Here is a 72,089-nt window from a genome sequence, read left to right on the forward strand (position 1 = left end):
GTTAGTCGCCTAGGACCTTGCATTCCAGATGCTTAGATACTTGGTTTGACGTAGCAGTTTCAACTACAATTTTTCCATTACGAAGTCGTTTAACACTTTTTATAGACCAAGCAATACCATCTAACGCATTGTAAATATAGAAATGGGAAACCTTCTTAAATGTTCTCTCTGTTCACTTGATCAGTACGAAAGTGTTATGGCAGACTAGCGCTCTGCTACTATAACTCTAATACTTCTTCTTAGGTAGACTGATCAACCGAACTCTCCTTTGGTGCATCTAGGCACTACCTGATGGAACACCTGTCCCGTCAAGACTCTTCATAGAGCGGTTTTGGTTCTATAGGGACTCCACGAGCCGCTAGGGAAGCAATTACCAACCCTGAGTCCCGCGTGTCTGAGCAAGCATTATACAAGTGGGGTGGCCCGTGGGAAGGGTGGTGGGGGGTGGCAAGTGCCCAGATGCTTCCCGCTAGAGACCGTCTTATACAGCCATTCACCTCATTATCACATAGAATAGCTTGAGGTTGAGGTGGCTCCAGACAGGTGTCTGCTTTCCTTGCAGTCTGGTTGGTGAGGCCAGGGCCCCTGTTCTCTGCAATACACAACGTTACACCACTGGACCTAACGGTGGTCACTGAAGTATGCCCAGAGTTGACGGTAGAAGAGGTCTGAGGGCTGGCAGTGCTGGCTACTCCATACCTCAGGCAATCTGGTGGGGTTTCTGTACCAGTACCTAACAATTGCTGGCAGAGCTCCCTAAGTTGTGGGACACTCTTCGTCAGGCTCCTCAGCTGAGGCCTGTCTGACTTCAGTCATCCTGCCAGTAGCTATACTACCGCCAACTTAGCCCTCAGTATCACTGAGGCATGCAACTCTTCTCGCCCAGCACTTTGGGTGCCTACAGTAAGGCGGTGTGTAATAGAATGGACTGCAGATGCACTCACATTCTGACAGTGCTCCCTTACTTGGCTGGAATGTTCTTTTGCAGGCGGTCAGGCCACAAACCCATCCACATAACGAGGCGTTCACACGAATATTCTGTGTTAAACGTAACTTGTAAGTTCTGCACTCCTTGCCATTTTCAGACCCTTAGTTTTCCTACTACTTCGTTCTCTAAAAGGTGCCGTTAAATTTGTAAATTGATATGCAGGACGTCCCAGAAATGTTGCAACATATTTCGGGGGTTACAGAAAGTGTCTTGAGGAACAAATCGAGTACAGGAATTTTTGTCCAGAAACATTATCGAACGACATTACGGAGCAACGAATTTAAAGGCGCCAGAGCCTGACACTAGACAGCCCTTCCGATGGCAAACGGACTGTAGGTGGAACATCTCGCTATGTTGTTTGATATTCAGTGATCGCGACTCACTGCCACGTTCGCCAGTGGATAAGATGGAGCTAGCTACTACGTAGACAGGCCTCGTCTCCTGTGAATGCGATGCTCTGTTGCCTTTGTGGATGACAGTTTCAGACACGAGTGTCCACCTGAAGTTTACTTTTTCCTGTGTACCAAGACACACTGGAGATTTTGAAAGATTCCAGGAGAAAAGTAAACTGCAAATGGAAACTTGTGTCTGAAACTGTCATCCACAAAGACAACAGAGCATCGCATTCATAGGCGGCAAGGCCTCTCTACGCAGCAGCTAGCTCCATTTTCTCCACTGGGGATCGTAGACGTCAGTCTTGATCACTGAATAACAAACAACATTGTGAGAAGTTCTGGCTACGGTGAGTCAGCGTACACAATGACGTCTGCTGCCGCAGTGGTGGCCAAGTGGCAGACGCTGGTGTCTGTAACGACAACGCTCTGCAGCATTGTTGGATGACGTTTCCACACAAGGTTCCTGTCATAGATTTGTTCCTTAAGGCACTCTAAAGAACCCCTCGAAGTTTGTCGCAACGTATGTGGGACGACCTGATGCAAAAATATAAACGTTTCTTCTAAATATTTTGTTTTGGTGGGGTGGGAGGTTAAATGGCCCTGGTGATCCACTCTTAAATATGTGCCTCCAATTGTGTCATCAAAAACAGTGCAGTCGTTGAAGAGCCCTCCAATGTTTCTCCTTCCCAGAACAGAGAGTACACTACGTGATCAAAAGTATCCGGACACCTGGCTTAAAATGACTTACAAGTTCGTGACACCCTCCATCGGTAATGCTGGAATTCAGTATAGTGTTGGCCCACCCTTAGCCTTGATGAGAACTTCCACTCTCGCAGGCATACGTTCAATCAGGTGCTGGATGGTTTCTTGGGAAATAACAGCCCATTCTTCACGGAGTGCTGCACTGAAGAGAGGAATTGATGTCGGCCGTTGAGGCCTAGCACGAAGTCGGCGTTCCAAAACATCCCAAAGGTGTTCTATAGGATTCAGGTCAGGACTCCGTGCAGGCCACGAATGTTATTGTCATGTAAACACTCCGGCACAGGCCGTGCATTATCAACACGTGCTCGATCGTGTTGAAAGATGCAGTCACAATCCCCGAATTTCTCTTCAACATTGGGAAGCAAGAAGGTGCTTAAAACATCAATGTAGGCCTGTGCTGTGATAGTGCCACGAAAAACAACAAGGGGTTCAAGTCCCCTCCATGAGAAACGCGACCACACCATAACACCACCGCCTCCGAATTTTACTCTTGGCACTACACACGCTGGCAGATGACGTTCACCGGGCATTCGCCATACCCACACTCTGCCATCGGATCGCCACATTGTGTACCTTGATTCGTCACTCAGCACCACATTTTTCCACTGTTCAGTCGTCCAATGTTTACGCTCCTTACACCAAGCGAGACGCCTTACCGGCGTGTTGTGTGGCTTATGAGCAGTCGCACGACTGTGAAATCCAAGTTTTCTCACCTTCCGACTAACTGTCATAGTAGTTGCAGTGGATCCTGATGCAGTCTGGAATTCCTGTGTGTTGGTCTGGATAGATGTCTGCCCATTGCACATTACGACCCTCTTCAACTGTCTCTGTCAGTCGACAAGCGAGGTCGGCCTGTACGTTTTTGTGCTGCAAGTGTCCCTTCACATTCCCACTTCACTATCACATCGGAAACAGTAGACCTAGGGATGTTTAGGAGTGTGGAAATGTCGCGTACAGACGTATGATACAAGTGACACCCAGTCACCTGACCACCTTCGAAGTCCGTGAGTTCCGCAGAGCGCCCCATTCTACTCTCTCACGGTGTCTAATGACTACTGAGGTCGCTTGTATGAAGTACCTGGCAGTAGGCAACAGCACAGTGCATTTACTATGAAAAACGTACGTTTTGGGGCTGTCCGGATACTTTTGATCACATAGTGTTCAGCGTGGTCCATTGATAGTGACCGGGCCAAATATCTCACGAAATAAGCATCAAACGACAAAACTACAAAGAACGAAACTCGTCTAGCTTGAAGGGGGAATCCAGATGGCGCTTGGTTGACCCGCTAAATGGCGCTGCCATAGGTCAAACGGATATCAACTGCGTTTTTTTAAATATGAACCTCCATTTTTATTACATAACCGTGTAGTACGTAAAGAAATATGAATGTTTCAGTTGGACCACTTTTTTCGCTTTGTGATGGATGGCGCTGTAATAGTCACAGACGTATAAGTACGTGGTATCACGTAACATTCTGCCAGTGCGGACGGTATTTGGTTCGTGATACATTACCCGTGTTAAAATAGACCGTTTACCAATTGCGGAAAAGGTCGATATCGTGTTGATCTATGGCTATTGTGATCAAAATGCCCAACGGGCGTGTGCTATGCATGCTGCTCGGTATCCTGGACATCATCCAAGTCTCCGGACCGTTCGGCGGATAGTTACGTTATTTAAGGAAACAGGAAGTGTTCAGCCACACGTGAAACGTCAACGACGACCTGCAACAAATTATGATGCCCAAGTAGGTGTTTTAGCTACTGTCGCGGCTAATCCGCACATCAGTAGCAGACAAATTGCGCGAGAATCGGGAATCTCAAAAACGTCGGTGTTGAGAATGCTACATAAGATCGATTGCACCCGTACCATATTTCTATACACTAGGAACTGCATGGCGACGACTTTGAACGTCGTGTACAGTTCTGCCACTGGGCACTGTGGTGTCACCGCCAGACACCACACTTGCTAGGTGGTAGCCTTTAAATCGGCCGCGGTCCGTTAGTATACGTCAGACCCGCGTGTCGCCACTATCAGTGATTGCAGACTGAGCGCCGCCACACGGAAGGTCTAGAGAGACTTCCTAGCACTCGTCCCAGTTGTACAACCGACTTTGCTAGCGATGGTTCACTGACAAAATACGCTCTCAGTTGCCGAGACGATAGTTAACGTAGCCTTCAGCTACGTCATTTGCTACGACCTAGCAAGGCGCCATTACCAGTTACTATTGATACTGTAAACATGTACCGTCAAGAGCGACGCTCATCATTAATGGATTAAAGTTGAGTATTCCACCAGCTACGTCCGTTTTTCTAAAGTCTGAATTCCTTGTCCTGTTCCAGACCTCACGCCAGCCTGCGTGAGCTAAAACGCGTGCCTTTCGGCTTCCTCTAGTACCCGGTGTTGGCTCTCCTGCCAACCCACAACAGGCACAAAAGAAATTAAGGGAAGATGACAGATTTTTTGCTCGCGTTCTATTTAGCGACGAGGCGTCATTCACCAACAGTAGTAACGTAAACCGGCATAATATGCACTACTGGGCAACGGTAAATCCACGATGGCTGCGACAAGTGGAACATCAGCGACCTTGGCAGTTTAATGTGTGGTGCGGCATTATGGGAGGAAGGATAATTGGCCTCCATTTTATTGATGGCAATCTAAATGGTGCAATGTGTGATTTCCTACGTAATGTTCTACCGATGTTACTACAAGATGTTTCACTGCATGACAGAATGCCAATGTACTTCCAACATGATGGATGTCCTGCACATAGCTCGTGTGCGGTTGAAGCGGTATTGAATAGTATATTTCATGAGAGGTGGATTAGTTGTCGAAGCACCATACCGTTGCCCGCGCGTTCACCGGATCTGACGTCCCCGGATTTCTTTCTGTGGGGAAAGTTGAAGGATATTTGCCATCGTGTTCGACCGACAACGCCTGACAACATGCATCAGCGCATTGTCAATGCGAACATTACGGAAGGCGAACTACTCGCTGTTGAGCGGAATGTCGTTACACGTATTGCCAAATGCATTGAAGTTGACGGACATCATTTTGAGAGTTTTTTTGTCTTTATTGATTTTCAATTCCCCCCCGAAGGGGGCGGGCTGGAAGCAGCTTAGTACGCTGCTCTACAGCCTACAGACTTTTTTTTACAAAAAAGGAAGAAGAAACAAACAAGAAAAACAGGCGATAAAACGGTGACTTAAAGTGTAAAATGGCAGAAAAATGCGGAAAGTTAAAACAGAAAGAAAAAGGGGTTGACAATGTTGATAAAATGCGCAGGAATCAGACAAGTAACATAGTAGACACACAATTAAAAAACATGGCGACAGTCTGGTTTCTGTTCGCAAGAGATAAAAAATCACACCCAGCGACAGTATGATGGCTGTTCGCTACACTTCCCGAAAGACACAACACGGAACACTCACTGTAAAAACACTCACTGTAAAACACTCACTGTAAAACACTACGCGAAAATGGCGGCACAAATATGACACTCCCGAGCCAAAGGCAGATGGGGGGGGGGGAACTGGAGGAGGGGGGAAAACAAGGAGGGAGGAGAGGAAAAAACGAAAAGGGGGGGGGAACCAAGGAGGGATAGGACTCATAAGGGGGGGGGGGGGGACGAGGGGCAGGGCGGACGCGAGAGGGAAAGAGAAGAGGCATAGGAGGGAAATGCAAAAGGACTCGCGGGAGAGAAGGGGGCAGAGAGAGGGAGGTGGGGAAAAAAGAATGGAAGGGGGGGAGCATTTATTGCATTAATGTGGTATTTACAGGTAATCACGGTGTAACAACATGCATTCTCGGAATTGATAAGTTCACAAAGCTACATGTATCAATCACATTGGAACAACCGAAATAAAATGTTCAAACGTCACTGTCACAAAGCGAAAAAAGTGGTCCAACTAAATCATTCATGTTTCTTTACGTACTACACGAATATGTAATAAAAAAATTGGTGTTCCTATGTAAAAAAACGCAGTTGATATCTGTTTGACGTATGGCAGCGCCATCTAGCGGGCCAACCATAGCGCCACCTGGTTTCCCCCTTCAAGTAGACAAGTCTCGTTCTTTGTAGTTTTTTCGTTTGACGCTTATTTCGTGAGATATTTGGCCCAGTCACGATCGATGGACCACCCCGTATAAACTATAAATTGTAAGAGCCGAGACGTACAGCATCCTACGAATGTGTTCCCACAGCGACGTCCACGGCAGCCACCAGCAGCTGGGAGCCGTCTCGTGCCTCCAGCGTTGCGGGCACGAGCGTGGCTGGCGACACGGACACGGCAGCCACTGTCAGTAGCTCTGCGAGCACCGTCCAGGAGGCCAGCCCCAGGCTCTCGAGCAGCGTCCCCGAGACCGGCCCCAGGCCCGCAGGCACCGTCCCCGAGGCCAACCTCAGACGGGTCCCTCCTCAGGAGGTGAGATCCTGTCTACCTGCTCGCTGTCACTATTAGTGTCCTATCAGAAATAAGGGTAGGGAATAGGAGTTCGAGATGGGATCCGCTCAGTTAATTTTGCTGTTCGGCTGTTCATTGGATCCTGTTTATGACAAATCGCTACGACGTGGAATGCATTTGTAGCATACTGTAAGCTCCCACCCCCTCTCCCTACCTTTCCACGGTTATTAGCCGTCGAAAATTTTATTAAAGACAGATTTGTGGCATTCTGCAAATTTTCATCTAATGTAGCTAGAGTCAGAATAAAGTCAGAATGGAGTGCAGGAGAATGAGTCTATACGTTGTGTTGCGAGATTAGGTAGGTTAGGGGAAAGGTGAAATAAGTGTTCACAGGAACGAAGAAGCGGAAAGGCAGTGAATGGAAAAATATTTATTAAATATTTTAGGATGAAAGATAGAGATGAGAAGTCGTTGATAAAATTGTACTCGGATTTAAGTGGCTCAAGTGTGCATGGGAGCAACAGTAAATGTTCTGTACAAGATTTGTTGCCACAACGATCTTTCTTGAATCGCAACCTACTAATTCACTGTCTCACAATCGACTCTCCGCTTTAAACTGACTTGAAAATACATGCGCATTACATGGAAAAAAGTTACCATTATCAACAACGAACGTCCACCTACCGAGTAACTTAACCCACAGTAGACATTATTTTAATAAGTTATTTGTAAATAAAGTATTGTATACCAGAAGTAAATCTAATGATTATGTATAACTAGAAGTCTGTAAATATATGTGTATACGAATTAGCTTATTTTAAATTGGTCTAAATTTGTAAATAGTTTTAAATAGTTTGACATGTCCTATATCCTTGTAAAAAGAGATCTACAGATGAATAAAGCTACTACTACTACTAGATACTGTACCCTATCACTTACAACTATTATACGTTTTCTCGGTGACAATACAGTTTGTAAAAAAAAGATACCCACAGCACATACTACGTTGTGTGGGATGGCTAACTGGCCATTTTAGGTGGGGAGTCTCAGATCGGAAATGCTAAGTTTTGATTCTGTAAGGAGTCGACGTCAGGGGAAAGGTGCCACCGAACCACCGAACCTTCCTCCAATTTTGTTTGGTATCCTAATTACCCCCCCCCCCCCAGAACCATGTACCTTGCCTTTGGTGGGGAGGCTTGTCTGCCTCAGCGATACAGATAACCAACCGTTCCGTAGGTGCAACCACAACGGAGGGGTATCTGTTGAAAGGCCAGACAAATGTGTAGTTCCAGAAGAAGGGCAGCAGCCTTTTCAGTAGTTGCAGGGGCAACAGTCTGGATGATTGACTGATCTGGCCTTGGAACACCAACCAAAACGGTTTTGCTGTGCTGGTACAGCGAACGGCTGAAAGCAAGGGGAAATAACAGCCGTAATTTTTCCAGAGGGCATGCAGCTTTACTGTATGGTTAAATGATGATGACGTCCTCTTGGGCAAAATATTCCGGAGGTAATATAGTACCCCATTCGGATATGCGGGCGGGGACTGCTCAGGAGGACGTCGTTATCAGGAGAAAGAAAACTGGCGTTCTAAGGATCGGAGCGTGGAATGTCAGATCCGTTAATCGGGCAGGTAGGTTAGAAAATTTAAAAAGAGAAATGGATAGGTTAAAGTTAGATATAGTAGGAATTAGTGAAGTTCGGTGGCAGGAGGAATAAGACTTTTGGTGAGGCGAATACAGGGTTATAAATACAAAATCAAATAGGGGTAATGCAGGAATAGGTTTAATAATGAATAAAAAAATAGGAGTGCGGGTAAGCTACTACAAAAAACATAGTGAACGCATTATTGTGGCCAAGATAGACACGAAGCCCACGCCTACTACAGTAGTACTAGTTTATATGCCAACTAGCTCTGCAGATGACGAAGAGATTGAAGAAATTATTCAGATAGTGAAGGGAAACGAAAATTTAATAGTCATGGGTGACTGGAATTCGGTAGTATGAAAAGGGAGAGAAGGAAACATAGTAGGTGAATATGGATTGGGGGAAAGAAATAAAAGAGGAAGCCGTCTGGTAGAATTTTGCACAGAGCATAACTTAATCATAGCTATAACTTGGTTCAAGAATCATAAAAGAAGGTTGTATACATGGAAGAAGCCTGGAGATACTGACAGGTTTCAGATAGATTATATAATGGTAAGACAGAGATTTAGGAACCAGGTTTTAAATTGTAAGACATTTCCAGGGTCAGATGTGGACTCTGACCACAATCTATTGGTTATGAACTGTAGATTAAAACTGAAGAAACGGCAAAAAGGTGGAAATTGAAGGAGATGGGACCTGGATAAACTGAAAGAACCAGAGGTTGTACAGAGTTTCAGGGAGAGCATAAGGGAACAATTGACAGGAATGGGGGAAAGAAATACAGTAGAAGAAGAATGGGTAGCTTTGAGAGATGAAGTAGTGAAAGCAGCAGAGGATCAAGTAGGTAAAAAGACGAGGGCTAGTAGAAATCCTTGGGTAACAGAAGAAATATTGAATTTAAATGGTGAAAGGAGAAAATATAAAAATGCAGTAAATGAAGCAGGCAAAAAGGAATACAAACGTCTCAGAAATGAGATCGACAGTAAGTGCAAAATGGCTAAGCAGGGATGGGTAGAGGGCAAATGTAAGGATGTAGAGGCTTATCTCACTAGGGGTAAGATAGATACTGCCTACAGGAAAATTAAAGAGACTTTTGGAGAAAAGAGAGCCACTTGTATGAATATCAAGAGCTCAGATGGAAACCCAGTTCTAAGCAAAGAAGGGAAAGCAGAAAGATGGAAGGAGTATATAGAGGGTCTATAGAAGGGCGATGTACTTGAGGACAATATTATGGAAAGGGAAGAGAACGTAGATGAAGATGAAATGGGAGGTACGATAATGCGTGAAGAGTTTGACAGAGCACTGAAAGACCTGAGTCGAAACAAGGCCCCGGGTGTAGGCAACATTCCATTACAACTACTGACGGCCTTGGGAGAGCCAGTCCTGACAAAACTCTACCATCTGGTGAGCAAGATGTACGAGACAGGCGAAATACCCTCAGACTTCAAGAAGAATATAATAATTCCAATGCCAAAGAAAGCAGGTGTTGACAGATGTGAAAATTACTGAACTATCAGTTTAATAAGTCACAGCTGCAAAATACTAACGCGAATTATTTACAGACGAATGGAAAAATTGGTAGAAGCCGACCTCGGGGAAGATCAGTTTGGATTCCGTAGAAATGTTGGAACACCTGAGGCAAGACTGACCCTACGACATATCTTAGAAGAAAGATTAAGGAAAGGCAAACCTACGTTTCTAGCATTTGTAGACTTAGAGAAAGCTTTTGACAATGTTGAGTGCAATACTCTCTTTCAAATTCTGAAGGTGGCAGGGGTAAAATACAGGGAGCGAAAGGCTATTTACAATTTTTACAGAAACCAGATGGCAGTTATAAGAGTCTAGGTATATGAAAGGGAAGCAGTGGTTGGGAAGGGAGTGAGACAGGGTTGTAGCCTATCCCCGATGTCATTCTATCTGTATATTGAGCAAGCATTGAAGGAAACAAAAGAAAAATTTGGAGTAGATATTAAAATCCATGGAGAAGAAATAAAAACTTTGAGGTTTGCCGATGACATTGTAATTCTGTGAGAGACAGCAAAGGACTTGGAAGAGCAGTTGAACGGAATGGACAGTGTCTTGAAAGGATGGTATAAGATGAACATCAACAAAAACAAGACGAGGATAATGGAATGTAGTCGAATTAAGTCGGGTGATGCTGAGGGAATTAGATTAGGAAGTGAGACACTTAAAGTAGTAAAGGAGTTTTACTATTTGGGGAGCAAAATAACTGATGATGGTCGATGTAGAGAGGATATCAGATGTAGACTGGCAATGGCAAGGAAAGCGTTTCTGAAGAATAGAAATTTGGTAACATCGGGTATAGATTTAAGTGTTAGGAAGTCGTTTCTGAATGTATTTGTGTGGAGCGTAGCCATGTATGAAAGTGAAACATGGACGATAACTAGTTTGGACAAGAAGAGAATAGAAGCTTCCGAAATGTGGTGCTACAGAAGAATGCTGAAGATTAGATGGGTAGATCATATAACTAATGAGGAGGTACTGAATAGAATTGGGGAGAAGACTGAAGACCAGAACAATAACAACAACATCCTAATTACTTTTGCAAAGCATTAGCCATCAGTGTAAAGTGGAAGGGAACCCACAGACTGTAGCTGTGGAACGCTTAGAATGTTTACCAGGGCAGTAAACTGATAATTTTTCATGATAGAACACATGTCCAGAGTTTCATGACTTGGGCAATGCGTGCTTAAAGAATAATCCGGATGTGGTGATGGGTCATAATTGCACATTTCGCTAAGAAACCCAACAACAAAGTCACACTAGGTCGTACTTTACAAATGTTTCTTAACCTTATACTGAGAGGTAATGAAAGTAGTGAGAAGACATACTGTATGATAGAGAAGTTTTCTTAAGTTTTTCCATATTGATTTTCTTTTCTTAAGTTTTTCCATATTGATTTTCAATCGAGCTGTCTGTAGCTCTGCCTCGGAATAGGTGAAAAGCTGGCGTCCATCAAGATTGGAACTGAAGCTAACGCAGTCTTCTCATTACCTCCAGCTAGGAAACAACTCTGACATTTCTCTCTCCCACATTATCCCAGTGGTGACTAAGACAGATAATTCGCAATGTAAAGGACTTTGGATATTTCGTCTTTGATAATTACTGTTTTTTTCTGCTTACGCCGGAATAATTTGTAGTTTTTGTGAACAGAAAATTTTCGCACCATAATTTGCTAACTGGATTTCTTTATGTTGTGGCGTAACAAGCTAGTTACGCCACATTGCGAAGTGAGCCGAAAGAAAGTCACGCGTACACAGCACGCCGACTGGCGTCAAGTCTGGAACAGGATAACTATTGAATGGTAGCAAGAAAAGTACGTAGCTGCTTTATACTTAACTTTTATTCTTTGATGAATACAGCGTTCTTCTTGAGACATTTATACTATAACTCTCAAAGTAGGTAAGGCTAATGGCGCCTTGCTAGGTCGTAGCCATGGACTTAGCAGAAGGCTATTCTAACTGTCTCTCGGCAAATGAGAGGAAGGCTTCGTCCGTATTGTCGCTAGCAATGTCGTCCGTACAACTGGGGCGAGTGCTCGTCCGTATCTCGAGACCTGCCTTGTGGAGGCGCTCGGTCTGCGATCACACAGTGGCGACACGCGGGTCCGACATGTACTAAATGGACCGCGGCCGATTTAAGCTACCACCTAGCAAGTGTGGTGTCTGGCGGTGACACCACACTTTATATGTGTACTCCAATTGCCACATTTACACACTACTTTAGTATAATACAGGACAGCACATAGACCATTTCAAAAGCTAAAATGCGTAACGTCTTACTACTTTGTGTTACACTTTATTTTATTAAGATAGATTTTCGTCATAAGATTATGCTAAACTGTAATTCATTTGTTCATTTGTATTAGTGCAATGCGTATTTTATAAAGTTTTTCCATCAGTTTATTGATTACAACAAAACAAAATAGAGAAATTACTGATAAAAACAATGTACTTTCTCACGTTATTTAAAACAATCTGACAATGATGAGATTGTTTGCATATTCCATGCTTCTAGAAACCCACTCATTGGAATTTAACGACGTCGTGAAGCCAGATTCGGCGGGTATTTTCGTCCATGATAGCTTCCATTGCGAAATCAGCTAAGTGCAGGAGGATTTTTTTCGTCCACAAGCTACGCTCGATGCAGTTTTCCGGGTGGTTTTTATTTCACTGCAACTGAAAGGCGCCTCAGTTTTGGTAGCAAATGACATCTGCTATGGTCACCCATGGAGAGCAGTTCACAGTACACGACACATATTTTGTCCGGCCAGATATTAACTGTTCACAATACACTTTGATCGAGATGTCTTTTATTGGGGCTCAGCCATTCATTTCTTCTTATGAAGTTAACATAAAGGAATTATAACTCGTCACTACTACAGTACTGAGTAGGAATGCTCGATGAGCGAAACGAGGAGGTTCAAGTGAAAACGCAGATATAGTCGCGACTTCGAGTTCTGTCTCTATTATCAGAGTACTCAGTGCTCCTCCATCCGACTTTTGAATCTTGTCTGCTGAATGAAAATGTCGTAAGAAGGTTAAATAGTAGCAGTTCATCACATTTACCAGTTATTAGGACTTCCTGAATGTGGAAAATCATTCATACCAGCACAATCTTTATTGAACCGCAAAAACAATTTTCTGACGTTATTAACGTATCTTTCTAGCCAATACCAGCGTCTCTTACATTTAACAGCAGTATACTCCATTTATGGAAGTTATTTCGCACCGGAAATAAAACTGCAATAGTAAACAAATATATGTTTGCCACTGTGAAAGCAGAAATGTGCCCAAGGTACGCCACATTGTGATCACCTGAGCCGACGTCGGCTGGCGTTAAGCAGTTGGCCAGTAGCAGAGGAAACTCTCGAGAGTGAATTGTTCTGGTCTTGATGCAGCCACGTGTTCCTTATGTGGAAACGTTTGTAGAAGGTTTTGGTATTATTGATGAGTAAGAAAATGATCTCTCAGTTCAGCAGTGAGCTGACATGACACCCATCTTGTGGACACTAAATTGAATCGCAGCACGTAATGGACGATATCGTTTGTTAAGCCACATCAAAGTAAAAACAGTGGGTATTTTGTTACAATAACATACATGTTTTGCTTCACAAGCACTACACTGAGGCACTATTTGTGTTCATCATTACGCAGTATGTCTGGTCCAGGTGCGAAGCGTCTTCCATAAAAGTCACAACTCTTTTAAACCTTTTGCACCACTGATACATTCACTGCAAGAACACCTACGAATCACTGTGCTGTTATTTCATTCTACGATGCATTTTCGCAAGTTTGACAGCTTCCCTAGTCAAAAAACGTATCGCAGATCGCTGCTCTAATGCGGTCGTCTTTGGGCTAACACAGGCTGCCAACTGTTGGTCATTTTCAGAATCACGAAGATAACTCCTGTCAACTGTGAAATCGATAGAATAACTTTTAGAGATTTTATTGCACTTTTAAGGTTCTCATTTGAACCACACTCGTATGTTCCTGTGAAACATACCGTCCCATTCACACAATTATTCATAGTTTCTAACATTCATTCCAGAACTAGCCACTGTTTGTTAAATGTTCTTTTTTAAAATAATGGCTATTACCGTTTCCTCTAAAGCTGCTTTCACTTTGGAGGTCGCGCATCTGGATGTTCTGAGTCGCATCGTGGAGCTGGTCTTCGATGCTCATAGTCAGAGACTAGCTCATCGTAGTTTAACTGTCGGCTTGCGGTAAACTACTCAGTTACAAAATGTTTCCCAAAGACGAAGCAAAGAAAGAACTCGTGACACCCAATGCCTGGTTTCGATTATGTTAATGGACTTTCCATTACCCTCAGGGGACGCTATCACAAGATCTTGAAAAAGTTTTCAATTACTATCGAGCATCATTGATGTCTTTTTCACGAACTGGCAGCTTGTTGCTGCCATTTAGTGTGTAAAGAACTGCAGCATAATGTATTCGCAATGTAAAAACGCTTTACGGATTAACCAGTTTTTCACAAGTAGTTATCTATCATTTTCTATGCGTGTGGTGATAACGTGTCAAAATCGCTGTTATATATATATATATATATATATATATATATATATATATATATATATATATATATATATATATATATATATATAGATTTAACGGTCCCTGTTCATCAGCACATGACGTCTGTCCATTCTGGTGTTACTACTAATGTACTAACAACACAATACTCTGCAACTCCTTGTATACTGAAGGATACGCATCTCATTCTCACTAGCGGTTCATTCCGCATTACATAGCGATGTTCGGATACTTCTGAACAAAAAGTGTACAAAACCATGCGTCCATAAGCCATCGTCACTCGATTCATACTGCCCTTCCGTACGCCGTAAACACTGTTAAAAATGGTTCAAATGGCTCTGAGCACTATGGGACTTAACATCTGAGGTCATCAGTCCCCTAGAATTAAAACAACTTAAACCTAACTAACCTAAAGAAATCACCTACATCCGTGCCCGAGGCAGGATTCGAAACTGCGACCGTAGCAGCAGCGCGGTTCCGGACTGAAGCACCTAGAACCGCTCGGACACAGCGGCCGGCGTAAACACTGTTAACTCACACATGATACTGTGGACCTTCTCGACGATCCCCTAGTTTTAAAAAATCGAATGTTCAACTATACTACACTCGAAGTCTATGGAAGCTTAGACGATAGGTGATATACATCGGGACGACGTCATTATATTGAAAGCAATATATGGTAGAGTGGAGTGAGGAGGTAATTGGATGGTAGTAGCCGGGATGGAGGCGTGGGCAGAGCAGAGGTGAAGTTACTCTTTCGGGAATGTGTTGCTGTGCTTGTGAAATAAATTCACACGCAACGAGGATGATTATATACACAGAGATGACAAAATTCATGGGATAGCGATATACAGAAGTATAGATGGCCGTACTACCGCTCTCGTAAGGTATAAAAGGTGAGGATTGGCAGAGCTTTCATTTGTACTCAGGTGATTCACGTGAAAGGGTTTCCGACATGATTATGGCCGGACGACCGAAATTAACAGACTTTGAACGCCGAATGGTAGTTGGAGCCAGATGCATGGGACATTTAGATATCGGAAATCGATAGGGAATTTAATATTCCTAGATCCACAGTGTGAACAACGTGCCGAGAATACGAGTTTCAGGCATTGCCTCTCACTGCAGATAACGCAATGGCCGACGGCCTTCACTTAACGATCGAGAGTAGCGGCGTTTGTGTAGAGCTGTCAGTGCTAACAGACAAACAACATTGCGTGAAATAACCACAGAAATCAATGTGGGACGTACGACGTACGTATCCATTATGACAGGGCGGCGAGCTTCGCATTTGCCGTCAGCATGACATCGCCTGCAACACCACTTCTGGGCTCGAGACCACTTCGGTTAGACACTAGGCGACCGGAAAACCGTGGCCTACTCACTGGAGTCCCGGTTTCAGTTGGTAAGAGCTGATGGTAGGGTTCAAGTGTGGCGCAGACGCCACGAAGCCACAGACCCAAGTTGTCAACAAAGCAATTTGCAAGCTAGTGCTGGCTCCATAATGTTCTAGGCAGTTTTTACATGGAATGAACTGGATCCTCTGATCCAATTGAACCGATCATTGACTGTAAATGGTTATGTTCGGCTGCTTGTAGACCATTTGCAGCAATTCGTGGACTTCATGTTCCCAAACAACAATGGAATTCTTATCATTAACAATGTGCCTTCCCACTGGGGCACAATTATTCGCGACTGGTTTCAAGAGCATGCTGGACAATTCCCGCGAATGATTCGGTCATCCAGATTGCCCGACATGAATCCCATCGAACATTTATGGGACATAATCGAGAGGTCAGTTCGCGCACACAATCCTGCACCGGCAATTCTTTCGCAGTTACGGACGGCTATTGATCCAGCACGGCTCAGCATTTTTGCAGGGGACTTGAACGACTTGTTGAGTCCATGCCACTTCGAGTTGTGACACTGTGCCGGAAAAACGAAGGTCCGATACGATATTAGGAGATGTCCCAAGACTTTTTTCACCTGAGTGTAATGTATCCCTTGCACAAGCAATTCGGACTTCTTCACTTACTTGGAAGAGATTTCTTGTAATTTTGCTGATTGTGGATTTCCTATTTCTCAAGTCTTGCAAGAGATAAGGTATCTCTTTCCTGCCGCCGTTAGTCGCACAGTAATAAGTTTATTTATCAGAGAAAACAAGTAAACGAAGTTTAGTTGCGCCTTTAGCAGTCAGGACATAGATAACATTGTCCTACCAGAACCGTGTTTATCATAATAAAGGCAGCATCTAACTGTGTGCAAAAGGGGCAAAAGGTGCAAATAAATTAAATGGAACAATACACTGTAGCACATACATGCACACACACACACACACACACATACGCACACACACACACACACACACACACACACACACACACACACACACACATTTTACGGACACCATATGGAAAATCTGTTTACATGTCCTGGCCGAGTAGACAGAGGAGGGAGAACGACTGCTTAACTGAGAATTTAACAACTAAATGCCGGGATGGTTCCTTTCAAAGGGCACGGCCGACTTCCTTCCCCGTCCTTCCTTAATCCGATGAGACCGATGACCTCGCTGTCTGGTCTCCTTCCCCGAAACAACCAACCAACCAACAACGAGATGTTGGCTTCTTTATAGAATCACCGTTAAAATTTTTCCTTTGAGTTGGTGTTCAGCCACCTGGCTCCAGATACCAACTTAAGCAGGAGTGACCAGAAGGAAACACCCCTGACTCGTACCTTGCCAAAGCCAAGGACGAGCTCCTAGCACAGTTGGCAAGTCGAAGTCACATAGTGCCAAAAGCAGAGGACTTGCATTGTGTGTTGTACCTCGGCGCCCAGCTGTTGGGATCTTGGTATCGCTCTCCTTAATGTCTAAAATTGGGGCCCTTTTTACCACACCGAGGCTTTTGAAGCAGCTTTCCACTCCATGTTTGCAATATTACTGTGAATTTCCATAAATGTTTCATCGATGTCGCACTTATTAATGAGACGAAACTAAATGTGGGGACCAGTGTCAGTGAGGTTACTAGCTGTTCTGTCAATTTACAGGTATTATTTTTAATTGACCAATTATAGATTGGTACTCCAAGTCTAAGCCGTTTTAGTTAATTACTAGCTGGGGTAGTTGGCTTCGCTGATGGAGTTGATGTGAGATTTGTGTGGTAGTTGGAGTAAGCGGATGAAATTTAAAGTATAAGAAATAAAAAGAAATTGAAACTTTCTGGCAGATTAAAACTTTGTGCTGGACCGAGACTCGAACTCGGTCCAGCACACAGTTTTAATCTGCCAGAAAGTTTCATATCAGTGCATGCTCTGCTGCGGAGTGAAACTTTCTTTCTGAAAAAATTTATTGAAAACATATTCTAACTATTTACAATACTGCTAAAATATAAGATGTAAATTTTTTTATTGAAAACATATTCTGGCTATTTACAATATTTGTTAACAAACAACATTTTTATTTTGTTATTCGGGGTATGTATGTACAAATTTTACGAATTTTCTACTGAAGAGTAAGCTACGTATAGTTGACCGTGAGGGAAGCAGGAGTCTTCGAGGTTGATGCCGCAATATATTAATGTTTGTCCTTGTGCTTTGTTAACTGAAAAACTCTAGAATAGTTTGATTGGAAACTGCAGTCTTTTAAATTGGAATGTCAGTTCAGTAGAGATCAGTGGTACTCTGAGGATAAACAGTGTGTGTCCTTTATATTTTCCAGTCGTAAGTTCGGCTTCGAAGATGTTATTCAGTAGCTGTTTGATGATCATCCTTGTTCCATTATGTGCTTTTGCCGACTTGAGATTTCTGAGCAGTATGATCGGAGATCCAGTTTTAAGACGAAGTCAGTGTAACAGCGTTCCTGGTACTTGCAAAGATTAGAACTTCTGTAGGGAAGTTCACACTTTCTTCAACGCGTACCATCATGTCGATCGATTTGTATCTCTCTCTTCACCGGGAATTTGATATCAAATATTGATGTTGATATCGTTGACAATATTATTTTTAGTTGCCAAAATTGCTCTTTCAAACAGCCAGTCCGGATTGGTATAGTTGTGAACAATGTTTAGATAAATGTGGCCGATGAGTTGGTTTTCAGCAGCGGCCATGTTGCAGAAATCGCTGTTGAGTTTAATGAGGCCGGTCGTCCGGTCAGTAGGATGTGTGCCCCCTCCTATATGTAAAAGCTGTTGAGCAAAATGTGCTGTTGTTTTGTCTTTCTATAATTCAACTCTCATATTTTTTGTTTGTCGCAGAATTTGTATATGTGGCCAGAGATGTGATTTTTTTAAGCACGCATTGATCTCATCTGCTGGTGTTGACTTGGGGATAACTGGAAGTGTTTGTCGAAAATCTCATAAGAATATGAGTAGAGCTCCTACCATCACTTCAGAGTTTCCTCTAAAGTCTTGTAATGTTCTGTCCACGGCTTCGATTGATTTTTATGTGCCATTGTGCATTCGTCCCAGAAGATAATTTTAGCTTGCTTTAGAAGTTCGCCTCATCCAGATGCTCTTGAGATTTTACATACCGCGAATTGTTCTTCGGCTATATTAAACGGTATGTAGGGCGAAATGGCCAGTTCGTCCTCCTTTTGTAAGGGTGGGTGCAATGCCGGATGATGTCATTGCAAGTGCGATATGTTATGTACCACGTATTTCCGCCAGTAATAGATTTTATTAGAAACGTTTTCCCGGTGCCGCCTGGTGCTTCGAAGTAAATAATTCCGCCAGTGTTGTTGTCGATCTGGCCCACGATAACTTTGTAAATTTCCTTTTGATTGTCACGTAGGAGTGGTTGCTGTATAAGATGTATTGAAGTAGTTCGTTGTAGCTTTTTTCTTTCGCAATTTTGAAGTTTAGCACACTGATAGCATCTTTTCGTGGTGCTTGCATCCTAAGTTGTACTAAGGTCTGGTTGTTTATGGCTAAACATTTATCTTCTAAGCGAATGAGTGTTTCATTGAAGATGTCGTCTTTGAATTCGATGGTCAGTTCAGGATGAGGTTGTCCGACATGGTACAGTATAGCATCACGCATACACTCTTGGTGAAGTCTCTCATTTGTTCATTTGAGACTGTAAGTGATCCTTGTTGTAGTGTTATTTCCCAGTGGTTGTCGTTTTCCCTAAGGTAGCAATGCTTCTCGGTACGTCTGGCATTGTCAAAAGTCCTGAGATCTGTGAAACTTGATGGTGGTCCCTGAATTTCGTGTTGCCACATCCGGAGATAGAAAAATTCGGCGTTGTTCGTATGTACAGTGTATACTTGGCCTAGTGCGCTAGTTTTCATGCTTCCTGAATGATCTTCTACTGGAAGTCCTTGTTTTCGTCGCTGAAAGATTTTTCTTGTTGTGTTCAACGTATAATACGTAGGGACGTCGACATAGAGTAATGTTTTCGCGAAACGATCCGTTTGGCACAGTCGGTAAAAACCTGTTCATGTCATATTCTGAAGTGGTTCGCTTTCAATTTTTCTGACGGTGTCTTTTACGAAGTAAATTCTCTGTCCACTCTACAAATTTCCTGCTAGATGTTGCAAAGTTGGTTGGCGTTCGTGTATGGGAGAACCGAAAATCCGCCACGCTGCTTCGTTACGGTTGATGTTTCTTCTCATTTGGTACACGAGGATCTCGTCGTTTCTGTTTTGTTGTTCACTGTCTTTGGTTGTTTGAAATACCGCAACGTCACTGCCTTTGTTCACATACTTACAGACATATGTGATGGATTTCACTGAATTGCAATATTCAACGTTTATGTGTGCTGGGAGCATTTTGGAAAGTAGTGTGCTATATGGTTCTACCAACTGATTATCTATTTCCATTTCGTAGCTGCCTCATATTCGTCTATTTGCTGTGAAGCCACCGTTTTTGGGTGATTGTCTTCTGTATTTCGGATAGCCATCAACTCTGGTGTGTATGTCGCCCAAATATGGTTGTGGGTAATTTTTTGTACATTTTCCATCACTCAGACATGGCGAATTGGGGTTAATGTCGCGCACGTTTTTCACTACTGTGTCGTACAATTCCGGATCTTCTTGTGGGTTGGGAAATTCAGCTTGGACGATTTTATCGATATCCGTGGGGTGAATTCTGTCGTGTAGCCTTAGGAGATCGTGTGAGTGGGATAGTCCTCGTTTTCGCCATTCGATTGTATTCATCCAGCATCTAACGGTTCAAAAATGTGGTATTTTGCGATGGTTTCAATAAATTTCATTTGTTTTTGTCGGAAAACTCGGGCTATTACGACGTGTCACTGCACAGGGACTTGTCCGTATCTTAGATGTTCTTTGATTTCTGGCCACGAGTTGCATGTGAATGTTATGAAGAGGTCAGATCTTCCATATTTCTTTATGTAGGTCATGGCATTTTGAGTGTATTCGTGCATGTGTCTCAGACTTTCAGCGTGATGAGGATAAGATTACCATTGTTCCAACGCCGCCAATGTTTCCGTCATTTATGATTGCATATCGAAGGTGGATGTAGTCTTCCGTGCTTCTGATTCAGTCTTATGTAAAACATCCGTTTCGCTGCCATTTTTGCATACATATCAACCAGGAATCGTTGAAATAAACGGTGAATGTAGGGAATGTGATTGTATGTTTGATTGTCTCTGATCATTAAGCGGTAAGCCTATAACTCCTTGGAAGTGATTTATTTGTTTGTTTCTTCGCTGTTTCAGGTTTGATTTATTTCGCGTTAAAATGATATCCGTCCTCTCTATGCAGAAATATTAATGGATGTATGAGGGCATCATATGAACGATGTGTCTCTGCAGTGCGTTGTAGTCTTTGTTGTACAATTATGTCGCGGCTTGTGTTTGCGTTGTCCACAATTACGATGGCGACTTCGTCTATCTGAGGTGCATTAAATCGACGTTTGTGTTCTCCAGGAATCTTTTGTCGGTTCGAGTTATAGCCTTATAGCCATCATAAAACATTCAGTCTAGTGCTGTTTTGAATGTATGAATCAGTTGATTGTATTTATTTATGATCCTCTGTAAATAGTGCACTACTTATTGTATAAATCCACTGATATTTGTGCATCCTGTTCAATTTCTGTTTCTTCATGTCCGATGAAATATACACTCCTGGAAATGGAAAAAAGAACACATTGACACCGGTGTGTCAGACCCACCATACTTGCTCCGGACACTGCGAGAGGGCTGTACAAGCAATGATCACACGCACGGCACAGCGGACACACCAGGAACCGCGGTGTTGGCCGTCGAATGGCGCTAGCTGCGCAGCATTTGTGCACCGCCGCCGTCAGTGTCAGCCGGTTTGCCGTGGCATACGGAGCTCCATCGCAGTCTTTAACACTGGTAGCATGCCGCGACAGCGTGGACGTGAACCGTATGTGCAGTTGACGGACTTTGAGCGAGGGCGTATAGCGGGCATGTGGGAGGCCGGGTGGACGTACCGCCGAATTGCTCAACACGTGGGGCGTGAGGTCTCCACAGTACATCGATGTTGTCGCCAGTGGTCGGCGGAAGGTGCACGTGCCCGTCGACCTGGGACCGGACCGCAGGGACGCACGGATGCACGCCAAGACCGTAGGATCCTACGCAGTGCCGTAGGGGACCGCACCGCCACTTCCCAGCAAATTAGGGACACTGTTGCTCCTGGGGTATCGGCGAGGACCATTCGCAACCGTCTCCATGAAGCTGGGCTACGGTCCCGCACACCGTTAGGCCGTCTTCCGCTCACGCCCCAACATCGTGCAGCCCGCCTCCAGTGGTGTCGCGACAGGCGTGAATGGAGGGACGAATGGAGACGTGTCGTCTTCAGCGATGAGAGTCGCTTCTGCCTTGGTGCCAATGATGGTCGTATGCGTGTTTGGCGCCGTGCAGGTGAGCGCCACAATCAGGACTGCATACGACCGAGGCACACAGGGCCAACACCCGGCATCACGGTGTGGGGAGCGCTCTTCTACACTGGCCGTACACCACTGGTGATCGTCGAGGGGACACTGAATAGTGCACGGTACATCCAAACCGTCATCGAACCCATCGTTCTACCATTCCTAGACCGGCAAGGGAACTTGCTGTTCCAACAGGACAATGCACGTCCGCATGTATCCCGTGCCACCCAACGTGCTCTAGAAGGTGTAAGTCCACTACCCTGGCCAGCAAGATCTCCGGATCTGTCCCCTATTGAGCATGTTTGGGACTGGATGAAGCGTCGTCTCACGCGGTCTGCACGTCCAGCACGAACGCTGGTCCAACTGAGGCGCCAGGTGGAAATGGCATGGCAAGCCGTTCCACAGGACTACATCCAGCATCTCTACGATCGTCTCCATGGGAGAATAGCAGCCTGCATTGCTGCGAAAGGTGGATATACACTGTACTAGTGCCGACATTGTGCATGCTCTGTTGCCTGTGTCTATGTGCCTGTGGTTCTGTCAGTGTGATCATGTGATGTATCTGACCCCAGGAATGTGTCAATAAAGTTTCCCCTTCCTGGGACAATGAATTCACGGTGTTCTTATTTCAATTTCCAGGAGTGTACTTGCAGAAATTTATGGCCTTCGTTGTGCAATGGTAGTAATGATCACATGTTGTGATAGATTTGTCCTTGGTTTGGTAAACCATAATCAATTTCATCTCTGTAAGTGTTGATCAACGTGACACCGAAAGAAGACATTTGGAAGCAAGCGTTATACGCATTTATATTTTGAAGAAAGTGTTTTGATTCTGGAGTTTCCTCGATCATGTAACAGAAAAACTCCTGTGGTGGTGCTTCCAGTAGTGGTAATCGAATTTTTCCATTTATGCAACAGAACCCTGGTGTTCCTCTTCTTAATTTTTTCACGTTGCAAAATTGGCAGATGTTATCCGTTTTCCGATTGCGATGTGTTTGTGCTTGTTATACTCTTTTGTCGGGTCGTAGTGGAATGCATCATCTGTCATGCTGTACTGTTTACTTCTCCACGTCCCTTTCTCTGCTTCTCACGATGTTCATTGTCGCTCGTTGGCAACATGAATGCGGTTCGCGCTTTTCGTCTCTTTCGTTTTTGGCTGTTCTTCTTGTTTTCGACGTTTTGCTTCAGATCTGGCAAGCTCTCCTCCTCTCAGGTAGGTTAGAAAATTTAAATAGGGAAATGGATAGGTTAAAGTTAGATATAGTGGGAATTAGTGAAGTTCGGTGGCAGGAGGAACAAGACTTTTGGTCAGGTAATACAGGATTATAAATACAAAATCAAATAGGGGTAATGCAGGAGTAGGTTTAATAATGAATAAAAAAAATAGTAGTGCGGGTAAGCTACTACAAACAGCATAGTGAACGCATTATTGTACCCCCCCCCCTCCCCAAACAGTAGTACAAGTTTATATGCCAACTAGCTGTGCAGATGATGAAGAAATTGATGAAATGTATGATAAGATAAAAGAAATTATTCATGTAGTGAAGGGAGACGAAAATAATAGTCATGGGTGACTGGAATTCGAGAGTAAGAAAAGGGATAGAAGGAAACATAATAGGTGAATATGGATTGGGGGTAAGAAATGAAAGAGGAAGCCGTCTGGTAGAATTTTGCACATAGCATGACTTAATCATAGCCAATACTTGGTTCAAGAATCATAAAAGAAGGTTGTATACATGGAAGAATCCTGGAGATACTAGAAGGTATCAGATAGATTATGTAATGGTAAGACAGAGATTTAGGAACCAGGTTTTAAATTGTAAGACATTTCCAGGGGCAGATGTGGACTGTGACCACAATCTATTGGTTATGAACTGTAGATTAAAACTGAAGATTCTGCAAAAAGGTGGGAATTTAAGGAGATGGGACCTGGATAAACTGACTAAACCAGAGGTTGTACAGAGTTTCAGGGAGAGCATAAGGGAACAATTGACAGGAATGGGGACAAGAAGTACAGTAGAAGAAGAATGGGTAGCTCTGAGGGATGAAGTAGTGAAGGCAGCAGAGGATCAAGTAGGTAAAAAGACGAGGACTAGTAGAAATCCTTGGGTAACAGAAGAAATATTGAATTTCATTGATGAAAGGAGAAAATATAAAAATGCAGTAAATGAAGCAAGCAAAAAGGAATACAAACGTCTGAAAAATGAGATCGACAGGAAGTGCAAAATGGCTAAGCAGGGATGGGTAGAGGACAAATGTAAGGATGTAGAGGCTTATCTCACTAGGGGTAAGATAGATACTGCCTACAGGAAAATTAAAGAGACCTTTGGAGAGAAGAGAACCACTTGTATGAATATCAAGAGCTCAGATGGAAACCCATTCTAAGCAAAGAAGAGAAAGCAGAAAGGTGGAAGGAGTATATAGAGGGTCTATACAAGGGCGATGTACTTGAGGACAACATTGTTGAAATGGAAGAGGATGTAGATGAAGATGAAATGGGAGATACGATACTGCTTGAAGAGTTTGACAGAGCACTGAAAGACCTGAGTCGAAACAAGGCCCCGGGAGTAGACAACATTCCATTAGAACTACTGACGGTCTTGGGAGAGCCAGACCTGAGAAACTCTACCATTTGGTGAGCAAGATGTATGAGACAGGCGAAATACCCTCAGACATCAAGAAGAATATAATAATTCCAATCCCAAAGAAAGCAGATGTTGACAGATGTGAAAATTACCGAACTATCAGTTTAATAAGTCACAGCTGCAAAATACTAATGCGAATTCTTTGCAGAAGAATGGAAAAATTGGTAGAAGCCGACTTCGGGGAAGATCAGTTTGGATTCCGTAGAAATATTGGAACACGTGAGGCAATACTGACCTTACGACTTACCTTAGAAAATATATTAAGGAAAGGCAAACCTACGTTTCTAGCATTTGTAGACTTAGAGATAGCTTTTGACAATGTCGATTGGAATACTCTCTTTCAAATTCTGAAGGTGGCAGGGGTAAAATACAGGGAGCGAAAGGCTATTTACAATTTGTACAGAAACCAGATGGCAGTTATAAGAATCAAGGGGCACGAAAAGGAAGCAGTGGTTGGGAGGGAAGTGAGACAGGGTTGTAGTCTCTCCCCGATGTTGTTCAACCTGTATATTGAGCAAGCAGTAAAGGAAACAAAAGAAAAATTCGGAGTAGGTATTAAAATCCATGGAGAAGAAATAAGAACTTTGAGGTTTGCCGATGACATTGTAATTCTGTCAGAGACTGCAAAGGACTTGGAAGAGCAGTTGAACGGAATGGACAGTGTCTTGAAAGGAGGGTATAAGATGATCAACAAAAGCAAAACAAGGATAATGGAATGTAGTCGAATTAAGTCGGGTGATGCTAGGGGAATTATATTAGGAAATGAGACACTTAAAGTAGTAAAGGAGTTTTGCTATTTGGGGAGCAAAATAACTGATGATGGTCGAAGTAGAGAGGATATAAAATGTAGACTGACAATGGCAAGGAAAACGTTTCTGAAGAAGAGAAATTTGTTAACATCGAGTATAGATTTAAGTGTCAGGAAGTCGTTTCTGAAAGTATTTGTATAGAGTGTAGCCATGTATGGAAGTGAAACATGGACGAGAAATAGTTTGGACAAGAAGAGAATAGAAGCTTTCGAAATGTGGTGCTACAGAAGAATGCTGAAGGTTAGATGGGTAGATCACATTACTAATGAGAAGGTACTGAATAGAATTGGGGAGAAGAGGAGTTTGTGGAACAACTTGACAAGAAGAAGGGACCGGTTGGTAGAACATGTTCTGAGTCGTCAAGGGATCAGAAATTTAGAATTAGAGGGCAGCGTGGAGGGTAAAAATCGTAGAGAGAGACCAAGAGATGAATACACTAAGCAGATTCAGAAGGATGTAGGTTGCAATAAGATCTGGGAGATGATGAAGCTTGCACAGGATAGGGTAGCATGGAGAGCTGCATATAATCAGCCTCAGGACTGAAGACCACAACAACACAACCACTTTGAATACTCGCACTGTACTGTTTGTTTTTGTTCACTCACTGCACTACTTTTTCAGTTCCTCCCTTCGTTCCTTTTAAGAAACTGACCTTCAAACCAACGACGGATCTTTACCAATGGGTAGTCCGCAGCTCTTGGTCTTGCGGTAGCGTTCTCGCTTCCCGCGAATGGGGTCCCGGGTTCGATTCCCGGCGGGGCCAGGGATTTTCTCTGCCTCGTGATGACTGGGTGTTGTGTGTCTTTCATGATCATTTCATTCCGATCGACACGCAAGTCGCCGAAGTGGCGTCAACTCGAAAGACTTGCACCAGGCGTACGGTCTACCCGACGGGAGGCCCTAGCCACACGGCTTTTCCATTTTTACCAATGGGTAGCCCCACCAGTGACGAATTCCAGAACATAGCAAAAAGGCTTCTAATGGTCCACAATGTTCTAGAACATTCCACAACATTCGAGTGTGTTCTGGAATGGTTCACAATGGTCTGGGATGTTTCGGGATGCTCCCTAACATTCTGCAATCTTCTAGAATGTTCCAGACTTTTCTAGCACATTCCAGAACCTCCCGGATCATTGTGGAACATTCCGGAACATTCTGGAAGTAGTGGAATGCTCCAGAACACCCTTGAATGTTGTGGAGTGTTCTCGAATACTCTCGAATGTCTGGAATGTTTTGAAATTTCCAGAGGATGAAACTTCCCAGCCCTTATATCTTCAACAGAAGACCCTTCAGATAAAAACGGGAACCGTCTTCATGGATGGGGGTCAGAGGGCTACCACACCATGTAACTCCCTTGATCGTGCCAGGACTCCTCTCTGAGTTTTAGTGGCATGCACGTTGTACACTTACTTTTGTGGTATATATTGAATATAGATTACCGTAATGGGTTCGCCGAAATGAAATTATCGTATGGCCTTTATGGCTGGGAGTCCCCACCTGAGGAAGTTCGGCCGCCGAGGTGCAAGTCCTTCTAGTTGCGCCACATTGGCCGATTAGCGTGTCGATGATGATAAAATGACGATGAGGACAACACAACATCCAGCCTCCATGTGGAGAAAATCTCCAACCCAGCCGTGAGTCGAACCTGGCAGTGAGACACGCTCATCACTCTGCTTAGGGGGCAGACATGGATTCGTTATGGCCTGTTTTAAGGGACAGAAGGTGTGGTAATAGCATGGGGAGAGATCAGCGCTAAAGGAATGGCGCTCAAGTTTCTCCCACTTGGGATGTAATGGAGGACACTGGCCTTCCAGATCGACCAGTGTCTTTTGCCGAATCGCAATCAACTCTTAACTTGACCACCATTCCACATTGGTGGTTTTCGAAAGACATACTGCCTCACACACATTCTTCATTCTCCGATATATGTCTGCCAGTGTTCATCTTTCAGTGGCCAAGATAAGAATAACAGCATGTTGGTCCTGTTTGGACTTATTTGGTAATAACGTCGTTATAGTTCCGGTTTCTCCATTTATTGCACGCATGTCAGAAAGACATGAATGCGTCATTAATCCCTTTAGTAAGAGTCGGTGCTTATACATTATGTAAAAGGTATAAGTGCAGTTATTTGTTTATACGCTGCCTTATTATCTACACACACTATTATATTCGTTGCATTTTCTCTGTGTCGAACAATGTTCCCACATATACTTCATAAGTTTTATGAGCTGTTGTTTTCTGCATGGTTGTACTGCACCAGTACGTTCACTATGCCTGTCAGTATGCATCGACGTGTCCACACATCAACACCTGATTTGCTACCCAGGGGAAAATAAGTATTAATGGCTTGCTCTTGCCACATGTACTTGGAGGTACTAACCAACCTAAACACATACAACTTGTTGAGACTACAATTATTAGTCTGCAAATGACGTAAATACTGGTGTAGTGTTGCTCAGTACACCTTCCTTAGTTACCAGTAGCAATATCTGCACTTATTACATCCATTACACACTGTCTACCCGTATCAGAGTTGCGCCGCGTTGCATGTACACTGCATCAGCGCCCTCAAACTAAAACTTTTTGATCGCCTCTTATTGGTTCTTATGTATCTATTTCGTAAAAAGTATGTTGGTCTTCAGATCTAAAACTCTATAAATGACGAAGATTTTCAGATGGCAGAAAGTTAACATCTAACTCAACAAAAGCGTTTTGTCTATAATCAACGTTTTCTAATGTGTTATGGTTTTAACTTGATATTATTTCGGTATCTGTACTGGATTAAGCAAATGTTCATAAAACATAAATGGTTATTTTGTTTAATAACCGGACATTATAGGAAGAAACGGATGTTATTTCTTATAAAAGTATAATCAAATATTTCACACATATTGTTGAGAAACGAACAAAAACCAAATTCATCCTGGCAAAAGTGATACACTGATCAGCTAGAACATTATGGCCACTTACGTAATAGACGGTATGTCCAGTCTGGCACGGATATCATTGGCAATGCGTCGTGGCATGGAAGCAAAGAGGCCTTGGTAGGACGCTGGAGAGAGTTGGCACCACATCTGCACACACCAGTCACCTAATTCCCGTGAATTCTGCGTAGGAGTGAGATGAGATCTGACGCCACGTCCAATCACATCCCAGATGTGTTCGATCGAGTTACGATTTGGCGAGTTGGGGGGCCAGCACATCAGTGGGAACTCACTGTTGTGTTCCTCGAACCACTCCGCCACACTTCTGGCCTTGTGACGTGCCACATTATCGTGTTGAAAAATGCCACTACCTTCAGTAAACATGATCGTCATGAAGGGATGTACGTGGTCTGCAACCAGTGTACGATATTCCTTGGTCGTCGTGGTGCCTTTCACGAGCGCCACTGGACCCATGGAAGCCCAAGCGAATGTTCCCCAGAGCATAATGGAGCCGCCGCCAGCTTGTCTCCGTCCAGCAGTACAGGAGCCAAGGAGTTGTTTCTCTGGAAGATGACGGATTCGCGCCCTCCCATTGGCATGATGAAGAAGGTATCGAGATCCATCATACCATCCAATGCTCTGCCAATGCGCCAACGTCCAGTACCGACGGTCGCGTGCCCATTTCAGTCGTAGTTGCCGATGTCGTAATGGTAACATTGGTACATGCATGGATCTTCGGCTGCGGAGGCCCATCATTAGGAGTGTTGGGTGCACTGTGTGTTCAGACACAGTTGTACCCTGCCCAGCATTAAAGACCGATGTTAGTTTCACCACAGTTCGCCGCCTGCCTGTTTTACCAGTCTGCCCAGCCTACGACGTCCGACATCTGTAATGAGGAGTGGCCGCCCAATCCCACGACTTGTGGACGTGGTTTCACCTTGGTTTTGCCATGTATTGAAGGTACTCACCACAGCACCCCTCGAACACCCGACAAGTTATTCAGTTTCTGCTAGTGCCGAGTATCCGGGCCATCACCATCTACCCAAGATCAAACTCAGACAGACTGTGCGCCTTCTCCGTTCTACACGCGGACAGCACGCTCACTGATACTACATGCACCGTGCTTATGTCATTCCTCGCCAGGTGACACTGCTATCGCCTGGACGGGTTTATACCGGTAGTAGGTCGGTGGTCATAATGTTCTAGCTGATCACCGTATTTTTCTTATTCTGCTGTGGAACTGATGAACTAAACGACTCGTAGTGCAACAAATGACTCTTAATGCAAAAAATACGGGAGTTCACTGAAGAACTGTAATTCCGTCGCTTGCAGAAGGAAAGAACTATCAGTACAATGTTTCAAACCATTTGTTACCGTTTCAGTTGGCTAAATGTGAAAACGATAATCGTCGCTTTAATACTGGAGAAATTAGGTTAACTCTACTGCCACATACTGTTAGAGTATAATACTAATACAAGATGTTCAGTATTTTAAATTACTGCTTGATTTCAGCAATAATGAGATACATTGTAGCTGTCGGCTCCCCCTGCACCTACTGTGTAATGACAGAAACTCGGCTTTTTGCCCTCCGTCACGTGATTTAGACATTGTTTCAAACCTTAGCATGGCAGGGATAGGAGTGTGCGCAGTCTGTTTGTCTCTATACTCTAAGAGAGGAAGTAAAAGACACCATAGTCTTATGTCACAAAGAGTGTAAAACATTTTAGGGTGCAGAGGCTTTTGGCCACACACTGTACAAATGGCATTTCGCGTGCGACATCAATTTTACAGGCTCAGACTTGGTGACTTTTATTTCAGGAGCGCCAGTTGATAGAACGGCGACAGATCGGGCCGTCCACGATGCCTGACTGGATCCTGCCAGGCGTTGCTGAGTCTGAAGAAAACATAAGCAACAGCGGTATCGTATTTCCGTTGTCTTGCTTCTCGTGTCCATTTGAATTCTTTAGTTGTGGATGCTCTTCTCCTGCTATAACACCTCTGTCTCTTTTCTTACAAGGGTAGAATATTCATAGAGGCAGCAAATATCTGGAAAAAATGCGCGTTGCAAATTACTTGATAGTGAAAAAAACCTAATTATCGCCTTCTCCAGTACCGCTTTGTGCGATGAGATGACGTTAATGTTGTGCTCGAGAAAGTCATACTCCTCGAGCATATTTGTGAAAATACGTGGGCTTGGGTTCAAAGCAGTAGGGAATGAAAGAATAAGTTTTATGAAAGTAAAAAAATAATTTTAATGGGAAATAGAAACAAATCATTAACCTACTGAAAAGAGGTAGTAAGAGGAATATCAACAAAAGTAAACTAAGGTAATCGAATACTGTCAAATCAAATCAGGCGATGTTGTGGGAATTAAATTAGCTAATGAGACACTAAGTGTAGTAAACGAGATTTGCTATTTAGGCAGAAAAATGATGATGGCTGAAGTAGAGAATATACGAAATGCAGACCAGCAATAGAAAGGAAACTGTTTTTGGAAAAGATAAATTTATTAATACCAAATATAAATTTAAGTATGATAAAGTACTTTCTGGGTATTTGTTGACGTCTGATATAAATTTAAATAGTAAGAAATATTGTTTTGAATGTATTTGTCGAGACTGTAGCCTTACGTGAATGTGAAACATCGAAGATAAGCAGTTTTGACAAGAAGAGAATTGAAGATTTTGAACGTTATGCTATAGAGGAGGTACTCCTCATTAGAGGAGGTAGTGAACAGAAATGGGGAGACAAGAAATTTGTGACAAAAATGGTTCAAATGGCTCTGAGCACTATGGACTTAACTGCTAAGGTCATCAGTCTGCTAGAGCTTAGAACTACTTCAACCTAACTAACCTAAGGACATCACGCACATCCATGCCCGAGGCAGGATTCCAACCTGCGACCGTAGCGGTCACGCGGTTCCAGACTGTAGCGCCTAGAACCGCTCGGCCACTCCGGCCGGCAATTTGTATCACAACTTGACTGAAAGGAGCGCTCGATTGATAGGATACCTCCTGAGGCATCAGGGAGTAGTCAGCTTGTTAGTGGAGGAACATGGGGGAAAGGGGAAGAGGAGAGCATTATAGACGGAGACCAAGGCATCACAAAATTAAGCAGGTTCAAATGAATGTAGGCTGCAGCAGCTGGGCATAGATGAGGGGCGTTACAGGATAAACACGTGAGGAGAGCTGCATCAAACCAGTCTTTGCACTGAAAATGACAACCATAACAAAGAAACTCAAGACAGTCGGTTCAAAAATGTAAATCTTTGCACATTTTTGAAATCAATATCTTCTGCTGGGTCAGTACTGTGTTTACCTTACCCATACAGGGTGCGGCTCTTAAATCCGGACAAATGAAACTTCTTTAAAAAGCAAATTTATTAAAACAAAATACAAATGATAATGAAAATTCTTTTACATATAAGTAGTGATATCTTTCAAGAGTAAGATTACTTGATTTAACCCCCTTCAGCCGCAACGACTGCCCGCAATCTTGTCCTGAAGCGATAGCACGCACTGTTTAAAGCAGCGCTGCCCATATTCGCGAATGCTACTTAGACAGCGGAGCGTAGAGATGCGACATTAGGGTGCCTCATCTTACTGGTAACTCTTTCGACTACGCTGCAAACATAGTAGTTGAGGAGATTCAAATCCGACCTATTCGGGGGCCATATATCCTTTGTCCAGAACACGTTAACGTTATCCGAGAGCAAGTTTTGGACTAAATGGTTTGTATGAGGTCCTCCTCAGCCATCCGACTGATTGTTCGCTCGCTGACTTTCAGCAAAGCAGCAATCTTCTGGCGCAATGAGAGAAATGCTGAAAGCATGGGTATAGATTGCATCGTACATTGAGAATCACCACTCCAGCAAAGCAGTGGCTACGCGCGCTGCAAATTTATTTGACGATAATGCTGTGTCGCATTTGCACTAAGTGTTGAAACGTTGGCAGAAAGAAATGACCATAGATAGCTTCCTAGTAAAAAAGAATTAGTTATGTGTGTTGAATAATAAAGGACATAATATCGTATGTATAATTTTCTATGAATAATGGCATGAATAACATAAAGCTTTTAGTACTTTTCCTACATGGAACGCATTATCGTATTTTACATTACTTTATGTGGGATAAATTATTTCGTTTAACGAGTGTTTCGCACTACGATTAATATTCTGAAACGAATAATGCTCGCTTTGCGAGGTTCCACTGTACTTCTGATCTTTCTGTGTATTTGGCTAGTCTCGTCACTACTTCTTGTTTCCCAATCACGTATAGCTTGTATTGTAACCATTATTCTTCTAATAATTCGTCCTTCAAATATCTCTGCTATGCCTAACTTATTGTTCATCATTAAGCACTCACATGTATACTATCGTGGAATAGTTTTGTACTTCCAGATATGATTTTCTTATTGTGAATATTTTTAGTGAAGTCATACGCTCTTTACTTTTTATTAACGCTTTCATCTGTTGTGAATTTTTGCTGTCCACTCTGCTGTATGGTTTCTTGAAGTTATTACAATTTTCTAACTCGTTCTATTTCACATATTTGTGTTTCTACGTGTATTGGTGAAATTGTTTTATGATTCTTACGAATTTTGTTTCTTGAGACGAAATTTTGAAACAAGTTCTGTTGCGTGTTGTTTCCAGAAGACGTATTTCAGTAACTGCTTGTGTAAGATTTTATGGAAATATTACAGAGTCATCTCAAAAAGCCAGACACTTTATCCTAGTTCCATTTGATTTTCTTTCATAATTATTGTTTCAGCTTTGTGAAGTTTGAGATTTCTTCACTGTGAATTCCATATTCTTACATTCCCTTTTCTAAAGCAATTAAATAGTAAGGGTGAGAATCCATCCACTATCCTAACAGGAGTTTTTATTTCAAATGACTCATATGTTTCTCCCATAAAAATTTCTATTTAGGTATTGTATTTGACAGAGTTTCACAAATTATGTTTGCTAATTTTGTTTTAATGCAAAGTTCTATAATAATTTTATATACTTTTTCTCTACAGAATCAAATGCTTTCTTGAAATCAATAAATGATATTTTACAATTTTGTTTATCAACATTCTGTGGCAAGTTATTGATTTTTAAGTTAAAAATCTACTCTCTAGAGCAAGGGATCAACCCTTTTTATGTACCATTCACTTATGTGTCGTTGTTTGTAGTATATATTTTTAACAGTCTATAGTTCCACAGTTAAAGAATGCAAAAATAATTACTTACCAAACACTTCATGTCAATATTTTATGAAAACCTAACGAAAACGTTTTAATACCCCTACCACCTACCACCCACAAAGAATGCTGCAACGTCCACTTGTGGGTGGTGGGGACTAGGTTGACCATAACTGCTCTAGAGGATCTTCCCTATTGTAAACGACCCTGACATTCCCCCAGCTGTTCGTCAGTACCAGCGTTTCTCAAACTTTTTTGGCTATGGAACCTTTTTGAAATACTAAATATTTTATGGAGACCCAAAGTAAGCATTCTTTACTTATAATCATTTAATGAAAATTCTAAAAAAATACTACTTACTTCTACAACAAAATAATAAAAACAAACAATAATACAATACACACAATAACTCTATATTGATTCCACTCTAAATTGATAAAATGGTTCCCTTTTAATGAGAGGTATGAAGCTGTTTTTTATTTTTGGCCATTTGTTTAATGCCAGGCTTGATGGAAGAGAGTTGAAGACAAATGAGTTTCAGCATGCAATCTGTTGTGGTACTTTGTCTATGTAGTTGCGTATGCTGAGAATCCCATTTCACGCTAGTGCATTGTTGGGAATGAGAGAAGAACAGTCAAAGCAAGTTGTAGATATTCATTATGAACCTTGCACCAAAAATCAGCAAGTGGCATTGTTTTGAATAAAGATTCGAGGCTTGAATCTGACGTCATTCCTAAAAAGAATTTGTAAGTTATGTTTGAAGTTTTTTACGACTGTCGCAAATTCAGTACAAAAGGATTCTGAACTCATGAATTCATTTTCTTCAATTGAATGCTTACATGGATGTAATACGATTATCTGTCATATGTCCCGTCGAGCAAAAACAGTCGACTCACTCATTTGCAAGACGAATTTGTTGTGCTGAAGGCGTTCAAGTGGTTCTTGTCTGATATAGCCTGCAAGACCGTTAATTCGACGTGAAACAGTGTCGCTCAAAAGTGGCGCTATAAAGAGATGCGTTGCAAATTTTTCACCGAACATACATTGTGTTACGTCGACCATAAATGCTGTTACTAAATTCTCAGTGATAGCGTGTGCTTCGCCCACTTGTGCAGTGTGACTTAACCAAACAGGATGCCTCTGTGGTTTTTTCATTCACAACCTTGGTTGCATACTTCATAGTTTTTTTTATTTCTTCATACTTATTCCTTCTTATGTATAAAAAGTTCTTCAGTCTTGTCTTTGCAGTCGGGTTGTATAGTTTCAGTGTAAGATTTTGTTACAACATCCTTAAGGTAACGCTACGGTCTATCGTTTAAAATAAACAGTTTAATTTTATAATATGACAAAAATAGAATAATATCGCCACAAGATACTGAATTGTACAACTGTTGTCAATAACAAACACATACCGAATATATCGCAGACAGAGAGTCGTGCACAGCTTTGCCATCCCAAATTGGACTGTGCCTAGCAATCGCAAAATCGAGTAGAAACTGTACTCTGATCTGCATGGCATGTCTCTATACACCGCCGGGCAGTGAAGCACGGATGGCGAAGCGACGAAATCCTTCGAGGCGGTTAGAAGTGTTTGTGAATGAAAGAGAGATGGACTGAGCGAAGTGGAATGTTCGCGGTGTGTGTACATGGAACAGCGCACACAGAGAGACAGAGAAAAACCATCAGTACGGCTGCTGCGTGCGTGTGTAGTGATGAGTATCGACTTCCCACATACCTATTCGTCTAAGCTAAGTTCTTTTGGTTGCAGTCTTCAGTCGTAGTACACTCCTGGAAATTGAAATAAGAACACCGTGAATTCATTGTCCCAGGAAGGGGAAACTTTATTGACACATTCCTGGGGTCAGATACATCACATGATCACACTGACAGAACCACATGCACACAGACACAGGCAACAGAGCATGCACAATGTCGGCACTAGTACAGTGTATATCCACCTTTCGCAGCAATGCAGGCTGCTATTCTCCCATGGAGACGATCGTAGAGATGCTGGATGTAGTCCTGTGGAACGGCTTGCCATGCCATTTCCACCTGGCGCCTCAGTTGGACCAGCGTTCGTGCTGGACGTGCAGACCGCGTGAGACGACGCTTCATCCAGTCCCAAACATGCTCAATGGGGGACAGATCCAGAGATCTTGCTGGCCAGAGTAGTTGACTTACACCTTCTAGAGCACGTTGGGTGGCACGGGATACATGCGGACGTGCATTGTCCTGTTGGAATACCAAGTTCCCTTGCCGGTCTAGGAATGGTAGAACGATGGGTTCGATGACGGTTTGGATATACCTGCACTATTCAGTGTCCCCTCGACGATCGCCAGTGGTGCACGGCCAGTGTAGGAGATCGCTCCCCACACCATGATGCCGGGTGTTGGCCCTGTGTGCCTCGGTCGTATGCAGTCCTGATTGTGGCGCTCACCTGCACGGCGCCAAACACGCATACGACCATCATTGGCACCAAGGCAGAAGCGACTCTCATCGCTGAAGACGACACGTCTCCATTCGTCCCTCCATTCACGCCTGTCGCGACACCATTGGAGGCGGGCTGCACGATGTTGGGGCGTGAGCGGAAGACGGCCTAACGGTGTGCGGGACCGTAGCCCAGCTTCATGGAGACGGTTGCGAATGGTCCTCGCCGATACCCCAGGAGCAACAGTGTCCCTAATTTGCTGGGAAGTGGCGGTGCGGTCCCCTACGGCACTGCGTAGGATCCTACGGTCTTGGCGTGCATCCGTGCGTCGCTGCGGTCCGGTCCCAGGTCGACGGGCACGTGCACCTTCCGCCGACCACTGGCGACAACATCGATGTACAGTGGAGACCTCACGCCCCACGTGTTGAGCAATTCGGCGGTACGTCCACCCGGCCTCCCGCATGCCCACTATACGCCCTCGCTCAAAGTCCGTCAACTGCACATACGGTTGACGTCCACGCTGTCACGGCATGCTACCAGTGTTAAAGACTGCGATGGAGCTCCGTATGCCACGGCAAACTGGCTGACACTGACGGCGGCGGTGCACAAATGCTGCGCAGCTAGCGCCATTCGACGGCCAACACCGCGGTTCCTGGTGTGTCCGCTGTGCCGTGCGTGTGATCATTGCTTGTACAGCCCTCTCGCAGTGTCCGGAGCAAGTATGGTGGGTCTGACACACCGGTGTCAATGTGTTCTTTTTTCCATTTCCAGGAGTGTATTACTGTAGATTTATTATGCTGCTTGTTTTCTCATTTTCGGCTATTATGCATTAAGTAAAAAAAATTATAAAACCAACACTGATATGATATTTATTAGAGTAGTTTTTCTGAGTGTTTGACAAGACTTGATATGGTTTGTTCTTTTGGCTGATCTTTTGGCAGAGCCCTCACAGAGTCCTTGCGGAGCCCCAGTGCTCCATGGTACACACTTTGGATATCGCTGGTCTGTAGTTTCTTCAACTCAGTTCAGGAGGATTTTGGATAATATTTTGCAAGTCAGATACCTTTGTAAGATACCTTTGTAATTTTTGACATGTCCTTTGCCTCTCTTACGTAGTGGATAGATTAATGTTATTCTCCACTGTTCTCGAATCCTTTCTATTTTCCAGGTGTTCTTAAAAGGCAAGTGTACATCTTTTATCTTTGGTTTAACAATTTCAGTAATTCAGCTGTAATTGAGTCTTCATCATTTCTTTTGTTATTTTTGCATGCTTTGATGGTTTCATGAATTTCTAGCTATGTTAGTGGGAAATCTTCCTCAGTATTTTCTGGTATAGCTGAAAATTGTAATTTAGCTACTGCAGCCGAAAAGTTTAACAGTGCATCAAAAATTTTTGCTTGATTTTCACAATTTTCCTTGTTGTTTAATCCTGTTTTACCATTTTCATTCTTGAAATAAATACTTGTACTTTTAAGAGTAAAAGTTTAATAAAAATGTCATATAAGTTTTCGTCTTTTTTTGTAATTCTGTAACATGAAATTTTTCAAAAGCTACTTTTATTTTGTATATTATTTTTGAAGTTTCTTTTCTTTGGTGTCTGAATTATTCTAGGATTATTTTTCAACATCTCCACTTTCTTCATTCTTGAACTCTTTATTCTAACACTTCTCCGCATTACTCATTCCACCATTTTTTGTTTTTATTCCTGACCAATTGTAATGTTTTCTCTAATGCTTTAGCAAGTTGTGCCTGAAGTTCATGCCAATCAACATTTTTAGCTGTCTCAATTTCTCTCTAAATTTTTCTATATTTTATTTTGTAATATTGGACTAGAGTTGTATCTGATGACTCTTTCGCTTTTCATTTTTGTTTTAGATTGGAGAAGTCGAATTTTATCTGAAAGTGGTAATCATCTGAATCTAGTTTCACATTTTGATCACTTTGATGTTCATAATTTCCTTAACATTCCTTTTGGATACTGCTATATGATCCAGATGAAATTCCCCTAGATTTGGTTTTAGAAATGTCCATGTTTTGGCTTTGCTTGGTAGTTTGTGAATATGTATGGACATCAGTTTTAATTGGAACATTTTACACATATTGATCCGTTTCTACCATTTCCGCTTGTTCTTAAGTGTTCTGGATATTCTCCTACAACGTTCTGAAATTTTTTTCTTCCCAACTTGCTTAGTGAAATGGTGAAGAATAAGTTTAGTTCTGTGTTTTGTATGTTAGAGATTTGAGATTCTAAAAGTTACCAAAACTGATGTACTTCTTGCGAATTTCTCCTGTTATCTTCATTTATATGTGCGTGGAAATTTATGTGGTTATGCCTATTACTCAAGCACATTACTGTTAACATGGACATTCTTTCTGCATTTGGCTTCAAGCCTGTTATACTGTCAACGTTTTTTTTTCCTTTACATAAAATTCTGTACAATACATTGCCACGTTTTCCATTATTCTTACTGCTCGTCTCCCTTTATAAATTGTGTAATATTGTGTACCAGTTCAGTGTCATCTAAGAATCTCATTGCCTGCAAATCTAAAATTTGTCTAAAATTTGTATATTGTTCTTCCGTAGAAGTTCTTCTAGTTGTGTCTCTCTTCCAATTTTCAGAAAAGAAATTACATTCTGTGTTTCAAAATAGTACTTCTTCTTGAATTTACACATTGAAGGCATTCAGATTTGTTCTGTTTCTTCTTCTGCGCAGATGTGGGACTCACCAGAATCCTGTGCTCCAAAACATTGTAAATCGTAATTCTGGATTCCTCATCTATGTTATCACCTGGGGTATTGCATACGTTATGCGATCTTCCCAGTTTGCGCTTTGAAGTTGTCAATTGCAGAGAGCAGGAAACCTAGGATCACCCCTGAATTCGCAAAATAAGAGTAGGTTGTTAATATGACGTTTTATTAATTGTTACAGACGTTACCAGGGACCACCACTAAGATGTGGAACTGTAGTGAACTCTGCCCGTTATAGCGTTGACAAAAGGGTGTCTCGCCAGCTCAGTCGTTCCGAAGTTTGTCTTCTCCGCCTCGCTGCCGATGAATTCTTCATCGTAAGCAAGGCACTGAATCCTTGCATTTGTAAGAGATGTTACACTTCTGTCACTCCGCCTTCAGCTTAGCTTGTATACACACATTTGTAGCCCTTAAGGCTATTAATTTTGTTTCAGGATTTACACTTTTTGTAGAATCTGTTTTTATTGTCACATACAAAAAAATAAAACACTATTCGATGTAGTGAAGGAACTTTCGCTACGCCTATGGCGCCCCGTCTGTTACAAAGTAAAAACCGAGTTACACCGTTATTCTTGAGATGCATCGGCTGCAGCGGCAACATTTGGGTTTACTGAAAAGTTTGGATGACAGTTTTTTTCACAAACATATCGTGATGAAACTGTTGGCATATTTTTAGAAATCAAATTAAATGTACTTAGATATAAGGTAAATACAAAATATGTACTTCATTTTAAAGGTGAAAGTCTCCGCTATTTTAGTACACAGAAAATTCTCTGTTCACCATTTACTAGGTCCAGGTCTTCTTTAAACTTGTAACATCCCTTTATCCTCCCAAACAAGTAACTAATTTCAGAGGGTGGCGCAGCAAGGTAATTTGTTACAAACAGGGTGATTATAATCAAAATTCCATTTCCAGAACGCTGTAAAAAATGAACGGCTGCTCGGAATGATGTCAAATTTTAACGGAACAGCATCGAAGGAGGGTAAATTATACAAACGAAAAGAAGCTGACGCGAAAATTTTCCCACTAGATGACACTATCAGCATCTTAACGTGAAAGGGTTCGGCTGCAAATGTCAAATGAATTGCAATACGATGGCTATGGTACGAGTTGCACATTAAAACAAAGTACTATACAAAGTGAATGACTGCACAAATATGGCATTTAACTGTTGTGGCACTGTTAGTTAGGTAAGCCAATCCACCACGGAAATATTGTACCACATTGGATGGGAAAACTGGATTTTTAGTTTTCCTGCGGTCAAAATCAGCGAGAAGAGCAGCAATTATGTCGGGTTTTAATTGTTCTGGGGCCAAAAACCGCATAAAAAGCAACAATGAACTCGTTTTTTCATCAAGGATTCCAGAAACAACGGCAATAATTTCTGGAAACCTTTATTCATCACAGTCACAGTGTTCCAAATCCACAACGAGTATAAGTTTTATTTCGGTTAATCGTCGTGAGACTGTTGCAAGACATCTTCAGTATGCTGTCCACATTTTCCTGCCTCAAGTTGAAATCGACAAACAGCATGTTCGCCAACAGATCGGAGTGTCTCAGAGGTCACCTTCGGAACGTGTTGCGCAATGCGTGCCTTCAGTTCAGCTAAGTTCGTAGTCGAAGCTCCGAACACACCGTCTGTTAGATAATCACACAGTCAGAAGTCACATGGATGAAGATCTGTTAATCCGGACGGCTGGGCTCTAGGGTAATGATAGTACTAACACTTCGAAAATGCATCCGCAGCATCTGCTTCACTGGCTGTGCAGTGCGAGGAAGAGAGCCATCTTTCATAAGAATAATCCTATCCACACGTCCATGCAGTTGAAGCTGGTGCGCAGAAAACAAGTAATAGGGGCGCAGGGCCTCCCTCCTAAAAAACATGCGCGCCCATGGACCTTGCCGTTGGTGGGGAGGCTTGCGTGCCTCGGTGATACAGATAGCCGTACCGTAGGTGCAACCACAACGGAGGGGTATCTGTTGAGAGGCCAGACAAACGTGTGGTTCCTGAAGAGGGGCAGCAGCCTTTTCAGTAGTAGCAGGGGCAACAGTCTGGATGATTAACTGATCTGGCCTTGTAATACTAACCAAAACGACCTTGCTGTGCTGGTAATGCGAACGGCTGAAAGCAAAGGGAAACTACAGTCGTAATTTTTCCCGAGGGCATGCAGCTTTACTGTATGGTCAGATGATGATGGCGTCCACTTGGATAAAATATTCCGGAGGCAAAATAGTCCCCCATTCGGATCTACGGGCGGGGACTACTCAGGAGGACGTCGCTATCAGGAGAAAGAAAACTGGCGTTCTACGGCTCGCAGCGTGGAATGTCAGATGCCTTAATCGGGCACGTAGGTTAGAAAATTTAAAAAGGGAAATGGATATGTTAAAGTTAGATATAGTGGGAATTAGTGAAGTTCTGTGGCAGGTTCAACGAGACTTCTGGTCAGGTGAATACAGGGTTACAAATACCAAATCAAATAGAGGTAATGCAGGAGGACGTTTAATAATGAATAAAACAAAAGTAGGAGCGCGGGTCAGCTATTACGAACAGCATGGTGAACGCATTGTTGCAGCAAAGATAGACACGAAGCCCACGCCTACCACAGTAGTACAAGTTCATATGCCAACTAGCTCCGAAGATGACGAAGTGATTGAAGAAATTATTTAGATAGTAAATGGAGACGAAAATTTAATAGTCATGGGTGACTGGAATTTGATAGTAGGAAAAGGAAGAGAAGGAAACGTAGTAGGTGAATATGGAATGGGGGTAAGGAATGAAAGAGAAAGCCGCCTGGTAGAATTTTGCACAGAGCATAACTTAATCATAGCTAACACATGGTTCAAGAATCATGAAAGAAGGTTGTGTACATGAAAGAGGCCTGGAGATACTGGAAGGTTTCAGATAGATTATATAATAGTAAGACAGAGATTTAGGAACCATGTTTTAAATTGTAAGACTTTTCTAAGGGCAGATGTGGACTGTGACCGCAATCTATTTGCTATGAACTGTAGATTAAAACTGAAGAAACTGCAAAAAGGTAGGAATTAAGGAAATGGGACCTGGATAAACTGAAAGAACCAGAGGTTGTAGAGTGTTTTAGAGAGAGCATTATGGAATGATTGACAGGAACGGGGGAAAGAAATACGGTAGAAAAAGAACGGGTAGCTTTGAGAGATGAAATAGTGAAGGCAACAGAGGATCAAGTAGGTCAAAAGACGAGGCCTAATAGGAATCTTTGGGTAACAGAAGAGATGTTGAATTTAATTGATGAAAGGAGAAAATTAAAAAGCAGTAAATGAAGCAAGCAAAAAGGAATAGAAACGTCTCAAAAATGAGAGCGACAGGAAGTGCAAAATGGCTAAGCAGGGATGGCTAGACGACAAATGTAAGGGTGTAGAGGCTTATCTCACTAGGGGTAAGATAGATACCGCCTACAGGAAAATTAAAGAGACCTTTAGAGAAAAGAGAACCACTTGTGTGAATATCAAGAGCTCAGATGGAAACCCAGTTGTATGCAAAGAAGGGAATGGAGAAAGATGGAAGGAGTATATACAGGGTCTATAGAAGGGTGATGTACTTGAGGACAATATTATGGAAATGGAAGAGGACCTAGGTGAAGATGAAATGGGAGATACGATACTGCGTGAAGAATTCGACAGAGCCTAAAAGACCTAAGTCGAAACAAGATCCTGGGAGTAGACAACATTCCATTAGAACTACTGATAGTAGCCTTGGGAGAGCCAGCCCTGACAAAACTCTACCATCTGGTGAGCCAGATGCATGAAACAGGGGAAATACCCTCAGACTTCAAGAGGAATATAATAATTCCAATCCCAAAGGAAGAAGGTGTTGACAGGTGTAAAGGTTACCGAACTAGCAACTTAATAAGTCTCGGCAGCAAAATACTGACACGAATTCTTTACAGACGAATAGAAAAACTGGTAGAAGCCGACCTTGGGGAAGACCATTTCAGATTCCGTAGAAATGTTGGAATATATGAGACAATACTGACCCTTCGACTTATCTTAGAAGATCGATTAAGGAAAGGTAAACCTACGTTTCTAGCATTTGTAGACTTAGAGAAAACTTATGACAATGTTGACTGGCAAACTCTCTTTCAAATTCTGAAGGTGGCAGAGGTCAAAAACGGGGAGCGAAAGGCTATTTACAATTTGTACAGAAACCAGATGGCAGTTATAATAGTCGAGGGGCATGAAAGGGAAGCAGTGGTTGGGAAAGGAGTGAGACAGGGTTGTAGCCTATCCCCGATGTTATTCACTCTTTATATTGAGCAAGCAGTTAAGGAAACAAAATAAAAATTCGGAGTAGGAATTAAAATCCATGGAGAAGAAATAAAAACTTTGCGGTTTGCCGATGACATTGCAATTCTGTCAGAGACAGCAAGGGATCTGTAAGAGCAGTTGAACGGAATGGAGAACGTCTTGAAAGGAGGATATAATACGATCACTAACAAAAGCAAAACGAGTATAATGGAATCTAGTCTAATTAAATCAGGCAATGCTGAGGGAATTAGATTGGGAAATGAGACACTTAAAGTAGTAGATGAGTGTTGCTATTTTGGGAGCAAAATAACTGATAATGGTCTAAGTTGAGAGGATATAAAATGTAGATTGATAATGGCAAGGAAAGCGTTTCTGAACAAGAGAAATTGGTTAACATCGAGTATAGATTCAAGTGTCAGGCGGTCTTTTCTAAAAGTATTTGTATGGAGTATAGCCATATATGTATGTGAAACACGGACGATAAATAGTTTAGACAAGAAGAGAGTAGAAGCTTTAGAAATATGGTGCTACAGAAGAATGCTAAAGATTAGATGGGTAGATCACGTAACTGATGAGGAGGTACTGAATAGAAATGAGGAGAAAAGGAATTTGTGACATATCTTGACCAGAAGAAGGGATCGGTTGGTAGGACACATTCTGAGGCATCAAGGGATCACCAATTTAGTACTGAAGGAAGCGTGGGGATGAATACACTAAAGAAATTTAGAAGGATGTAGGGTGCAATAGTTACTTGGAGATGAAGACGCTTGCACAGGATAGAGTAGCATGGAGAACTGCATCAAATCAGCCTCTGGACTGAAGACCACAACTATAACAACAATGTTCCCCTTTCTTCGACAATATTCCGTTGAAATTCCATGTCATACTGAGCAGTGGTTCTTGTTTACAGCATTTGAAAATGGAATATTAATTATAATTATACTTGAACTCTGACCAATCATCCTTTAATTAACAAGAGAAGCACTGCGATGCGACTATATTTTTGTTTTTATTAGTACTTTTTACTCAGACAGTACCGTATTGTGCACCAGTGAACAACTGCTTAAGAATAACATAACTCGTCTATGAATATTCATAGGAAGGACGCTAAAAGAGTGACTGTAAAATTGATAGCAAGAGGGTGCCATGGCAAGGCAACTGTCCACAAAAGTTTGCACAAGAGAACTCCAGTAGAAGTGTCGCTGGAATGTACCGCGCAGCGATAGTGCCGTCCGCGTATTCCTGGTATTGCTGACATATCAGCAGTTGCTTCCTACATTGTTGATACAGATCAATATGTCCCCTGTACTACCCTGACGGAAAATAAATTGCGACACCAAAAAATAGTTAATGTAGAGTAATGAAATTTCGGGAATACGTTTGTCTTCGTAACATATGTAAGTGATTAACATTGTAAGATCACAGGTTAATGCAAGCGCGAGATAAGTCATTGCAAATGTGAAATCTTGATACATTAATAACTGGTGTAACTCCAGAATGTTGCATACAAGCATACAAACGTTCATGCACGGCGTTGTAAATTTGCCGGACGTCGGCTTGTGGGATGGAGTTCCATGCCTGTTACATTTGGTCGGCCAGTACAGTGACAATATTGTGCAGAGCATGTTGAGTTGCAACAGCGGCAGTTGGACGAGTGTTGTCCTGTTGGAAAACACCTCCTGGAATGCTGTTCCAGCAGATAGGTCGAATCATCAGATTGACGTACAAATTTGTAGTAAGGATGCTTGGGATAACCACGAGAGTGCTTCTGGTCTCTTACGAAATCGTGCCCCAGACCATAATTCCAGATGTAGGTCCTGTGTGTCTAGCACTGCGACAGATTGGTTGCAGGCTCTCAACTGGCTTCCCTCTAACCAACACACGGCCATCACTGGCACCGAGGCAGAACCAACTTCATCAGAAAACACAACAGATCCCCATCCTGGCCTCCAGTAAGTTCTCGCTTGACGCCACTAAAGTCGAAATAGCTGTGGTTTGAGGTCAGTGGAATGCATGCTACACGACGTCTGGCTCGGAGCTGCTCTTGAAGTAACCTATTTGTAATAGTTCGTTGTTTCGCTGTGGTGTCAACTGCTGTTCAGATTGCTGCTGCACATCAGCAGGGTTCGTCTGAGCCATAAGCCGAACACGATGGTGTTCCCTCTATGCAGTGCAACGTGGTCGTCCGGATTCCGGTCTTATTGCGACCGTACATTCTCGTGACCGCTGCCAACAATCATGTACACTACATCCCTGCCAAGTCCTTCTGCATTATTCCCGAAGAAACATCCAGCTTCTCGTAACCCTATACACTACCTCGTTCAAACTCAGAGAGATGTTAATAATGGCGTCTTTGTCGCCTTAGAGGCATTCTTGACTGACGTCAGCTCACCACATCCAGTCTCAGGGTTAACTATCGCTCTCGACCGTTACAGCGTGTATTTTTTTTACCTCATTTTGTTCACTTTTGTTCGTCGCATCTGCTCGGGGCGGACGTCGTAAGACATCCGTTTAAGTTCGTTGTCGATGGATTAACTCAGTTTTTGTTTATTACAGAGGGCAGCTAACCCTCTGACCGAACACGCTGAGCTACCGTGCCGGCTGTATTTAAAGCAAAACTGATTTGCATCCTCATAGTGGCGCTCATAGTGGCACTCCTGTGCGACTGGCACGAAATTTGAATAGACATCATCTTTCAGATGTAGAAGTATGCCTACCGACTTTAGTTTATGTCGCACTACTCCATTTTGGTGTTGCGATCTTTTTACCGTCGGTGTGTATTAATCATATGGAGACTGAGGTACGTATCTTACAAGCTCCATGGGCTTTTCTGCACAGGTGAGACCACGCCCAGGGCCATAGAAGAAGGTGGGGGAAGAAACTCAAAGAAAGTACGCTTTGGAGCGGATGAGCGCGGAGCAGACGGTCAGAGGGATAGTGCGGCGCGTCAGAGCGAGGCGGCAGGCGAGCAGAGGCAGTCCGGGTCGTTGAGGGCTGCACCGCCCTGCGAGTGCTGCATGTCGGCGCAGCCAGCACGCGCCTCCGCCCCCGCACCTGCTGCACCGCGCTCGCCCTGCGTGTGCCCCTGCGGAAAAGCGACGCGCATCTGCGCCGTCAGGCACCCCGAATGCGTGTGCGACGAGCCCTCCAGCGATTACTTCACGGGCCGCGGCACCTCGGCGATGCCGTCGCGCAGTGACGCTGTCACCGCCGACGACAGAAGGTCAGTCACCCTCTGCCGTTTCAGACGACTGTGTTTCTACACCAAAGAAAACAACATTTGATTTTAACCAGGGAAGGTGTCGTCGCTGAGTGACTGTAGGAGGATACAAGATGACTTGGACAGGATTTGTGATTGGTGTAAAGAATGGCAGCTAACTCTAAATATAGATAAATGTAAATTAATGCAGATGGATAGGGAAAAAAATCCTGTAATGTTTGAATACTCCATTAGTAGTGTAGCGCTTGACACAGTCACGTCGATTAAATATTTGGGCGAAACATTGCAGAGCGATATGAAGTGGGACAAGCATGTAACGGCAGTTGTGGGGAAGGCGGATAGTCGTCTTCGGTTCATTGGTAGAATTTTGGGAAGATGTGGTTCATCTGTAAAGGAGACCGCTTATAAAACACTAATACGACCTATTCTTGAGTACCGCTCGAGGGTTTGGGATCACTATCAGGTCGGATTGAGGGAGGACATAGAAGTAATTCAGAGGCGGGCTGCTAGATTTGTTACTGGTACGTTTGATCATCACGCGAGTGTTACGGAAATGCTTCAGGAACTCGGATGGGAGTCTCTGGAGGAAAGGAGGAGTTCTTTTCGTGAATCGCTACTGAGGAAATTTAGAGAACCAGCAATTGAGGCTGACTGCAGTACAATTTTACTGCCGCCAACTTACATTTCGCGGAAAGACTACAAAGATAAGATAAGAGAGATTAGGGCTCGTACAGAGGCATATAGGCAGTCATTTTTCCCTCGTTCTGTTTGGGAGTGGAACAGGGAGAGAAGGTGCTAGTTGTGATACGAGGTACCCTCCGCCACGCACCTTATGGTGGATTGCGGAGTATGTATGTAGATGTAGATGTAGATGTAGATGAGGCTCAAACTGGCGTCTGAACTGTATTTGTCAAAGTGAATCAATGATGAAATTATAGAGGGTGTGGAAAGTGACAGAGATTAAAAAAAGTACTGTGGTTAATCAAAGCATTATGACACCTTAAGAACATGTTGGTCCACTTTTAGAGTGCAGTATCTAGCGATACTGCTTGGAATAGTTTCGAAAAGTCCTTGGTAGATTGTCATAAGACTCCTATAACCTGAACTGAAATGTCCGCCTTGTTTTCCTCAAAGTATAGGCTATTTATACTTGTTTACATATGGGTCACGCTGCGAGTGTATATTTCTGATTAAATGTATTGAAGATTCATTGTAAATATGGGTGGCTGGTGTCACCTGTGAACTGCACTAACCATTGCAAAAATTGTTTTCACATCTTTAGATTTTCAAGTGACCTTACAGACAACTGGGAACTAGGACCTGGCGCTCGATTGTGTATTGTATTTATAAATAAAAGTAGTTATAAACATGACAACAACTGTACATCGCTACGTTTCTTTCCCCGTTGAAAACCATACTAGAACAGTTTGTCTCAAAATATTTCGATTCCTGAAATACTATCGGAATTTGTAAGGTACATACATTAACAATCTTGGAAGTATGCGTGAGAATGGCTTGAGTGTTTTTATGATGCAGTTGGTATACTCATTTTGGCAGATCTTATTCCAGGATCCCAATTACCTGCTTATAATAGACGTAGCTAGGACATAGATCCCAATTACCTGCTTATATTAGACGTAGCTAGGACATGGAACTACAGATTGTTACTGCATAACTCCCATATTTGAAGACATTGGTACCGAGTTCTTAACTCATTACATTTAATATTCACAAACTACCACGCAAGTTCCGAGCCAACATTTCTATAGCCGTTTAATGTTACATTGAAAATTTCTGTAATCTGTAAAAGACATTCTAAACATCTCCGTGTGCATTAATTACTGTTCCATACGCTTCATCTATGCAATATCAAATATAATAAATATTGCAAAAATTTGTGTGAATAGGTTTACCACCATCATGGTAAACATCGGAGAATCTTCAGAGATGGGAAAAACATGGCGGACGATTCAACCCATTATATAGGAGCTTTAAGTATGTAGCACTACATGCTTATGCATACATCACTCAATTCCTGTACATTATGGCCTATGGTTTGTGTGTGTGGAAGTGTGCCTGATAATGTGTAGATGTGTTTTATAGGATTCATATCAGACGAATTTGGTGGCCAAGATATAACTGTCATGCTCTGAAACCACAGCAGCACAACTCTGGGCTTGTGACATGGACAGTATCCTGTTGGAAGCTGCTATCACCGCCATAGGAGACATCAAATGCGAAGGGATGCTGCTGGTCTGCAGTAATATTCACGTAATCCACAGCTGTAATTGTGCCTTCTGTTACTGTCACTGGACCCATAATAACAATAATAATAATTACAATTTCTTGTGGCTCAGTGGCGAGGTTTAAGTATTTCAACTGGACGCCGTTTTGGAGACTTGCGTGTCCCTAACCTATCCCAATTATGTAAATGAGGAAAGCAGACATACAGTTTAACGTGAAATTCTATACACATGTCGTTCCTAGCGACTCCTCACACGAGCGAGAGATGAAAGCCAGATTGAGTGCAGACTGAAAATTTCTGTGGTCCGACTGGGATTGGGTCCCATGAGCTCTCAGTTTCCGATATTGTGCTTTACCACTAGACTATCAGGCCTGACACAGGTCTTATGAAAGCTGAGGTGAATTGCAGTCACAGCATAACACGCTCTCGCCAGCCTCTGTCCATATCATGGTGGGTTTTTAACAGCCATTCTATTGGATAACGGCATATCCTGGCACGAACATCGACTTGGTGGAACAAGAAACATGTGAGTCATCCAACCAAGTGGCATGTTTCCATTGATCCGTGGTTCAGTATCGATGATGTCTTGTCCACTCCAATCGTTGGGTAAACCTGAACAAGTTGTGCTGTGGAGCCCTGTTTTCGAAAATGTGTGCTGAAAGGTGTTTTCCAAAACACTTGTGCCCCGGTAGTGTATGAGTGAAGATAACAAATTTGTACCAAGATAACTGCTGGTGTTATATTACACGTGAGACATTTGCGCTTGTTACCCTCAACATCAACCCACCTCCCTCTGGGGGAACCCCATATCTCGGACACTAGTATATGTATATACATTCAAGTCAGTATGTAACTTGAAGACCTGCCCATGCACATTGGGAAACTGTATAAATTGGAGGGAACATGTAGTTCGCCCTCCCCCTTCCCCCTCTTGTCCCTCCCTTCCTCTCTGGCCCAAAGATAGCATATTAAAAATGTGGGAAACCCATCATGAGGCTCATCATTTGAGATCTGTTCACTATAGTGAGAAAGTCAGGTTTGTTATAAACAATACTAAAAGAATAACTTTCTGGATATATAGGGTGTTACAGAAAGGTACGGCCAGACTTTCAGGAAACATTCCTCACACACAAATAAAGAAAAGATTTCATGTGGACATGTGTCCGGAAATGCTTAATTTCCATGTTAGAGCTCATTTTAGTTTCATCCACCTACGCTCAATGGAGCACGTTATCATGATTTCATACGGGATACTCTACCTGTGCTGCTAGAACATGTGCCTTTACAAGTACGACACAACATGTGGTTCATGCACGATGGGGCTCCTGCACATTTCAGTCGAAGTGTTCGTACGCTTCTCAACAACAGATTCGGTGACCAATGGATTGGTAGAGGCGGACCAATTCCATGGCCTCCACGCTCTCCTGACCTCAACCCTCTTGACTTTCATTTATGGGGGCATTTGAAAGCTCTTGTCTACGCAACCCCGGTAACAAATGTAGAGACTCTTCATGCTCGTATTGTGAACGGCTGTGATACAATACGCCATTCTCCAGGACTGCATCAGTGCATCAGGGATTCCATGCGACGGAGGGTGGATGCATGTATCCTCTCTAACGGAGGACATTTTGAACATTTCCTGTAACAAAGTGTTTGAAGTCACGCTGGTACGTTCTGTTGCTGTGTGTTTCCATTCCATGATTAATGTGATTTGAAAAGAAGTAATAAAATGAGCTCTAACATGGAAAGTAAGCGTTACCGGACACATGTCCACATAACATATTTTCTTTCTTTGTGTGTGAGGAATGTTTCCTGAAAGTTTGGCTGTACCTTTTTGTAACACCATATATATATATATATATATATATATATATATATATATATATATATATATATATATATATATATATGAATATAATAATTCCAATCCCAAAGAAAGCAGGTGTTGACAGATGTGAAAATTACCGAACTATCAGCTTAATAAGTCACAGCTGCAAAATACTAAGACGAATTCTTTACAGACGAATGGAAAAACTAGTAGAAGCCAACCTCGGGGAAGATCAGTTTGGATTCCGTAGAAACACTGGAACACGTGAGGCAATACTGACCTTAAGACTTATCTTAGAAGAAAGATTAAGGAAAGGCAAACCTACGTTTCTAGCATTTGTAGACTTAGAGAAAGCTTTTGACAATGTTGACTGGAATACTCTCTTTCAAATTCTAAAGGTGGCAGGGGTAAAATACAGGGAGCGAAAGGCTATTTACAATTTGTACAGAAACCAGATGGCAGTTATAAGAGTCGAGGGACATGAAAGGGAAGCAGTGGTTGGGAAGGGAGTAAGACAGGGTTGTAGCCTCTCCCCGATGTTGTTCAATCTGTATATTGAGCAAGCAGTAAAGGAAACAAAAGAAAAATTCGGGGTAGGTATTAAAATTCATGGAGAAGAAATAAAAACTTTGAGGTTCGCCGATGACATTGTAATTCTGTCAGAGACAGCAAAGGACTTGGAAGAGCAGTTGAATGGAATGGACAGTGTCTTGAAAGGAGGATATAAGATGAACATCAACAAAAGCAAAACAAGGATAATGGAATGTAGTCTAATTAAGTCGGGTGATGCTGAGGGAATTAGATTAGGAAATGAGGCACTTAAAGTAGTAAAGGAGTTTTGCTATTTGGGGAGCAAAATAACTGATGATGGTCGAAGTAGAGAGGATATAAAATGTAGGCTGGCAATGGCAAGGAAAGCGTTTCTGAAGAAGAGAAATTTGTTAACATCCAGTATTGATTTAAGTGTCAGGAAGTCATTTCTGAAAGTATTCATATGGAGTGTAGCCATGTATGGAAGTGAAACATGGACGATAAATAGTTTGGACAAGAAGAGAATAGAAGCTTTCGAAATGTGGTGCTACAGAAGAATGCTGAAGATTAGATGGGTAGATCACATAACTAATGAGGAGGTATTGAATAGGATTGGGGAGGAGAGAAGTTTGTGGCACAACTTGACCAGAAGAAGGGATCGGTTGGTAGGACATGTTCTGAGGCATCAAGGGATCACCAATTTAGTATTGGAGGGCAGCGTGGAGGGTAAAAATCGTAGAGGGAGACCAAGAGATGAATACACTAAGCAGATTCAGAAGGATGTAGGTTGCAGTAGGTACTGGGAGATGAAAAAGCTTACACAGGATAGAGTAGCATGGAGAGCTGCATCAAACCAGTCTCAGGACTGAAGACCACAGCAACAACAACATATATATATATATATATATATATATATATATATATATATATATGTGTGTGTGTGTGTGTGTGTGTGTGTGTGTGTGTGTGTGTATAAATACATGTTATATACATATGTAGAGAGATAATATTTACTTACACTAACACTAGTAAAGAAGAAGGATCTGTATCCTATGTTTCCTATTTAATCATTTCTTTCTGATTGCTTTTTATAGAATTCAGTTTTCTTTTCATTTTTTTCTATATACAGTTTTCATTCTGTTATACGATACATACAATCCAGAGAAATAGGACTAGCAGTACCAGATAAAGAAAATCACACACACACACACACACACACACACACACACACACAGAGAGAGAGAGAGAGAGAGAGATAGAGAGAGAGAGAGAGAGAGAGAGAGATGCATACATTGTAGAAATACAAATAAAACCACAATTTACACACACTACTATTCTGGATGCACTTACACACACATACACCCATTCACTCTCAGTCACTCAAGTGAACAGTGTGACAGTGGAGGGTTCTGGTCCTATCCCACCAGATGGACACTTTGTGACCATGCAATGATAGACCAACTTTCAGCTACAATGCAGTATGTACTACATGGTTTTGTGATCTAAAGGCTTCTTGGAGCACCATATGCAAAGATCAAAATGGAGCACCACAAATGCTTTCAAGCGGATACTCATTGAAATCTTCGCTTGTGAGAGTGACTGAGGCTACGTGATATACACTGTAGCCTGCCTTTGAGTGGCACAAACTCAATAGTCTGCGACCGTTTTGCCTCGTCTTTCACCTGGCTCATAAACTCCTTGTTTTGAGGTGTTATGCCATAAGGATTACCCGCAGCATATCTAGATCTGTAAAATATGTCAGGATACTACTGTATGTAATTACCTCATATAGATTGCAGCCTTTCATGCAGTAGATGAAACTGTCTATAGCCAAATAAAGTAAAAGCGAAGTTTGGCTTTGCAAACTGACCGTGAAAATGGTACTTGTGGGGTTTGGAAAAAATGCAGTATGCACATACTGCATACAAAGGCTTCATGCTGCACCCAAACCTTAGCCATGTCCTGAGGGATGAACCCTTGATCAAAGGTTTAAAATTTCTTGCACATTAATGGCTTCCCAACGCTAAACTAAATTAACATCAAGGTGGTTTCTTAAAGTTTGCATAGTGTTCCCTAAAAATGATATATTCATTAATTTAAAAAATTCTTTTCAAAATGAAACGTCCCAAGCGCTCTGTTTTCGGTATTTAAATCTATATACTCCTTTAACCAGCAGAGTATTTGAATAAGATGGGATGACTCTAATAAGATTCATCCCCAAACAGAGATACTTCTGGACGTTCATGTGTTGCAGAATGTATCTCTGTTTATTTCCTAGCGTCATTATCAGCTTGCGATGGAACCACTGCATGAGACTCGGTGTTCCAGACATAGAGCAAGTCGCTATGCATGTCATGCAAATTAGTAGGATACGCCAGGTCTGCCATCATAACACATCCTTCACAAGAAACCACCGCCACATCTTGGAACATTTTCAGTGGCGATTTCATTATCGGACTGCCATCAGAGCCCTCCAAACGACAGAGATTGTTGCATCCCTTGCCCATATAAGCTGTTCACATCCAAGTAAAGGATGTAACTTAGATAGTCAGATGCCTTGTACTCCTCCACGTTAATGTGTAGGTTATTTGCCTTGGTGCACCTATAAACACAATAGCAAAGTCCTTTATGAATCGTATGTTCGAAAAGGAGCAACATGTCAACAACAGCCAACAGTTCGATGCTAACACGTCTCTTTTAACATCATATGCCACTGGAGCCCTGGCATGGTTGAATAAAGGGCAGGATCCAGAATGTGTGTGTCCATGCATGCCCTCTGGAATTTCCCAGAAATATCTCCTAGCAGGCATATGTCAGTGCTCACGCACAATACAGCATATTCACCTAAACAGAGATGTTGAACTCCTGAAAAACATTCGCTGCATGCCTATACTCCACAGCCGTTGTGGCAGTGCTTGTGGTTTTTCGGTAAATGCAACTATGCTAGACGATGTGGTTTCATTCAATCTCCCCTTAGAATCCAGGTATTTGTAAGGAAAGACCCCTTCTTTTTCACAAGGTGAAACTGTGCACCATCAGGAAATGCAGCTCTGTTGTATACGTGTCCTCCAGATACATTGTCTCAGCAAATTTCTGAAGAGACGTATGTCTGAAATGGAGAGAATCCTGGAAGCAGTTCACTATACTTGCCATGATTTGCTTGGAAAATGAGATATAGATTTCAAAAATGATGTTTTCACCCTCCAAATGAAAATCATCTCAATGCTCAGCAAGCACGTTAGTATCATACCCATTCAAATAATGGAAGAAGACAGGTATGTGTAATGGAAGAAGACAGGTATGTGTCATGGGAGCTGGTACTTCAGGTTGCATGCATTGCAAACTGTACCACAGAATTTTCCCATTGCATGACAGTGGTCCCTACATGGAGCTTCCGATTTGTTCTAAATCTCGTGAACATGCTGTGTAAGCTTTTCGAGCAACCACCTGAAATGATAATCCTCAGTGTATGAAACGAAATTCTTGAGGTTAGAGTTATACGAGCATACAGCTGGGTACACTGCCACATATGGTATGTGATTCTGAACTTTGTACGCAAGATAGTGGAGTCAACTTCACAATGCGTCTCAGGAGTTAAAAGGCACTCAGAATCCTTGTATACGACAAAGGAGAAATGTTCGTGGTGGTGGGAATTCTTAAATTTTTAGAACTCGTTTATCTCACTAGGCCTCTTGACACATACTGGTTCCAGTCTAGAGCAATTATCTAGATGATTTTCTAGACCCTTACTCATAGTAAAGGAGTTGAGGCATGTATGACGAAAGGTAATCTTGTGTTTACTCAACTGGGAGGACATAGTGTTGGCAAACATAGTGTTACCTCTTACCCTCAGAGAATAACAATACATCTACATGTTTGGGGCACTGACCAGCCACTTTGGAGAAGTATTGGGATCTGACTACATTAAACTGCACAACTTTATTTTGTTTGCACAGTGTGCTCTTCGCTATTTTATGGCTTCCTGTCATCTACTGCTTGGCTATAAACGGGAACAGAATAATCCGGATTCTGCCTATCAGATTTTGGTAGGTCATGGAGTTTAATCTGTTCTGAGATGCGTTGAAGTTAATAACGTTCGCAGATGTTAGATGTTTGGTATTTACTCCAAGGTGACAAAAGTCATGGGATACCTCCTGATATCATTCTAGACCTCCGTTAGCCCAGCATATTGCTGTAACTTGACGTAACATGGACTTAACAAGTCACTGGAAGTCCCCTGCAGAAATACTGAGCCATGTTGCCTCTGTAGCCATCCATAATTGCGAAAGTTTTGCTGGTGCATGATTGTGTGCGCAAATTGGCCACTCGATTATGTCTCATAAACGTTCAACAGGATTCATGTTGGGCAATACAGGTGGCCAACTCGATCGCTCGAATTTTCCAGGATGTTCTTCAAACCAATGGTGAACAGTTGTGGCCCAGTGACATTGCTGTTTGGGAACATGAAGTCCATGGATGCAAACAGTCTTCAGGTAGCTGAACGTAACCATTTCCACTCAATGATAGGTTCAGTTGGACCAGAGGGCCCAGTCCATTCCACGTAAACACAGCCCACATCATTATGGAGCCACTACCAGCTTGCACTGTACCTTGTTGACAACTGGGGCTCATGGCTTCGTGGGGTCTGCGCCAAACTCGAACGTTACCATCAGCTCTAACCAACTCCAATCAGAGTTTACATGACTAGGCCATAGTTTTTCAGTCGCTTAGGGTCCAACAAAAAAGGGTAAGTAAAAGAAGATATGGCCACAAGCCCAGGAGAGGCGCTGCAGGCGTCGTCGTGCTGTTGGCAAAAGCCCTTGCGTCGGTCGTTTGCTGCCATAGCCCATTAACACCAGATTTTGCCACACTGTCCTAACGTTCGTCGTAGGTCCCGCATCGATTTCTCCGATTTGTCTGTTATCCCTGACAACTCCACATAAAAGCTGCTGCTCTCGGGCGTTAAGTGAAGGCCGTCGGCCACTATGGTGTCCGTGGTGACAAGTAATGCTTAAAATTTGGTATTCTCAGTTCATTCTTCACACTGTGGACCTTGTAATATTGAATTACCTAACGATTTCCGAATTGGATTTTTCCATGCATAGTGTTCCAACAACCATTCTGTGTTCAAAGTCTGTTAATTTCCATCGTGCGGCCATAGCGGCCATAATCACGTTGTAAATCCTTTCACATGAATCACCTGAATGCAAATGAGAGCTCTGCCAGTGCACTTCGCTTCACACATTGTGTGCACAATACTATCGCCATCGTATATGTGCTTATCACTATCCTACGACTTTTGTCACCTCAATGTACTTGTATGCTGTGCATTTCTAGTTATTTCTATCGCAAGCCAGAAGTAACAATTCAATGCAAAATTTGTTCATTTTTCAATATTCTGGACATAAGCACATGTCTATTTAGCAGCTATGTCTTTTGGAAGAAGGATGAAACTGTACTCCCCATTTACTGCGTCATGGTCATGCAAGTAGACTTTGAGGAAGAACTGATGGCTGAGAGATTTACCAGACCCTCTTTCCTGCATTTCACAACGGCCCAGTGTCCTGAACTTTTCTGCAATTGACTAACAGCACGATATCACTCCACCCCCCCCCCCCCCCCCCCCGCACCAAGTATAGACAATGTTTTTATGCTTGCATCACCACAAGATACTGCAAGTAGTTGACAGTTATAGGAAGCTCCCTTTCCAAAATGGTTATGCATGCACTAAAAAAAGTGGCAAGGTCAGTTGACCACAGTAAAGGAATCTACGTGGGCTTGTGAGATCAAGTTCCAAACAGTGTCACCATCACGCAATCGTTCAATGCAGGTGAACGATTTACCTGATACTCCTTAACAGAGTGGGCTGCTACGTTCATACCAATGTTGGTACGGTCCAGGACAATTCTGAGAAGGTTCAGGGTATGGCTAATTCATCGTCGACGTAAGTGGCAAAGGCGAATGCATCATCAGTGGGATCCTTGCTCTGAGTTGGCAGCCATTGAAAAAGCATCACCTACGAACCAGACAGTGGCGAGTCTATCATAATCTGGTCTGGTCATGACGTTGTTTGGTGTGGCAGACGGACGCATCATCGACGGGTTTCGTTGTGGTGTTGTCGGCACAAACGCTCTTTAGAATGCATCCATCACTCATGTAAAGCAAGAAAAATGAGACTGATAGTTACAGTTTGTGTGTGTGTGTGTGTGTGTGTGTGTGTGTGTGTGTGTGTCTGTGTGTGCGTGTGTAGATAAGAGATTCACTGAGACGTCTGTAATAATAATTTGTAGTACTTGTGTACAAACTCAATTCTAGAATCTCATCATCATCATTTGTCATAATATTTTCTAATATTTTATCCAATTCTGTGTGAAGATTTGCCACCATCTTGTACATTACTTTGTTATTATCGAGCACACCTAGAAAAAAAGAAAAAAGCTCATAATAAATGCATATATGTGTGTGTAGGAAATTATTTCTTCATCTACTCCATACTTCGCAAATCACTGTAAAGTGCATGGCGGAGGGTACATCCAATTATACCAGTTATTAGGGCTTGCTTTTTCCTGTTCTATTCACGTATGGAGCATGGGAAGAATGATTGTTTAAACGCCTCTGTGCATACAGTAATTAGTCTGATCTTGTTCTCACGGTCCTTATGGAAGCAATATGTAAGGGGTTGTAGTATATTCCCATAATCATAATTCAAAGCCATTTACTGAAACTTCGTCAGTTGGATTTCTCGGGATAGTTTACATCTATCTTCAAGATTTTGCCAGTTCAGTTCTTTCAGTAACGCTATGACACTCTCCTGCCGGTCAAACAAACCGGTGACCTTCTGTGCTGCCCCTCTCTGTATAGGTTCGATATCCTCCGTCAGTTCTATCTGATGTGGGTCTCATACACTTGAGCAGTATTCTAGGATGAGACTCACGAGTAATTGTAAGCTATCTCCTTTGCAGACTAATTGCATTATCCCAGTAATCTACGAATATACCAAAGTGTGTTACCAGCGTTACTCATGAACTGATGACTGAGTGCTACACCCACGTATTTGTATGAGTTTACAGGTTCCAGTTGTGTCTTACTGACATTATAGCCATAGGATACTACGTTGTTTCTGTTTTGTGAAGTGCCCAGTTTTACATTTTTGAACATTTAAAGTGTGTTGCCAATCTTAGCACTACTTTGAAATGTTACCAAGATCTGACCGAATGTTTGTGCAGTTTCTTTCACACTGTAGTTCACTATAGAGGACTGCATCAACTGCGAAAAGTCTGAGGTTACTATTAGTATTGTCCGAAAGGCCATTAATATACAACATGAATAACAAGGTTCAAAAATGGCTCTGAGCACTATGCGACTTAACGTCTGAGGTCATCAGTCCCCTAGAACTTAGAACTTCTTAAACCTAACTAACCTCAGGACATCACACACATCCATGCCCGAGGCAGGATTCGAACCTGCGACCGTAGTGGTAGCGCGGCTCCAGACTGTAGTGCATAGAACCGCTCGGCCACCCCGGCCGGCTGAATGACAATGGACCCAAGACACTTCCCTGGGATACACTCAAGTTACCTATACAACTGTCGATGACTCTCCATCATCAGTGATAACATGCTGCGTCTTCCCCACCAAGAAATCCTTAATATGGTTGTGATACCTTATACGATTGTACTTTTGAAAAGAAGCATATGTGTCGTACTGAGACTGTACTTTTGAAAAGAAGCATAGTTGTCGTACTGAGTCAAATGCTTTTCGGAAATCGAGAAATACTACATTTACCTGATTGCCTTGATTCGTGGCTTTCAGTATGTCGTCTCAGAAAAGTGTGAGATGGGTTTTACATGATCGGTGTTTTCTGAATCCATACTGGTTGCCATTGAGGAGGTAATTCTGTTCAGGGTAGCTCATTGTCTTTGAACTCAGAAAATGTTCTAAGATTCTACAACAAATGGATGTCAAGGACATTGGAGGATACGTCTGAGGATCACTTCTGCTACACTTCTTGTATACGGGTGTGACCTTTGCTCTCTTCCAGCTAGTGGGCGTGTTTTTTTGTTCGAGGGATCTACGATTGATTATAGTTAACATAGGGGCTAGCTCAGCTACAAATTGGGCATAGAATCTGATAGGGATTCAATTGCACCCCGAGGCTTTGTTTAATTTACGAATTTCAGGTGTTTCTCAACGCAACTAACACTAATATCTATTTCAGTCACCTTTTCAGTGGTATGAGAATTAAATTGGTGCAATACTAAAGCATTTTCCTCTGTAAAAGAACATTTGAAAAAAAATTTAAGCATTTCTCTTCTCGTTTTGCTATCCTCAATTTCAGTTCCTGTCTCATTGACAAATGTCTGGACACTAACTTTGTTGCCAGTAACAGTGTTTACGTACGACAAGAATTTTTTGCCTTTTGTGAAGTATCATTCAGCAGTATTCCGCTACGGTAGTAATTAAAGGTTTCACGCATTGCTTTCTTGACAGCCAAATGCGTTTCATTTAGGAAATCTCTATCTATAGTCCTAGCTTTGTTTTACACCTTAATGCAGGAGCATCTGTTTCTTTACAGTGACTGTATACCATGAAGGGTCGCTCCCATCATGAGTTGTTCTACTGGGTAAGTATCTATCCAGTACATGGTCAACTATTCTTTAAACCTTGAGCCATAGTTCCTCTACATGATTCTGTCCTGAAGTAAAAGTTTAAAATTTCTTATTTATGTATGACACTGTTCTTGTTTGATTTACTGAAAATATAAATCCTTTTACCTGTTTTAGTTGCCGTTTGTGCTATGGTATTTATTGTTGCCTCATGGACAGTGTTGCCCGTTTCCATGAATCCTCAAAAAGTCGGGTCTATTTTGTGCCATTAGATCTCATATATTTCAATTATCAGTACATTTTCGAACTAACTGTCGAAAGTAGTTTTCAGAGAAGGCATTACTTTTGACAGGATGTCTCGTCGCACCCACAACGAACAAAATTTTAATTACCCCTGTCGATCATTGGATGGTTAAAATCTCCTCCGACGATTACAGTACTTAATGGAAATTTGGTAGAAGCAACTGAGCTTTTCTCTAATGTTTTCCGTTACGTTATGAGGTGAGTCTGGAGGTCGATAGAAGGATCCATCAGTAATTTTATGCTTTATCACACCGTGCTTCCACCCCTGCCGCCGCTATTGAAGGAATACTATGCATATATTAGTAATGCGCAGGTGCAGTTGGCCAGTAGTGGAGATTGCATCATGATCATATGTACACGTCAGCTGTCGCTCAGAGTCAGGTAGCCACCACGGCCGCACCACTTCCGCAGAAATAATAATAACGTAGGGTAGACAGTGAGAATATCTCGTACTACACCAGTTAGACCATAAGTGAGCGTCCAGTACCAGACGGCTGCTATCGCCACCATCCTTCCTATGATCTGCGTGCGCTGCTCGTTATCTGGAGAGACAGCTGTACGTTGCGTCAAGGCGCTAATGACCTCTGACGTGCTATATACACATCGCGAAGCACTTGTTAACAAATGATTCTAATCTAAATGTTTTACCACTAGCACGCTGTGCTAAATAAAATTACGTCTTTTTAACCCTGCAGAAGAACTTCCATTTCGAGAAACCCTGTTAATGTCTGTCAGTTCTACATTTTAGCCCTAAAAACATAACTCTTTAATGTTGACCAGTTTCGTCGATGAAAATATTAAGATTAATGTGTATTCATATTAAAAATTGACCTATCTAGATATTATCTATCTCTATATAGAATGTGGATGGTATGCTGTCTTACTTTAACAAGAAAAAGCACATCCTTTAACCATATATATAATTATAAAGTATTGCTTGCTAACTCAAGGCCAAAGGCCTTGCTGCAGTGGTAACACGGGTTCCCGTCAGATCACCGAAGTTAAGCTGTGTCGGGCTGGGCTAACACTTCGATAGGTGACCATCCAATCTGCTGAGCGCTGTTTGCAAGCGGGGTGCACTCAGTCCTGGTAAGGCAAACTGAGGAGCTACTTGATTGAGAAGTAGCGGCTTCGGACTCGGAAACTGACGTACGGCCGGGAGAGCGGTGTGCTGACCACTTGCCTCTCCATATCCGCATCCAGTGACGCCTATGGGCTGAAGATTACACTGCCGCCGGTCGGTACCGTTGGGTCTTCATGGCCCGTTCGGGAGGTGTTTAGATTTTTGCTAACTCAACAACAGCATTCTTCATGCAACGTAAACTATACAGAATGTCCTGTATCCCATTTTAAATATGGATTTTTTAAAAATCCTAGCAAAGTCTTGCATTATATACACATCCATAAGGTGATAATCATCACCAGGCGCTTGCTCCATTAAAACAAGCATTTAACGTTGGCCTATGACATTGCCATAGAATTTTTTTTTTATATTTCCTCTAATGTTTTCCAGCGCTTTCTTGCTAAAATTATTCCGGTATGGATATTAATGATTCATTATGCTCCAGGCGTTGGGGGATACGGCAGTTTCGTCTTCACTCCATATCTCTAGAATGTCACGTCTTTCTGCTGTTAAAAGACTAATATGTAGGGATCATCCCTCCCCTATATACAGGGTGGTCCACTGATCGTGACCGGGCCAGATATCTCACGAAATAAGCGTCAAACGAAAAAACTACAAAGAACGAAACTTGTCTAGCTTGAAGGGAGAAACCAGATGGCACTATGGTTGGCCCACTAGATGGCGCTGCCATAGGTAAAACGGATATCAACTGCGTTTTTTTTTTAAACAGGAACCCCCATTTCTTATTACACATTCGTGTAGTACGTAAAGAAATATGAATGTTTTGGTTGAACCACTTTTTTCCCTTTGTGATAGATGGTGCTGTAATAGTCACAGACATATGGCTCACAATTTTAGACGGACAGTTGGTAACAGGTAGTTGTTGTTGTGGTCTTCAGTCCTGAGACTGGTTTGATGCAGCTCCCCATGCTAATCTATCCTGTGCAAGCTCCTTCATCTCCCAGTACCTACTGCAACCTACATCCTTCTGAATCTGCTTAGTGTATTCATCTCTTGGTCTCCCTCTACGATTTTTACCCTCCACGCTGCCCTCCAATGCTAAATTTGTGATCCCTTGATGCCTCAGGACATGTCCTACCTGACGATCCCTTCTTCTAGTCAAGTTGTGCCACAAACTTCTCTTCTCCCCAATCCTATTCACTACCTCCTTATTAGTTACGTGATCTACCAACCTAATCTTCAACATTCTTCTGTAGCACCACATTTCGAAAGCTTCTATTCTCTTCTTGTCCAAACTATTTATTGTCCATGTTTTACTTCCATACATGGCTACACTCCATACAAATACACTCCTGGAAATTGAAATAAGAACACCGTGAATTCATTGTCCTAGGAAGGGGAAACTTTATTGACACATTTCTGGGGTGAGATACATCACATGATCACACTGACAGAACCACAGGCACATAGACACAGGCAACAGAGCATGCACAATGTCGGCACTAGTACAGTGTATATCCACCTTTCGCAGCAATGCAGGCTGCTATTCTCCCATGGAGACGATCGTAGAGATACTGGATGTAGTCCTGTGGAACGGCTTGCCATGCCATTTCCACCTGGCGCCTCAGTTGGACCAGCGTTCGTGCTGGAAGTGCAGACCGCGTGAGACGACGCTTCATCCAGTCCCAAACATGCTCAATGGGGGACAGATCCGGAGATGTTGCTGGCCAGGGTAGTTGACTTACACCTTCTAGAGCACGTTGGGTGGCACGGGATACATGCGGACGTGCATTGTCCTGTTGGAACAGCAAGTTCCCTTGCCGGTCTAGGAATGGTAGAACGATGGGTTCGATGACGGTTTGGATGTACCGTGCACTATTCAGTGTCCCCTCGACGATCACCAGTGGTGTACGGCCAGTGTAGGAGATCGCTCCCAACACCATGATGCCGGGTGTTGGCCCTGTGTGCCTCGGTCGTATGCAGTCCTGATTGTGGCGCTCACCTGCACGGCGCCAAACACGCATACGACCATCATTGGCACCAAGGCAGAAGCGACTCTCATCGCTGAAGACGACACGTCTCCATTCTTCCCTCCATTCACGCCTGTCGCGACACCACTGGAGGCGGGCTGCACGATGTTGGGGCGTGAGCGGAAGACGGCCTAACGGTGTGCGGGACCGTAGCCCAGCTTCATGGAGACGGTTGCGAATGGTCCTCGCCGATACCCCAGGAGCAACAGTGTCCCTAATTTGCTGGGAAGTGGCGGTGCGGTCCCCTACGGCACTGCGTAGGATCCTACGGTCTTGGCGTGCATCCGTGCGTCGCTGCGGTCCGGTCCCAGGTCGACGGGCACGTGCACCTTCCGCCGACCACTGGCGACAACATCGATGTACTGTGGAGACCTCACGCCCCACGTGTTGAGCAATTCGGCGGTACGTCCACCCGGCCTCCCGCATGCCCACTATACGCCCTCGCTCAAAGTCCGTCAACTGCACATACGGTTCACGTCCACGCTGTCGCGGCATGCTACCAGTGTTAAAGACTGCGATGGAGCTCCGTATGCCACGGCAAACTGGCTGACACTGACGGCGGCGGTGCACAAATGCTGCGCAGCTAGCGCCATTCGACGGCCAACACCGCGGTTCCTGGTGTGTCCGCTGTGCCGTGCGTGTGATCATTGCTTGTACAGCCCTCTCGCAGTGTCCGGAGCAAGTATGGTGGGTCTGACACACCGGTGTCAATGTGTTCTTTTTTCCATTTCCAGGACTGTACTTTCAGAAACGACTTCCTGACACTTAAATCTATACTCGATGTTAACAAATTTCTCTTCTTCAAAAAGGCTTTCCTTGCCATTGCCAGTCTACATTTTATATCCTCTCTACTTCGACCATCATCAGTTATTTTGCTCCCCAAATAGCAAAACTCCTTTACTACTTTAAGTGTCTCATTTCCTAATCTAATTCCCTCATCATCACCCGACTTAATTCGACTACATTCCATTATCCTCGTTTTGCTTTTGTTGATGTTCATCTTATATCCTTCTTTCAAGACACTGTCCATTCCATTCAACTGTTCTTCCAAGTCTTTTGCTGTCTCTGACAGACTTACAATGTCATCGGCGAACCTCAAAGTTTTTATTTCTTCTCCCTGGATTTCAATACCTACTCCGAATTTTTCTTTTGTTTCCTTTACTGCTTGCTCAATATACAGATTGAATAACATCGGGGAGAGGCTACAATCCTGTCTCACTCCCTTCCCAACCACTGCTTCCCTTTCATGCCCCTCGACTCTTATAACTGCCACCTGCTTTCTGTACAAATTGTAAATAGCCTTTCGCTCCCTGTATTTTACCCCTGCCACCTTCAGAATTTGAAAGAGAGTATTCCAGTCAACATTGTCAAAAGCTTTCTCTAAGTCTACAAGTGCTAGAAACGTAGGTTTGCCTTTCCTTAATCTTTCTTCTAAGATAAGTCTTAAGGTCAGTATTGCCTGACGTGTTCCAACATTTCCACGGAATCCAAACTGATATTCCCCGAAGTCTGCTTCTATCAGTTTTTCCATTCGCCTGTAAATAATTCGTGTTAGTATTTTGCAGCTGTGACTTATTAAACTGATAGTTCGGTACTTTTCACACCTGTCAACGCCTGCTTTCTTTGGCATTGGAATTATTATATTTTCTTGAAGTCTGAGGGTATTTCGCCTGTCTCGTACATCTTGCTCACCAGATGGTAGAATTTTGTCAGGACTGGCTCTCCCAAGGCCGTCAGTAGTTCTAATGGAATGTTGTCTACTCCCGAGGCCTTGTTTCGACTCAGGTCTTTCAGTGCTCTATCAAACTCTTCACGCAGTATCATATCTCCCATTTCATCTTCATCTACATCCTCTTCCATTTCCATAATATTGTCCGCAAGTACATCGCCCTTGTGTAGACCCTCTATATACTCCTTGCACCTTTGTGCTTTCCCTTCTTTGCTTAGAACTGGGTTTCCTTCCGAGCTCTTGATATTCATACAAGTGGCTCTCTTTTCTCCAAAGGTCTCTTTAATTTTCCTGTAGGCTGTATCTATCTTACCCCTAGTGAGATAAGCCTCCACATCCTTACATTTGTCCTCTAGCCATGCCTGCTTAGCCATTTTGCACTTCCTGTCGATCTCATTTTTGAGACGTTTGTATTCCTTTTTGCCTGCTTCATTTACTGCATTTTTATATTTTCTCCTTTCATCAATTAAATTCAATATTTCTTCTGTTACCCAAGGATTTCTACTAGCCCTCGTCTTTTTACCTACTTGATCCTCTGCTGCCTTCACTACTTCATCCCTCAGAGCTACCCACTCGTCTTCTACTGTATTTCTTTCCCCCATTCCTGTCAATTGTTCCTTTATGCTCCACCTGAAACTCTGTACAACCTCTGGTTTAGTCAGTTTATCCAGGTCCCATCTCCATAAATTCCCACCTTTTTGCAATTTCTTCAGTTTTAATCTACAGTTTGGTAACAGGTAGGTTTTTAAAAATTAAAATACACAACGTAAGTACGTTTGAACATTTTATTTCGGTTGTTCCAACGTGTACCTTTGTGAACTTATCATTTCTGAGAACGCATACTGTTACAGCGAGATTACCTGTAACTACCGCATTAATGCAATAAATGCTCAAAATGATGTCCGTCAACCTAACGCATTTGGCAATACGTGTAACGACATTCCTCTCAATAGCGAGTAGTTCACCTTCCGTAATGGTCGCACACGCAATCACAATGCGCTGACGCACGTTGTCGGGCGTTGTCGGTGGATCACGATAGCAAATATCCTTCAACTTTCCCCACAGAAAGAAATCCGGGGACGTCAGATCCGGTCAACGTGCGGGCGACCAATCCACCTGTCATGAAATATGCTATTCAATACCGCTTCAACCGCACGCGAGCCATGGGCCGAACATCCATCATGTTGGAAGTACATCGCCATTCTGTTATGCAGTGAAACATCTTGTAGTAACATCGGCAGAACATTACGTAGGAAATCAGCATACATTGCACCATTTAGATTGCCATCGATAAAATGGGGGGCCAATTATCCTTCCTCCCACAATGCCGCACCATACATTAACCCGCCAAGGTCGCTGATGTTCCACTTGTCGCAGCAATCGTGGATTTTCCGTTCCCCAATAGTGCATATTATGCCAGTTTTCGTTACCGCTGTTGGTGAATGACGCTTCGTCGCTCAATAGAGCGCGTGCAAAAAATCTGTCATCGTCCCGTAAGTTCTCTTGTGCCCAGTGGCAGAACTGTACACGACGTTCAAAGTCGTCGCCATGCAATTCCTGGTGCATAGAAATTTGGTATGGGTGCAATCGATGTTGATGTAGCATTCTCAACACCGACGTTTTTGAGATTCCCGATTCTCGCACAATTTGTCTGTTACTGATGTGCGGATTAGCCGCGACAGCAGGTAAAACACCTACTTGGGCATCATAATTTGTTGCATATCGTGGTTGACGTTTAACATTTGGCTGAACACTTCCTGTTTCCATAAATAACGTAACTATCCGGCGAACGGTCCGGACACTTTGATGATGTCTTTCAGGATACCGAGCAGCAAGCAGCATACATAGCACATGCCCGTTGGGCTTTTGATCACAATAGCCATACATCAACACGAAATCGACCTTTTCCGCAATTGGTAAACGGTCCATTTTAACACAGGTAATGTATCACGAAGCAAATACCGTCCGCACTGGCGGAATGTAACGTGATACTACGTAGTTATACGTTTGTGACTATCACAGCGCCATCTATCACAAAGCGAAAAAAGTAGTCCAACCGATACATTTATATATCTTTACGTACTACAGGAATGTGTAATAAAAAATGAGGGTCCCTACTTAAAAAAAAACGCAGTTAATATCCGTTTGACCGATGGCAGCGCCATCTAGCGGGCCAACCATAGCGCCATCTGGTTTCCCCCTTCAAGCTAGACGAGTTTCGTTCTTTGTAGATTTTTCATTTGGTGCTTATTTCGTGAGATATTTGGCCTGGTCACTATCAATGGACCACACTGTATACACGCAAGAGGCAGTCAGATGAAAACGAGACAGATCGAAAGAATGTAAGCAAACTGTTTTTTATTTCAAACCTAATTTGCTATAATTGTTAATACGTTTACGCCAGTATGAGATAAAACGGTCAATGCCTTCATGGAGAAATTCTTGCGTTTTCCTACAGAAACATAATTGTACCCAGGCATGCATCTCTACGCCCAAAACAAATCGACGGCCACAAATGCCTTACTTCAGGTTTCTACGTATATGGACATCACATGGGAGGAGATCGGGACTGCATGGAGGATGTGTAGGAACTTCCCGCCGAAAGTTTTTCAGCCTAGTCAAAACAATCTTGGCGACATCTGGGCGGGCATTATCGTGCAAGAGAATGAACGCCGTAGGTCAATATTCCCGGGTGTTTGGACTTACTTTTGCAGTGTCCACATGGAAACTTTACACTTTGCAAAAGTTGAAGCGTGCCATCAAGTGCAGAATGCATCCACTTTTTGGCTATAAATAAGGAGCGATGCTTTCAGTCTGAGACCTGATAGCAATAACGTCAGCAACTTTGACAACAGAAGAGATGAAGCATCAAACTTTGAGTGGTTTCGTAGCAGGAGCTAATGATTGATCCTGATATAAAGGTACTCAGGTATGTATTTAAGATAATTTTTTTCTCTTCTGTGTTTCTTTGCGTATAGCTGCAGTCTGATGATGGTGAATTTCTTTTGTCGCAGGTAGATCATTAGGGGATGTGACAGGATTAATTTGCGCTTCAGAGAATGATGGGTGGCTTGGAATCGGCCAGTCAGAAACTTTGATTGGTGCATTCTACGAGAGTAGTTATACATTTATTTATATTTCTTCATTTTCTCTCTCTCTCTCTCTCTCTTTGTGAGTAATAATAATGAGAGAAGAAGAAGAAGAAGAATTAAAAAGTGATGTTTTCTTTTGTCTCTTTCTTGTAGAATTTATCAACGAGGTTGTGGCACTGGGAATGGATGAAGTCCGTAAGACTGTGCCCTCCCAGAGTTTATCCACACCGCAACCTGCGATTGAAGTTGACACAACGCCTAGTCCATCTCGATCAGAGATCCAGTGGAATGAGCTGATGCCTTTCTCCATCATGAGCCCAAGACGATTGACGCCAGTCGAGGAGCAGATTCGTAAATAGTAGTTCATTTTCTCCTGTACAATAACAATTTTACACTTGTATGCATTGCTTATGAGATATTCTTGTTTCTTTCAAGGTGCACTCGATGATGACGTGGCTATGGGGGCATAGGGTGACGTTACAGCTACGGAGATGCGGTTAGTGACACACGGTGCAGTTTGTGCATAGCAAGTGAATCGCGATCGACTAGTTCGGCGTCTGGCCAACAGGAGCACTGTGTTGCGCTTGCGATTCGTTTCTCCACGCGCACGGTTACTCTTGGGTTTAAATTTACCTCTCTTGTTGTTGTATTCGACTACTCTCTGACGTCGAACTACGAAGTTTTCTAGCATCCTTTCTGATGCAAATTGTAGTTACGTAAGGAGGCTAACGCTTCAATAAAGTTAACCTTGAGTTACAGCGTGGAGAGCAGCCTTACGTTTTGGAATCAATAAAATCTGTTCTTCCATTCCTGAATTTATCCCTCCTAAGTATAGAACACGTCGACCAAGGGTCGGGCAACAATTCCTTGCAAGAAGCCTCAAGCTTCGTTGTTTTATATGAATGTAAGAATTTGAAGTACATAGGTCAAGAACTTTGAACTACATCGTCAAGTACTTTTCTAGACGTTTGGTAACCACGTTTCTCCAGTACCTATATCTCTAACGTCGATCAGTTGTAGAATTTTCGAACACGTATTATGTTCGAGTATAATGACTTTTCTGGAGACTAGAAATCTACTCTGTAGGAATCAGCATGGGTTTCGAAAAAGACGATCGTGTGAAACCCAGCTCGCGCTATTCGTCCACGAGACTCAGAGGGCCATAGACACGGGTTCACAGGTAGATGCCGTGTTTCTTGACTTCCGCAAGGCGTCCGATACAGTTCCCCACAGTCGTTTAAAAACAAAGTAAGAGCGTATGGACTATCAGACCAATTGTGTGATTGGATTGAAGAGTTCCTAGACAACAGAAACGCAGAATGTCATTCTCAATGGAGAGAAGTCTTCTGAAGTAAGAGTGATTTCAGGTGTGCCGCAGGGGAGTGTCGTGGGACCGCTGCTGTTCACAATATACATAAATGACCTTGTGGATGACATCGGAAGTTCACTGAGGCTTTTTGCGGATGATGCTGTGGTATTTAGAGAGGTTGTAACAATGGAAAATTGTACTGAAATGCAGAAGGATCTGCAGTGAATTGACGCGTGGTGCAGGGAATGGCAATTGAATCTCAATGTAGACAAGTGTAATGTGCTGCGAACACATAGAAAGAAAGAGCCCTTATCATTTAGCTACAATATAGCAGGTCAGCAACTTAAAGCAGTTAATTCCATAAATTATCTGGGAGTAGGCATTAGGAGTGATTTAAAATGGAATGATTATATAAAGTTGATCGTCGGTAAAGCAGATGCCAGACTGAGATTCATTGGAAGAATCCAAAGGAAATGCAATCCGAAAACAAAGGAAGTAGGTTACAGTACACTTGTTCGCCCACTGCTTGAATACTGCTCACCAGTGTGGGATCCGTACCAGATAGGGTTGATAGAAGAGATAGAGAAGATCCAACGGAGAGCAGCGCGCTTCGTTACAGGATCATTTAGTAATCGTGAAAGCGTTACGGAGATGATAGATAAACTCCAGTGGAAGACTCTGCAGGAGAGACGCTCAGTAGCTCGGTACGGGCTTTTGTTGAAGTTTCAAGAACATACCTTCACCGAGGAGTCAAGCAGTATATTGCTCCCTCCTACGTATATCTCGCGAAGAGACCATGAGGATAAAATCAGAGAGATTAGAGCCCATGCAGTGGCATACCGACAATCTTTCTTTCCACAGACAATACGAGATTGGACTAGAAGGGAGAACCGATAGAGACACTCAAAGTACCCTATACCACACACCATCAGGTGGCTTGCGGAGTATGGATGTAGATGTAGATGTAGATGGGGAGGAACAGTTGTGCGTCAGAGTCGCTGTGAAACGTGAAGTGCTCGAAGAGCGTGCCATTTCGAGATCGGCAGTCTGCCTGCCAGCGTTCCGGCCTGACGATCCTGTCCTTTAGTCGGCGCAGGGAGAGAGAAATTTCTGTTGCGCGGAAGTAACATACGACGCGACTAAGTTTTCCCTTATCGTAAGTCAACTGGAACACAGATTCGCAGCCGCGGTAGAAGACATAGTTACCGTGCCACACGAGACGGACTCGTACAAAATGCTCAAGACAGAATTTATACGACATGTGGCGCCTCCCAGGAAGATCGCATTAAGCAAGTGCTAACACAGGACGAGATCGGCGATAGGAAGCCATCGCGGGGCCTGCATCTTCTGCGCAGTTAAGCTTAGACAGGCACGGTACCGGATAACTTCCTTCGCACATTCTGGAGTATCCGCTTGCCACCACAGATCAAGGCAATCGTCGCCTCGCTGGACGTCGTTGCGGGGCTAGCTCACCGTATTCAAGACACAGTTGCTCCTGTGCAGGTCGTGCAGTCGTGGCGCCGGATAACTGTGCAACAACCGTGTCTGCGGTAGTGGAGGCAGACCGTTACTCGCTTGTGGATAAAGTCGGAATGTTGTTCGCCCAAGTCAGCGCACTGTTATCACGCGACGGCGCAGAAACAGAAGAGGGCGATACCGACAACGTTCCGTGGTTCTCTGAGTGGATCTACTAGCCGCGTCACGACTCGATAGAGCGACACACAAACATGTCGGTACTACCTGTAGTTTGGTGTCCACAACTTTATTCGTTCCCAAATGCCCCCGGCATTCGCTAGTGGGCGTAACTGACTGCCAGACATCCTCCTAGTACCTGTTTGTAACTGATCGAGGGTCCAGGATAAAATTCCTGCTAGACACCAGCTCTGACCTGAATATATTGTCTCAAACGTCTATGCAATATTGTCAGCCGCCAACCGCTTTTCGTCTGACGGCTGCTAACAATTCGTCAATCGCAACGTGCGACACTCAACTTAAAGTTAATTTGCGGCACGCCTATGTTTGGGATTTCACGGTCGCGGACGTCACAGAGACCACCGTCGGAGACCACCTCCTGACGCACTACGAGGTACTACCCGACGATGCTTCGCTGTCACTGCCTCCATCGCAGCGTAGGAGGCCACAGTGCCAAGTTGGTGGAGGCTTCCTGTGGTCGGTACGCTGCATTGCTGAGTGAATGTCCTAATTTGACCAGACCACCCAGTGCCCTGAGACACAAACTACATGATACGGTCCACTATATTATAACATCACACGGACCTCATCGGGTGTGCAGGCCTAGACGCTTGGCTCCAGACCATTTACCAGTTGCAAAGGCCAACTTTGATTCGATGTAACGGGAAGTCTTCTGACTGGTTTGATGTGGCCCGCTACGAATTCCTGTCCTGCACCAGCCTCTTTATCTCAGAGTAGCAACTACGTCCTCAATTATTTGCTGGATGTATTCCAATCTCTGTTTTCCTGTTCAGTTTTTACCTTCTACAGCACCCTCCACTACCATGGAAGTTATTCCTCGATATCGAAACAGATTTCGTACCATCCTACGCTTTCTTCTTGTTAGTGTATTCCTTATATTCCTATCCTCGCTGATTCTCCGCAGAGCCTCCTCATTCCTTTCCTTGTCAGCCCAAACTAATTTTCAACTTTCTTCTGTGGCAACACATCTCGAATGCGTCTATTCTCTCCTTTTTCTGGTTTTTCCACAGTCCATGTTTCACTACCATACAATGCTGTGCTCAAACGTACACACAAATTTCTTTCTCAAATTAAAACCTATGCAAACTAGTAAACTTTTATTGTGCAGGAATGCCCTTTTTGCCCGTTCTGGTCTGCTTTTGATGTCCTCCTTGCTCCGTCCGTCATCTTTTTTCTGCCTAGGTAGTAGAATTCCTTAACTTCATCTACTTCGAGAACATCAATCGTGTTGTTAAGTTTCTCGCTTATTCTCATTTCT

This window comes from Schistocerca piceifrons, chromosome 2 (genome assembly GCF_021461385.2).
Source record: "Schistocerca piceifrons isolate TAMUIC-IGC-003096 chromosome 2, iqSchPice1.1, whole genome shotgun sequence".
Taxonomy (NCBI): Eukaryota; Metazoa; Arthropoda; class Insecta; order Orthoptera; family Acrididae; genus Schistocerca; species Schistocerca piceifrons.